Source organism: Salmo trutta, chromosome 30 (assembly GCF_901001165.1).
Source record: "Salmo trutta chromosome 30, fSalTru1.1, whole genome shotgun sequence".
Classification (NCBI taxonomy): Eukaryota; Metazoa; Chordata; class Actinopteri; order Salmoniformes; family Salmonidae; genus Salmo; species Salmo trutta.
In genome coordinates this window covers 30439521-30505056 of record NC_042986.1, presented here as the reverse complement: position 1 = coordinate 30505056, position 65536 = coordinate 30439521, and the positions used below count along the sequence as shown (strand labels likewise).

At 43.4% G+C, this 65536-nt stretch overlaps 2 protein-coding genes and 1 long non-coding RNA gene across 4 annotated transcripts in view; 2 read left to right on the top strand and 1 right to left on the bottom strand.

Annotated features, from left to right (window-relative positions):
- Positions 1–5003: 5003 nt before the first annotated feature.
- LOC115168833 (amphoterin-induced protein 3) lies at positions 5004–7300 on the bottom strand. The gene has a single exon (XM_029724377.1). It carries the CDS (start codon positions 7238–7240, stop codon positions 5801–5803), a length of 1440 nt encoding a protein of 479 aa, XP_029580237.1. The 5' UTR covers positions 7241–7300; the 3' UTR covers positions 5004–5800.
- A 19896-nt stretch (positions 7301–27196) lies between these two features.
- Positions 27197–28662, top strand: LOC115168832 (uncharacterized). Of its 2 annotated transcripts, XR_003870761.1 has the most exons (4): positions 27197–27361; positions 28177–28286; positions 28329–28493; positions 28634–28662. It is a non-coding gene; the product is annotated as an uncharacterized LOC115168832 (long non-coding RNA). The 2 variants fall into 2 exon arrangements; XR_003870760.1 differs by lacking the exon at positions 28634–28662 and having other exon boundaries at positions 28329–28540.
- A 29516-nt stretch (positions 28663–58178) lies between these two features.
- The window catches only part of LOC115168490 (metabotropic glutamate receptor 7), a 140765-nt gene continuing 133407 nt past the window's right edge, over positions 58179–65536 (top strand). Inside the window, exon 1 of the mRNA XM_029723829.1 lies at positions 58179–59831. Within this exon, the coding sequence (XP_029579689.1) occupies positions 59322–59831 (510 nt within the window). The 5' untranslated portion in view covers positions 58179–59321. The remainder of the gene's footprint in view (positions 59832–65536) is intronic.

Below are 65536 nucleotides of genomic sequence, written 5' to 3'. Positions count from 1 at the left end.
ATGACCACTCTATGGAAAGGGACGACTCACGAACACGATGGTTCTCTACGACCCCCACAAGTGTCAGGGGACTTGTCTGAAGTTGGTACCATCGATGAGACAACTTCTGTCTGTAGCAACGGAACTGTTTGTGCTACAAACTAATGTCAACCTTGTTTTGATTTATTACTTTTTTTTTTGCTATTCATGAATCTGTTATTTAATGCTTTTCTCTGGGCTTTAGTAATAAAGGCCAAATTAAATAATTTTTATCAAATGTTTTTAATATACAAACCAGTCAAAAGTTTGGACACAACTACTCAGTCAAGGGGTTTTATTTTTTTATTTTTTTTGCATGGTAGAATAATAGTGAAGACATCTGAACTATGAAACACCACATATGGAATCATGTAGTAACCAAAAAAGTGTTAAACAAATTAAAATATATTTTATATTTGAGATTCTTCAAAGTAGCCACCCTTTGCCTTGATGACAACGTTGCACACTCTTGGCATTCTCTCAACCAGCTTCATGAGGTAGTCACCTGGAATGCATTTTAATTAACAGGTGTTCATTGTTAAGTTAATTTGTGGAATTTCTTTCCTTAATGCATTTGAGCCAATCAGTTGTGTGGTGACAAGGTAGAGGTGGTATACAGAAGATGGCCCTATTAGGTAAAAGACCAAGTCCATATTATGGCAAGAACAGCTCAAATAAGCAAAGAGAAACAACAGTCCATCATTACTTTAAGACATGAAGGTCCGTCAATGTGGAACATTTCAAGAACTAGTGCAATCGCAAAAACCATAAAGCGCTATGATGAAACTGGCTCCCATGAGGACCGCCACAGGAAAGGAAGACCCAGAATTACCTCTGCTGCAGAGGATAAGTTCATCAGTTAACAGCCTCACAAATTGCAGCCCAAGTAAATGCTTCAGAGTTCAAGTAAGAGACACATCTCAACATCAACTGTTCAGAGGAGACTGTGTGACTCAGGCCTACATGATTGAATTGCTGCAAAGAAACACCAATAAGAAGAGACTTTGCTTGGGTCAAGAAATAAGAGCAATGGACATTAGATTGGTGGAAGTCTGTCCTTTGGTATGGTGGTGCTTTGCTGGTGACACTGTCAGTGATTTTATTTAGAAACAAGGCACACTTAACCAGCATGGCTACCACAGAATTCTGCAGCAATACACCATCCCATCTGGTTTGTGCTTAGTATTCCCACTATCATTTATATATATTTTTTCAACAGGACAATGACCCAAAACACACATCCAGGCTGTGTAAGGGCTGTTTAACCAAGAAGGAGAGTGATGGAGCGCTGCATCAGATGATCTGGCCTACACAATCACCTAACCTTAACCCAATTGAGATGGTTTGGGAGGAGTTGGGCCACAGAGATGAGGAAAAGCAGCTAACAAGTGCTCAGCATTTGGGGGAATGCTTCAAGACTGTTAGAAAGCATTCCTCATAAAGTTGGTTGAGAGAATGCCAAGAGTGTTATGCAGAGGGTGGATACTTTGAAGAATCTAAAATTATAAAATATTTTCATTTGTTTAACACTTTTTTTTTTTTTTTTGGTTACTACATGATTCCATATGTGTTATTTCATAGTTTTGATGTCTTCACTATTATTCTACAATGTAGAAAATAGTAAAAATAAAGAAAACCTTGAGTGAGTAGGTGTGTCCAAACTTTTGACTGGTACTGTATGTTTTATACCTACAGTGCCTTCAGAAAGTATATAGACCCCTTGACATTTTCCACATTGTGTTACCTTACAGCCTTATTCTAAAATAAATGTTTTCCTTAATCTACACACCCCCCATAATGACAAAGCAAAAACAGGTTGAGACTTTTGCTAATTTATATATAAAAAGAAAAACTGAAATATTACATTTACCCTTTACTCAGTACTTTTTTGAAGCACCTTTGGCAGCGATTACAGCATCCAGTCTTTTTGGGTATGACGCTACAAGCTTGGCACATCTGTATTTAGGGAGTTTCTCCCAGTTTTCTCTGCAGATCCTCTCAAGTTCTGTCATGTTGGATGGGGAGCGTTGATGCACAGCTATTTTCAGGTCTCTCCAGAGATGTGTGATTGTGTTCGGGCGCTGGCCGGGCCACTCGAGGGCATTCAGAGACTTGTCCCAAAGCCACTCCTGCGTTGTCTTGGCTGTGTGCTTTGGGTCGTTGTCCTGTTGGAAGGTGAACCTTCTCCCCAGTCTGAGGTCCTGAGCACTCTGGAGCAGGTTTTCATTAAAGATCTTTCTGTACTTTGCTCAATTCAGCTTTGCCTCGATCCTGACTAGTCTCCCAGTCTCTGCCGCTGAAAAACATCCCCACAGCATGATGCTGCCACCACCATGCTTCACCATAGGGATGGTACCCGGTTTCCTCCAGACGTGACACTTGGCATTCAGACCAAAGAGTTCAATCTTGGTTTCATCAGACCAGAGAATCTTGCTTCTCATTGTCTGAGTCTTTAGATGCCTTTTGGCAAACTCCAAGTGGGCTGTCATGCCTTTTACTCAGGAGTGGCTTCCGTCTGGCCACTCTACCACAAAGGCCTGATTGGTGGAGTGCTGCAGAGATGGTTGTCCTTCTGGAAGGTTCTCCCATCTCCACAGATGAACTCTGGAGCTCTGTCAGAGTGACCATAGGGTTCTTGGTCACCTCCCTGACCAAGGCCTTTCTCCCCTAATTGCTCAGTTTGGCCAGGTGGCCAGCTCCTGGAACCAGTCTTGGTGGTTCCAAACTTCTTCCATTTAAGAATGATGGAAGCCACTGTGTTCTTGGACCTTCAATGCTGCAGAAATGTTTTGGTACCCTTCCCCAGATCTGTTTCTAGACACAATCCTGTCTCGGCGCTCTACGGACAATTCCTTCAACCTCCATTGCTTGGTTTTTGCCTGACATGCACTGTCAACTGTGAAACCTTATATAGACAGGTGTGTTCCTTCCAAATCATGTCCAATCAACTGCATTTACCACAAGCAGACTCCAATCAAGTTGTAGAAACATCTCATGGATGATCAATGTAAATAGGATGCACCTGAGCTCAATTTCAAGTCTCGTAGCAAGAGGTCTGAATACTTATTTACATAAGGTATTTGTTTTTTAAAATTTTAAAATACAATTGCAAAAATTACTAAACCGGTTTTCGCTTTGTCGTTATGGGGTATTCTGTGTAGATTGCTGAGTATGTTATTTAATACATTTTAGAATAAGGCTGTAACATAATGTGGAAACATTTCAGTGGTATGAATACTTTCCAAAGTCACTGTAAAGGGGTACTAGGATACAAAATCAAATAGCTAAATGTCTTTGTCCTGGGATTATTTTTTTTTTGTTACATACAACCTCATGCAAATCACATTAGCCTACGTTAGCTCAACTGTCCCGCGGGGGGGAAACACCGATCCTGTAAGGGTTACGAATTAAAATGTGAACGCATGGTAATTCCTGTTTTAGAAGGCCAATCTTTCAAAGTGCGGGTAGCCTATTTTCCTACAGCAAAAATTGTCTTCATATTCTTGCTGATTCTTTTTAACCCTCCTGTTGTGTTCGTTTCATGTTAATTAATTCTGTGTTCCCGGTCCAAAATGATATATGTATTATTACCTAATGTTGTGTTAGATATTTTTATCAACTTAAGTTCTTGTGAACATTACAAGTTTTGAACTTCTTTTTGCTATTTATGGCCTGTAGGCCTCATTGACCTGAGCTCATACTACTCGTTTTTGAGTAGGAAAAAGCATAATGTATGGATTATTTTGACTATAACAAATAGTTTTGAAACCATTTCAAATGTTTTAAATAGTAGCAGTATTTTGTCATCAACCCGGGATATGACGTATGTTGTTGGCCCTGAGGTCATCCTGATAATATTTTCAGCTGACAGCCGACCTCTCCTCTCAGGTGGGGATGAAGACCCAGGACAAATTCCCATTCTTTGACCGGAATGTAACAACAACCTCAGCAGGGCCATCTTCCTCATCACCGGATTGTTCCACATCGGTTGTCTCTTGGTCTGGATCATATTCTGTGTTGTCTTTAACTTCTGACACTTCCTCCTCTAATGCATCTTCACTGTCAGTTTCCTGGCCTCTCTCCTCCTCACCAGTGTCATGATCAAAGATATGATCAAGAGCCTCACATAAAGTATATCGTTTGGTCATTGTGCTGCCACAAAATTAATTGTAAGCAAGGCCTCAAAAAAGCTTTTATATACCAGAGCTGCGAGAAAAGTTCTATATAGTATTGAAACAATGTTGCGATTGTTTGTGAAAATGCCAAAAGGTGTGGCTCCTGTGGTGGGGGGGAGGAGATTCTATTGGGGAAAGGTTCCCGTGGGGGTTGCCATGGAAGCCAAGAAGGGGAGTGAGGTGTGTTTGTGTGTGTGCTCAAACACATGCATGTGTGGGTCTGGGAGAGGAAGTGTGTCCATCTGATGAATGCTTATGTGCCTGAACTCAATTGTATACACTAATTGTAGTCTCAACCATTCATTTCTAATGACCGGTCATTTTTGACCGGGAACACCACAGGTGTACAAAAGTTAAATTAAACAGCCCAAATTTTAATGAAAATCATCAATGTATTTGTGTGTTCAGATGCCCTGTGTGGACAAAATGGAACCTTATGACAATCAGATTAAATCAACTACATTTTTCAGAGATCTTTTTGAGCCTGTAATCAAACCCACAAATGCTGATGCTCCAGATACTCAACTAGTCTAAAGAAGGCCAGTTGTATTGTTTCTTTAATCAGCACAACAGTTTTCAGCTGTGCTAACATAATTGCAAAAGGGTTTTCTAATGATCAATTAGACTTTTTAAAATGATAAACTTGGATTAGCTAACACAACGTGCCATTGGAAGACAGGAGTGATGGTTGCTGATAATGGGCCTCTGTACACCAATGTAGATAGATATTCCATTCAAATCAGCCGTTTCCAGCTACAAAAGTAATTTACAACATTAACATTGTCTACACTGTATTTCTGATCAATTTTATGTTATTTTAATGGACAAAAACAAGGACATTTCTAAGTGGCCCCAAACATTTGAACACTAGTGTATATTTGCGGGGGAGTATGCCGGTGACCTAATATACTCACGCTTAACTTTAATCCCATGAAGGAAAAAAATAATACAATTCCAAAAACTCTATTATTCTAACAGCTTTTGTGGATGTCAGCCAAGTCCAAAATGTCCCAATAGGACTTCTTCAGTGTTCCCCAATTCTGTCCCAGCCCTTTCACCTGAATGTGTCACCTCATGCACTCACATCCATTTATGGATTTAAAAGGAATTAGCTCATGTTAAATTTAATAGGAAATCTGTCTACAATCTCCCCATGCTTATGCCAATGCAATATTTTTACACTTCAGGGAGAAGGTAGGACCAATGCTTTTGGAGTTTATGATTTTAAGGAGAGAAGATAAGTCTCTCCAGTGGCGGAGTTCGTGCCGTTCAATTAACTTTGCTCTAACCTTCCACAATAGCATGGGCAGAAATATACAGTCTTGCCAAACTCAAAACCTGGTCTTCAATGAGACAAAGAGGAGAGGAAAGAGGAGGAACATTAGTTAGAGCCCTTATACAGACCTGTGAGGGTCTCTCTTTCATACTCTCTCCAGGGCTCAGTGATCATTTGAGGATAGTCCGGTTAGATGAAGCCTTCCAGCAGAGAAAGAGGAACGAGGATGTCATTTTTGTGTTCCATTTAGACCACCTGATACATGTCTATTGTAAGTCATGGGCTCAATTCTTAAAGTGCTATTTGTCAGCGACAGGCTCTGATAGGTTAACTAGGAGAGTCCGCTGGCGCTCCACTCCCACTGCAGCGTTGGTTGCTCCCTGGCCAGGGTGGCCCTCAGATCCCCGTTATGCTCCTCCATCAGAGGCTCCATGAACACCACCCGCTTGTTGATGTTGGCCTTGGTTGGGTCCCTGTGGCTCAGTGTGGGGGAGAAGATGGAGGCCAGGGTGTTTGGGTCGTAGGCTGGGATGGGGATGGCCGGGGGCAGGGGCTGCTTACAGCACCCACAGCGGCAGGGCGTTAGGTAGAGGTACATTAGGATGACTACCAGGGTGACCACGCAGCCCAGCAAGGTGGTGTAGCCCGTGTTGAAGGTGTCAGGCATGGGGCGGATCACGGTGACATTCACCTCCCTGGTTGCATTCAGCATGTGTTTGTAGTCCAGGGCTGTACACACATAGACTCCCGAGTCGTTCACCTTGGCTGCTGGGATCTCCAAGGTCCCATTAGGGAACACGTTGATGAGGGTGTCGTTGAAGCTCGTCTGGGTCAGGTACTCCTGATTTGGCGAGACCCATGTGTATGACAGCTCTTTACCTCGGAGGGAGGTTTGGCAGTCCAGACGGACCCTCTCCCCCTCATTCACCATGAGGTTGGAAAGGAGAACAGCCATGGGCAAAGAGACCACCTTCCCCACCGTGCAGTTTTGGAAGTAGAGGGAGTGTCGGAGGAATCTGACCGAGGCGCGCGGCTCGCCGTAGATCAGGCAGGTGTGCTCATCTGTGAAGTCCCTGACCGAGTCGAAGCCTCTCTGCTCCCAGTGCCAGAACACACTGTACATGGAACACTCACACACCAGAGAGTTGTTATGGAGGTACAGCCCCTTCTGCACTGACCCCGGCAGTGCCTTCACATCCTCCCAGGGTAGCGTGGTCATACGGTTGGAGGACAGGTCCAGCATGGTGAGAAACGGATGACTGTGGTCCTGTATGGAAAAGAAGGGGAATTCTGTCACTTGGTTGAGGCTGAAGTAAGCCTTCCTGAGGCTGCTCAGACCGCTCAGCGTCCCACCCTCCACGCGGGTGATACGGTTGTTGTAGAGCAGCAGCTCCTCCAGCCTCCACAGACCCTGCAGAAAGTGCTGCTCCAGCACCCGCAGCCTGTTGGAGGACAGGTCCAGGTGACGGAGACTGGAGGTGTTCTGGAAGACCCCATGGCCCAGTGTCGTGAGCTGATTGTTTGCCAGGCGGAGGGTGTCCAGTTTGGGCAGGCTGGAGAAGCTACCGGGGCCCAGCCAGCCCAGCCGGTTGTAGCTGAGGTCCAGGGTGACGGTGGTGGGGGGCAGGAGGAGGGGCAGTCTGGTGAGGCCCTGGGAACCACAGCTCAGTGTGTCTGAGGTGCAGAGACAGATGGAGGGGCAGGTTCCCTCTGTGGAGTGGAGGAGGAGGCACAGCAGCACTACAGTGTCTGGAGAGAAGAGGGAGGTCATTCTGCTCTGGCTCGGTCTCCTGGGGAGGAAAGAGATTTGTTATGTAAATGACCCTCCCTGGTTGAATGAATGCAGTGGAAAGAGATGGTCACTGGTCATTGACTATTACAATGGTCAGAATACTTTTACAAGGCTGAGAATGGAATAGAGTATAAACCATAAAAATCCTTTAATCTATAGGTCAGTTTTATCATGGATGCACAAACAAAATGTATCCAGGGATACAGAATTTAAAAAAGAAATAAAGATTATCTTATCACATGACTTATCTCATATCTTATTGTAAAGTGTAACTGAACATTTTGTTTAGAAAGACAGTCACAGCAGTAACAACTCTGAGATATCCTGATGCATGTTTTTCCAGAATGTTCTGACTGTATTTCAAAAGTAGTAGTACAGGAGTGGAAGAACCAGGGGTTAATAAAGAAAATACCTTTTACCTGAAGAGTACTTTCCCTCTCTGTACAACTGACTCAGGTTTGTTATCGTCCAAAAAGCAATTAATACCGCATCGCTGCCACTGATTTAATAAGTGTCATGGAATAAGATTAAAAAAAAAACATGAAGTTATTCAGATATTCGCTCTACCACACCTCCAAGACCCGCTAAAACTAACTGCTCAAACAGCACGGAATCCTGATTGTTTTGTCTCTTTCCCCAAAGTACTGTTTAATTCTAAGCAATCCTTCACACGGGTATCCAACTGTTCACTCTAACTTCAGGACTTGTCCTTTTCCCAAAAGTAGTTAAGCGAGCCACAGGTATCCAACTGTTCAGTCCGAAGTGAGAGCTTATGATCCCTTTCCCCAGCCAGAATCCTGAGCAAAGATGTCACTACTCTCTCCTCTTCTATCACTCACTCAGTCTCTGTCCACTGGTAAAGTTGCTCTGAGGGCTTTATCTGTCCACCAAATGTGAGCGGTGCTTTATAAAAAACCCTGCAGTGCTTTGCCATGTTACAAACACCGCTCACTTAATCTCCTACAATCCCCTCCTCCTGCTGTATGTCATTTAGAGCACAGCCCTGTCTCCCTCACTGTCATCTTTAAATAATGATGCTTTTCCTCCTTAGTCACTACTGCTATGTTTTCTCTCAATTAAATTCAATCGACTTTATTGACATGGCGAGTTAAATCACTTGCATTGTCAAAGTATACATATAACAACAATGGTGGGACTAACAGTAATAAGGTAACAGTAGTAGTAGTGATGAGTTTTAACATTTTAAAAGCAACTACAGCAACGAGAATAATGAATGAAAGTAATAGGAGGCTAGTTTTAACATGGTTAAAGAGTCACATGGCATGAAAGACAAAATGGCAAATGCTACTGTTGCATTGTACTTTTCACTGGTCGTCCCTCAGGTTGTGGGAGGTCATATATTTGGCTGCCAAAACTGCACATTTTGTTTTTTTCACCCAATGCATTTTTTATATGTGTGTGTGTGTGTGTGTGTGTGTGTGTGTGTGTTTCAAATTCTTTCTAATTAATTATGTGAAAAAGATTCTTAGGTCTGAGTATTTGTTACCGTGTAATAGGAAATGCAGCTCTGTCTCTACCTCTCCCCAGGGAGCCTGTCCTCTCTGGGCAGCCTGGTTTGCCTGTGATCACCGGTCTCTATGGCCAGACTGTGCTCACTGTCTGTCTCTCTCTCCCTTTGTCCTCTTCTCTCTTTTAACCAAACTCCTGTGACTCTCTTTCTGCCATTAACAGACAATGGGTGGTTTAACATTAAATATTGAATACAGTGATCATTGCCTTGTTGACAGTGTTCTACTTGATAACTGTTCAAATTGATGAATCCCAGAGGATTAATAGAGGGATATACACTACATGTATGTAAAACCCCGATATCTCTCTCAACACATTTTTTTTCTCTCCTCTCTAGGTTTGCAGTCATTAATGCTTCTCTCAACACATCCTTTTCTCTCTGTGTGGCAGGAAGATGTCTATTCCTCTCCACCCACCTCTCCTGTGCACCGTGTGGGTTTCTCTCCTCTCTCTCCCCCTCTGTCCCATCCTCTGTGGAAGTCTTTGATCCCTTCGTCTCTCTCCCCTTTCTGTCTCTCTGTGAGTTTGGCTCTCTCTCTCCCCTTTCTGTCTCTCTGTGAGTTTGGCTCTCTCTCTCCCCTTTCTGTCTCTCTGTGAGTTTGGCTCTCTCTCTCCCCTTTCTGTCTCTCTGTGAGTTTGGCTCTCTCTCTCCCCTTTCTGTCTCTCTGTGAGTTTGGCTCTCTCTCTCCCCTTTCTGTCTCTCTGTGAGTTTGGCTCTCTCTCTCCCCTCTCTGTCTCTCTGTGAGTTTGGCTCTCTCTCTCCCCTCTCTGTCTCTCTGTGAGTTTGGCTCTCTCTCTCCCCTTTCTGTCTCTCTGTGAGTTTGGCTCTCTCTCTCCTCTTTCTCACTCTGTTTTCTTCCCTTCCATCCACTTTCCCTCTCCTCTCTGTGGATTTGGCTGGATAGATGCAGTCTATGCCTCTTGGTCACAGTGGTCCTGACAGCTCTGATTTCTGTCACAGTGCATTAGGTTTACCTCCCAGATACCACCTCCGCACTATATCTCATCGCCAGTGGGCCCATCCTGACTCCCACTCACTCATACAACCACAGAGTGCCAACCTGAGCCAGCCACGGGTGTAATGATGCATCTGGATCAGGCTTACTGACAGAAGGTGAACAAAAGGGAGCAGGTGAGGATGGGGATTGGCTCCACACGTAGCTGTAGTACGTATGGAATCCGATTTTACAATTCCTGAGATTTGTTTGAGTAATCCATTTTTTGTTGTTTTTTTTGTTGTGAAATGTTATCCGTTTTTGATATTTGTGTTGCTCCAGGACAACCGTTTGTGTAGGTGTTTTGATTTCAACAATAGTGGGTTAAAGATACTTTTATTATACTCCATGTTTATGCCGTGGGCATATTACTGCCATGGATAGATGGGAGAATTACACACAATCTCGCCCCAAGGCTGTTGTTGTCAGTCAGCTTGGCAGAGATACACACACCCACCCGCACATCACACATGCGATACTTGCATATATTAAATGTGCTTGAAAGTATTCCAAAAGACCTTGAAGGTGTTATTTTGAATGTGATTTGTCCAATCTTATCCAAATAGTGAAGTAGTTAATGTAATAGAATGGCTGTATAGAGAGCTGTTTAAGGCAAAGTATATTGACAATTTTATAATAAATGAGCTGCTCCCACCATATAGATAGGGGCCTTAATCCCATACATCATAGTGTGCTAATGTGTTCATCCCCTGGATGAGGGGATGCTTGAGAACTGGTTCTTTCAAGTGCCGTCTGCTGTGTGTAGATGTGCTTCTCAGTCAGGTCGAATGAATCTCTCAGTATATGACAGTTGTGTTGGATATTTTGACAGCTATAACAGAGGGGTCATGATCATGCCCCGCTGGGGGTAATGTTATTGTAGCCCGTGGCCTCTGTCCATGCATTGGACATTTCAGGTTCTTGTGATATACTGTATATTGCATTTTATATTTTAAAAAATGTAGTTATCATTAAAAGGGAAAATCTATTCCTGATTTTAGAGAATATTAAGTGATGGGTAAGCCCATTCAGCTCCAGTAACCTATTACAATACATATAACCCTATTGGCCTACATAATGGGTCCTGTGTGTCTGTCCTTGAATTTGTTGCTTGATCACGCACTCCAAAGGGAAACAATTCTGATGCTTTTTCCACTGATTGGTCTTTTGACCAATCACATCAGCTCTTTTCACATCAGATATTTTTCATAGCTGATCTGATTGGTCCAAAGTCCAGTTAGTGAAAAAAATATCAGAATTGGGCTGCCTGTGTAACCGCAGGGTAAGAAGTGTATAAGCCCATAACGCTCTAGTTACAGAACATACTGCACTGTAATAACCTCTACAACCATGTCCATGGTATTAGGAGCCTTCTCCTCTACACTGGATGATTGACTGGGAGTCCTGTCTATCTACCTGCTTTGCAAATCCTACCTCCTCCCCTGCATACATTTGATAAGACTGAGCATATATGCAAACTAGTGCTATCAAATCAGCCAGGTTCAGAGTGGACCTCAAAGCATCAACCCTGACCCGATGCTTCCTGCTCCCAGCAGTAAGTGATTTGCTGCACACCATCTGCTGCCTGCACAGGGACAGTTACAGCGTGCTGCACAGGGAAATGTCTGCTCTTATCGTGCCCTTCACGTCCACTGTAAGCTACTATCTCTGTGGATGCACAGATTGAAAAAATTGGCTCATTCTGGGAAAGCAGAAGTCGTTCTTAGTTTTAGCCAGATGAACAGCTGCAAATGTCTGATCACCTCTGCAGTTGTCCTGCCAATAGAAGAGTGGCTGAGCTGCTGTCTTGTGGTTTGAACCATGGGTCTCTCTGTTCTATTTTCTATTGTATACTTGGAGGTCACCAGCATGCATCTCTATGGATGCAAGTAGCTGTAATTCTAATGCATGGGCAAACTGTGTGACAGAGAAAGAGGGAGGCTACAGTAGGTCCATCTGTCTGTTTTGACTATTGTATTGATCCAGCTGAATCCAGTGATCAACTCTGTAAACACATGTTGAGTTTGTCAATCCTAACATGTGTGTGTATAGCCTCCTGTTCTCTCCCTGCCAATTATTAACCTGTGAATATGTACCCACTTAATTACCCTCCGTTTGAGCGGCTTTCTGTTAGCCTGGCCCACCGCCAAATTCTCAAATATGAATGAGTCAGTGGTGAGGATGAATAACAACATGGAGTTTAGTGTCTATTTATTTTGGTGTCATTTTGCAGTCTATTTTTCACACAGCGGGGACAAGTTTTCTAGTATGTTCAACGATACTGTTTCATTGTGATGGGAAGGTAAGTTGTTGTTACCCAGATCCATGCACCCCTTCAATAATGTAAAGAAACAGGTACTCTCCTATTTGAAAATGTCAGCGATAGCAATCCGATTTTATAGGTTACATAGAGAAAGAAGTTGCATATGAGACTTTGCACTCAAGTTACCCCACCTGGCAGTCATAGTTCAGTGAAATGCTTGGATGAAGAGGTTCAAGCCTGCCATCTAGTGGCTGGAGAATAAAGAAAGATCAAAACATCTAGTCAATAATACAATGAATGTCCATTTCTCTCAGAAGAAAATACTATTAGATGCATTGCTACAATAAGTGGATTAAACATGTGGGAATACAAAGCACAATAAAGCATACAAAATACTGCAAATCTAATTCCTTTTGAAATATTGTAGAAAAGAGATGAGTCTCTTTGGGATCAGTTACTGCCCAGCACATCTTCCCTGTCAAGCACATGTTTCCTGTTCTATATTTCTCCTGCTAATGTAGGTCTGGGTCTGTGATTGCAAGCCAATAAACATTTAATTGTGTGCAGAACAAAAGCTATAGGCCACTTGTTGTTTTTAATGCTTCCATGTTACGTAGCCCCTCACTGTCCGTAATGATTACTAAAGGATTTCAATTAGAACTCAAAGGGATTACTACAACAGCTTGCTGCTTTCCCCTCTTCTCATGATAAATTATTATGCGTTGTGGCTGGACTTTGGTAATAACTGCACTTGTCTGTGTGTTCCATTACGGAGGGATATGAGTTGTGAAATGAGATCACTGACTACTCTGCTATCAGTGATTGTGCTATAAAACATTATGGGGCAGAACAGAGTAAATTACATGACATGATGGTGAGCGGGGTGCTCCCTCCTCTCCTCTCTTGGGTCGTTCCACCTCAAAGCACAAGAAAGAGGATTTTGACACCCACCATCTCAGATTGTTCTGAAATCGTTTCTGTACTTACTAACATATGATTCGCATTCCTGAAACATTATTTTGTTGAAATAAAATTTGATCTCTGAGAAATTAAGGTAATTGATTGCACCCAAATTGGCACTTTTTTTATTTATTTATAGGATTCAGATAATATTCTAAAAAGATAGTACTTAACATCCATTTTGGACCAAACTTATTCCTACCAATGAGTAAGACATGACGAATCCCGCAAAATGGTCCAATGCCACCCATGGACTACTCACACCCCATGCCAATCCAACAACCAGTACACACTATCAGTTCACTAGTATGGAGCTGCTGCTTGGAGTATTTCTTCTCCATACTATAATGTATTCCCTGTGCATCTAGTTTATTCTCCCCTGATCAGAGAAATTAGTAATTTAAGTCACTTGCATTATTTACCATAAAGTAGTGTGAACGTACCTGTTTTTTTTAACACTAGATGCTGCTGTTCCTGCTGTGCCACCACACAGTTTTGTCCATTTTGCTGGTCTCTTGTGTTTATTAAATAGATCACAACATTTTCCTTGCAATTTTAGGTAGAAAACCAATTTTTCTCATGATGAAAATAATCATCCTCACAATTAAAGCCAGTCCTCCATGAAAGCAATTCAGTTTGTCCTTCTCTTGGCAACCTAATGCTTCAATCCAACTCTCCTTAGATAGTCCAACAAATGGCCGCTCTGAGAGGGCTATCCCTATGATGTAATTATCATATGAAGACGTTGATGGATAAATGGGCTAGGGACTAAAATGGTGTGACAAGACAACCCTAATAAAAGCAGTTATATGTATTGGGATTAATCCCATAACATTGAAACCATTAGAACTGCTGTAGCCTAATGGTTTGCTTGTTCATCAGGAATTGTCTAACAGCAACTAATCCCTTTTGAAGGAAATAAACCAGAGACAGAGGGGCCGTTATCTGGACACACATTAAGCCCAAAACAAGGACAAACTTGCTTTCATGGAGGACTATTTGAAATGTGAGTATGACCACACAATTTATTTTCATCATGAGCCAAGTCTATTGGTTTTCTACCCAAAGTTGCAAAGGAAATGTTGTGATCTATTTAATAAGCACAAGAGAACAGCAAAATGGATGTGTGCTGTATAGCGGGAACAGCCACATCTAGTGGTTAAAACATGCTACTTTCATACTACTTTATTGTAAATAATGCAAGCGACTTCAATTAATAATTTCTCTGAAAAGGGAAGAAAAACACCATCCCCAGATTCACAGGGAATACATGACATAGTATGGAGAAGCAATACTCCAAGCTGCAGCTTCATACTACTTCTCAAACATAGAACTTATACTGGTTGTTGGTGGGATTGGTGGGGGGGGGTCCATGGGTGACTTTTGATTTAAAAAAATATATATATTCCTTGGTAGGAAGACATTTGGTCCAAATCGGATGTTGGGCAATCCTACCTGTTTCTAACTACAGAAACCATTTGAGAAGAATTTAATATGGTGGGTGTCATGGCTATCTGAAATGACATGTAACAACTCCCCTCTACTTTTCTTTCCTCTCATCCTCCTCTTTCATCTCCTGTCTGGTGTTTATTAATAAAGACAGGCAGGCCATGAGCTGACTACTGTATATATCCTGTAGATCATCTCTATCATTATGGGAGATCGCTGTATCTGAGAAATGTCATAACACCCTGATCGATTGGGCCAACCATGATATCATATCAAGGTCATGAAATTAATTATCATTGTCATCAACAGTATATGCTGAGAAAGACATGGGAGGGAGATATGATGGTGAGATATGATGGGGTGTGTTTATACCAGAGTGTTTGAGGATGGTTCCTGCATCTGTGTGGGTTTTCCATTAGAGTTTTAGAGACAGACAGACAGAGTTTATGATGCTTAGTTCCATTATAGCAGTCTGTCACAGAACTGGGCCGGTAGACCCCCCCCCCAGCCAGCTCTGCCACTTGTGCTGTTCAGTGAGCCTCTCTATCGGTTGTGCAGTGTCTCTGTCTCTCTGTGACACTGGGGGACATCAGAAGCGAAGTTAAGCAGTTCCATCAAGGATCTCCGGGGCCATCCTCAGAAAATGAAACCGTCTCTAAACAGGTAACTCAATTTAACTCCTGGCTGCATCTCTGCTGCGCTACAAGCACAAATACTTTCCCAGCTGATTGGATGAGGTAACAGAGCCAGAAAGAGCAACAGGAGCGGTCTATGCCACCTAAATTGCCTGGACATTGTCAGGGGAAGCTTTTTTCCCCTATAAATGGAGGAGTGGAAACTGAGGAGCAGAAAGGTTCAAGTTTTTCCCCTCCTTTTCAATCAATGGAAGGGACTGGCTTTAATCAGGGCGGTATGGAGTGCTGAAGATGGCAGAATGGAGAGTTGCTCGCCTGGAACCGCTCCCAACTTTACCCACTGTTTCAAAGGAATCTTGATTGTACTGGAGAGGATACACCTTGTCCCTGCCGTCACTAAGAGATTCAGAATGAAACCACAGGAAAGTGAACAGGTGAAAGTAAAATATCAGCTCAAGCTGCAGAAATGCCACTTTGAATTGAAGACAACTTATATAAAACTGATATATATACTGCTCAAAAAAATAAAGGGAACACTAAAATAACACATCCTAGATCTGAATGAATGACATAATCTTATTAAATACTTTTTTCTTTACATAGTTGAATGTGCTGACAACAAAATCACACAAAAATAATCAATGGAAATCCAATTTATCAACCCATGGAGGTCTGGATTTGGAGTCACACTCAAAATTAAAGTGGACAACCACACTACAGGCTGATCCAATTTTGATGTAATGTCCTTAAAACAAGTCAAAATGAGGCTCAGTAGTGTGTGTGGCCTCCACGTGCCTGTATGAACTCCCTACAACGCCTGGGCATGCTCCTGATGAGGTGGCGGATGGTCTCCTGAGGGATCTCCTCCCAGACCTGGACTAAAGCATCCGCCAACTCCTGGACAGTCTGTGGTGCAATGTGGCGTTGGTGGATGGAGCGAGACATGATGTCCCAGATGTGCTCAATTGGATTCAGGTCTGGGGAACGGGCGGGCCAGTCCATAGCATTAATGCCTTCCTCTTGCAGGAACTGCTGACACACTCCAGCCACATGAGGTCTAGCATTGTCTTGCATTAGGAGGAACCCAGGGCCAACCGCACCAGCATATGGTCTCACAAGGGGTCTGAGGATCTCATCTCGGTACCTAATGGCAGTCAGGCTACCTCTGGCGAGCACATGGAGGGCTGTGCGGCCCCCCAAAGAAATGCCACCCCACACCATGACTGACCCACCGCCAAACCGGTCATGCTGGAGGATGTTGCAGGCAGCAGAACGTTCTCCACGGCGTCTCCAGACTCTGTCACGTCTGTCACGTGCTCAGTGTGAACCTGCATTCATCTGTGAAGAGCACAGGGCGCCAGTGGCGAATTTGCCAATCTTGGTGTTCTCTGGCAAATGCCAAACGTCCTACATGGTGTTGGGCTGTAAGCACAACCCCCACCTGTGGACGTCGGGCCCTCATACCACCCTCATGGAGTCTGTTTCTGACCGTTTGAGCAGACACATGCACATTTGTGGCCTGCTGGAGGTCATTTTGCAGGGCTCTGGCAGTGCTTCTCCTGCTCCTCCTTGCACAAAGGCGGAGGTAGCGGTCCTGCTGCTGGGTTGTTGCCCTCCTACGGCCTCCTCCACGTCTCCTGATGTACTGGCCTGTCTCCTGGTAGCGCCTCCATGCTCTGGACACTACGCTGACAGACACAGCAAACCTTCTTGCCACAGCTCGCATTGATGTGCCATCCTGGATGAGCTGCACTACCTGAGCCACTTGTGTGGGTTGTAGACTCCGTCTCATGCTACCACTAGAGTGAAAGCACCGCCAGCATTCAAAAGTGACCAAAACATCAGCCAGGAAGCATAGGAACTGAGAAGTGGTCTGTGGTCCCCACCTGCAAAACCACTCCTTTATTGGGGGTGTCTTGCTAATTGCCCGTAATTTCCACCTGTTGTCTATTCCATTTGCACAACAGCATGTGAAATTTATTGTCAATCAGTGTTGCTTCCTAAGTGGACAGTTTGATTTCACAGAAGTGTGATTGACTTGGAGTTACATTGTGTTGTTTAAGTGTTCCCTTTATTTTTTTGAGCAGTGTGTATATATATATATATATATATCATACACTACCGGTCAAAAGTTTTAGAACACCTACTCATTCAAGGGTTTTTCTTTATTTTTACAATTTTCTACATTGTAGAATAATAGTGAAGACATCAAAACTATGAAATAAAACATATGGAATCATGTAGTAACCAAAAAAGTGTTAAAGAAATAAAAAAATATTTGAGATTTCAAAGTAGCCACACTTTGCCTTGACGACAGCTTTGCACACTCCTGGCATTCTCTCACCCAGCTTCATGCGCTACATTTTGTGTGAATTTCTTTCCTTAATGCATTTGAGCCAATCAGTTGTGTTGTGACAAGGTAGAGGTGGTATACAGAAGATATCCCTATTTAGTAAAAGACCAAGTCCATATTATGGCAAGAACAGCTCAAATAACCAAAGAGCAAAGACAGTCCATCATTACTTTAAGACGTGAATGTCAGTCAATACGGAACATTTCTAAAACCATCAAGTGCTATGATGGATCTGGCTCCCATGAGGACCACTACAGGAAAGGAAGACCAGAGTTACCTCTGCTGCAGAGGATGTTCATTAGAGTTACCAGCCCAAATAAATTAGAAATTGCAGCCCAAATAAATGCTTTACATACTTCAAGTAACAAACACATCTCAACATCAACTGTTCAGCGGAGACTGTGTGAATCAGGCCTTCATGGCCTGCAAGGAAGCCACAACTAAAGAACACCAATAAGAAGAGATGTGCTTGGGCCAAGAAACACGAGCAATGGACATGTGTATTTCCCACCGTAAGGCATGGAGGAGGTGCTGTTATGTTGTGGGGGTGTTTTGCTGGTGACACGGTCTGTGATTTATTTAGAATTCAAGGCACACTTAACCAGCATCGCTACCACAGCATTCGGCAGCGACACGCCATCCCATTTGGTTTGGGCTTAGTTGGCTATTTTTACGAAGGAGAGGGATGGAGGGCTACATCAGATGACCTGGCTTCCACAATCCCCCGACCTCAACCAAATTTGAGATGGTTTGGGATGAGTTGGACCGCAAAGTGAAGGAAAAGCACCCAACAAGTGCTCAGCATATGTGGGAACTCCTTCAAGACTGTTGGAAAAGCATTCTTCATGAAGCTGGTTGAGAGAATGCCAAGCGTGTGACAAACTGTCATCAAGGTAAAGGGTGTCTATTTGAAGAATCTATCCATCTATCTATCTTAGACTTGTTTAACACTTTTTTTTTGTTACTAAATGATTCCATGTGTTATTTCATAGTTTTGATGTCTTCACTCTTATTCTACAATGTAGAACATTTTTTAAATAATGAAAAACCCTTGAATGAGTAGGTGTTCAAAAACTTGACCAGTAGTAGTAGTGTGTGTTTGATATATATCACACACTACTGTTCAAAAGTTTGGGATCACTTAGAAATGTCCTTGTTTTTGAAAGAAAAGCATTTTTTTTGTCCATTTAAAATAACAAATTGATCAGAAATACAGTGTAGACATTGTTAATGTTGTAAATGACTATTGTAGCTGGAAATGGCTGATATTTAACAGAATATCTACATAGGCGTACAGAAGCCCATTATCAGCAACCATCACTCCTGTGTTCCAATGGCACGTTGTGTTAGCTAATCCAAGTTCATCATTTTAAAAGGCTAATTGATCATTAGAAAACCCTTTTGCAATTATGTTAGCGCAGCTGAAAACTGCTGTACTGATTTAAAGAAGCAATACAACTGGCCTTGTAGTTGAGTATCTGGAGCATCAGCATTTGTGGGTTCGATTACAGGCTCAAAATGGCCAGAAACAAAAACTTTCTTCTGAAACTCGTGTGTCTATTCTTGTTCTGAGAAATGAAGGCTATTCCATGCGAGAAATTGAAGATCTCGTACAACGCTGTGTACTACTCCCTTCACAGAACAGAACAAACTGGCTCTAACCAGAATAGAAAGAGGAGTGGGAGGCCTCAGTGCACAACTGAGCAAGAGGACAAGTACATTAGTGTCTAGTTTGAGAAACCGACGCCTCACAAGTCCTCAACTGGCAGCTTCATTAAATAGTACCCGCAAAACACCTGTCTCAACGTCAACAGTGAAGAGGTGACTCCGGGATGCTGGCCTTCTAGGCAAAGTTGCAAAGAAAAATCCATATCTCAGACTGGCCAATAAAAAGAAAATATTTTAAAAAATGGGCAAAAGAACACAGACACTGGACAGAGGAAGATTGGAAAAGAGTGTTATGGACAGACAAATCTAAGTTTGAGGTGTTTGGATCATAAAAAAAAATAACATTTGTGAGATGCAGAAAAAATGAAAAGATGCTGGAGGAGTACTTGACGCCAACTGTCAAGCATGGTGGAGGCAATGTGATGGACTGGGGGGGTGCTTGGGTGGCTTTGGCGGTCTTTCCTGTGGCTCAGTTGGTAGAGCATGGTGTTTGCAACGCCAGCATGGGGTGTGCAATGCCAGGGTTGTGGGTTCGATTCCCACGGGGGGCCAGTACAAAAAATAAATAATAATACAAATATGCATGAAATGTATGTATTCACTACTGTAAGTCGCTCTGGATAAGAGCGTCTGCTAAATGACTAAAATGTAAAGTGGGAGACTTGTACAGGGTAAAAGGGATCTTGAAGAAGGCTAGCACTCCATTTTGCAACGCCATGCCATACACTGTGGACGACGCTTAGTTGGAGCCAATTTCCTCCTACAACAGGACAATGACCCAAAGCACAGCTCCAAACTACGCAAGAACTATTTAGGGAAGAAGCAGTCAGCTGGTATTCTGTCTATAATGGAGTGGCCAGCACAGTCACCGGATCTCAACCCTATTGAACTATTGTGGGAGCAGCTTGACCGTATGGTACGTAAGAATTGCCCATCAAGCCAATCCAGTTTGTGGGAGATGCTTCAAGAAGCATGGGGTGAAATCTTTTCAGATTACCTCAACAAATTGACAACTGGAATGCCAAAGGTCTGCAAGGCTGTAATTGCTGCAAATTGAGGATTCTTTGACGAAAGCAAAGTTTGAAGAACCCAATTATTATTTAAATTAAAAATCATTATAAACTTAACATCTTGACTATATTTCCTATTCATTTTGCAACTCATTTCATGTATGTTAATTTGGAAAACATGGACATTTCTAAGTGACCCCAAACTTTTAAATGGTAGTGTATATTACCTAGGATTTATTATTAGCTTACGAGAGCTACTCGGTTTTGACAAAACTGAAAGTGAGTCGGTTCCCTTGCGTGGGAGCCCTGTATCACAGAGGGTTGTGAAATGGATCTCATTATTGTGACAGCTAGATTAGCTCCAATGAGAAGAGGGGCATCATTCTCCTAACATTCATTACGTCACTCAGTCCCTGGCTCTGTTATTAGGCAAAATGATATCATGATAACTTTGACTTACCACAGACCTGCTTAGTAGTCAGCGTTAGTGCATCCAGGAAAGTCAATTTGACGAGTGCAATTTAATGTTGAGCTCAACAATGCTATCTCCTATCGTCATTAATTACAATAAACGTAGCCCAGTTAATTATTCTAAATGAGTTAGTTACAATGAAAATGCCAATGCGGTTGATGCAGTGTGTCTGTCTGTCCTTTCCTTTCTGAGAGGACCCACTCATTTAGCTACAATGATAAAGAAACGGGTATCCAAAAGACTCAATTGAGCTCAGGTGCATCCTGTTTCCAATGATCATTCTTGAGATGTTTCTACAACTTGATTGGAGTCCACACCTGTCTATATAAAGTCCCATAGTTGACAGTGCATGTCAGAGCTAAAACCAAGCCATGATGTTGAAGAAATTGTCCGTAGAGCTCAGAGACAGGATTTGTGTCAAGGCGCAGATCTGGGGAAGGGTACCAAAAAAAATTATGCAGCATTGAAGGTCCCCAAGAACACATTGGCCTCCATTCTTAAATGGAAGAAGTTTAGAACCACCAAGACTCTTCCTAGAGCTGGGAGCCCAGGCAAACTGAGCAATTAGGGGAGAAGGGCCTTGGTCAGGGAGGGGACCAAGAACCCGATGGTCACTCTGACAGAGCTCTAGAGTTCCTCTGTGGAGATGGGAGAACCTTCCAGAAGGACAACCATCCCTGCAGCACTCCACCAATCAGGCTTTTATGGTAGAGTGGCCAGACAGAAACCACTCCTCAGTAAATGGCACATGACAGCCCACTTGGCGTTTGCCAAAAGGCACAAAGACTCTCAGACCATGAGAAACAAGATTCTCTGGTCTGAAACAAGATTGAACTCTTTGGCCTGAAAGCCAAGTGTCATGTCTGGAGGAAACCTGGCACGATCCCTACAGTGACGCATGGTGGTGGCAGCATCATGCTGTGGGGATGGCGTTTAGCGGCAGGGACTGGGAGACTAGTCAGGATCAAGGCGAAGATGAACATGATGATGAACCTTCCAACAGGAAAACGACCCTAAGCACAGCCAAGACAACGCAGGAGTCGCTTCTTGTAAGTCTCTGAATGTCCTTGAGTGGCCCAGCCAGAGCCTGGACTTGAACCCGATCGAACATCTCTGGAGAGACGTGAAAATAGCTGTGCAGCCACGCTCCCTATCCAACCTGACAGAGCTTGAGAGGATCTGCAGAGAAGAATGGGAGAAACTCCCCAAATACAGGTGTGCCAAGCCTGTAGTGTCATACCCAAGAAGACTCAAGGCTGCAATCGCTGCCAAATGTTTTTCAACAAATTACTGAGTAAAGGGTCTGAATACTTATGTAAATGTGATATTTGTTTATTTTTATAAGTTAGCAAAAAATTCTCAACCTGTTTTTGCTTTGTCATTGTGGGTGGGTTAGGATTTTAAAAAATTAGAAGGCACTGTATGTGAAGATGCATGAAGAACCCACCCAGCTCTTTCAGTAAAGGGCCATCAACTCTACCTCCCTGTTACCCAAGTGCATCTTCCAAAATCTACTACTTGCTCTGAATAGACTTACAAACCTCCCATTTTATAAGAGCTTTGAAAGGGCTGTTCCCCTTCATTTCTTCTTTCGCATTTAGAGGGCATATGCGTGTCCCAAGTCTAAATAGCGCCTCTCCAATAGATCACCAGCATTGATTTTCAATGAACATCCAACCTGCTCTCAGACCGTAGGTCTAATTGAAACAAAGGGGAGGACAGAAAAGTGATGTTGAGGCACAGGTTCCAAAACAAACTATTTTACACTGCTTTCTGTGTCATGCTGAGAGAGAAAGAAAGAGTAACTGAGTAGCGATAGAAAGCAGTCAGTGAGAGTGATTGTAGCCTGCAGAGTACCACCATTACGCTTATGAAATCGCATGATCAGACTTTCAATAAGATTGCAGCCATAAATTTGTAAATGCGGACAAAGCCCTCCCTTGCCTCACTTCCATCCTTTTACAAGGTCCAATGTGTTTCTGCAATCCAATCGGGCTACAAGGCCACAAGGAGTTTCTCCTTGTTTCTCAAATCCCAGAACAAATCACAAAGCCCAGCAAATCTAGGAGGCTGGTCGGCCCGAGGACTGGCCCCAGGCTTAGATTCACTTTATTTGAGTGATTACACAATTATTACCAGCCGCCAATCCGCTCGCTGTTGTGTGTGCGTCGTCACAAGGGCACTTCGGGGATTTACGCTGTTCTTCATTATTAAAATTTTAAATAGGCATGCTGATAAAGTTTATCCAAAACTTTTAAATAGATTAGTTTCCTGCTGCAAGGCCTAACCCTCGTCACAGGACCAGACTAATGAGAGATAAGAAAAATGGAGATAAGACAGAGGGGATGGAGGAAAAAAGGGAAGTGGAAAAGTGTGCTGAAAAAGTATCTTCTCCCTCGTCGCTGTAGACTATGGGGAATACAACAAACACCACCATGCTGAAACTTGCCAAAATCCTCACAATCATTAATTAAAGCTAGAATCCTTAATTTAAAACAATGACAGAGATATCCCTGCCCCTGTTTCACCCAAATCCTCAATCGTTCATTACTAAATTCTTCTTTTAGAAGGCAAATATCATCAGTGAGAGTTGTGGGAGTATGGAGTGAATAGGAGAGGAGTGCCATAGGCTCCCACTCCTTTTCTATCTGTCCGTGTAGTCCAGCTGAAGTTGGCCCTCGCACCTCTGTTTGATTATTTCTTTATCTCTCTCCGGCTGGCTGGCAGTGAGTAACAGCAGTGACCTGCCAGATTGCTTCCTGGACCATATTTCCTGGGATGACTCCTGTGTTGCTGTTCGCTCCTGAGGTCACTGGATTTACGCTGGTTTTTACAAATCTCTGAAACACACAGAGCCACTATTTATTTCATGAACAAAAGTGTGGTTTGATAAATAATGTGTGAAATAAACATTTTCTGTGCTATGGATAGGCTGCGGAACAGTGAGCAAGTGAGTCAGGTATAATTTCGGTGCAGACATTAACTTCTGTCAATGGTTGTCGGGGAAAGGCGAGGACATTTGACTGTGAAATTAAACGGCTGCAGCTCTAGCGTGTGTGTGTGCGTACGTCAAAGGAGGGCATGTCTTTGATCATATGCAGTCACTGAAATGTATTTTCTATCTTTCACACTTGCACACACACACGCACACCCACCACCTCTGTTTACCTTGTTGCCTTTATGTGGGTGACATTTCTCTCTGCCTTAATTATGTGGCTGTCACTCATGTAAACGGTGTCTTTGAAGTCTCCCCCATGTTAATGGCCCTGGCACCTTTTTACAGAGGAAACAGCTCAGCAAGGTCACTGCAGACAAGGCCCCATCTGTCTCTGTGTAGCTCTCCTCTCCTGGATCCCAGATCCACCATTACACAGGCAATCGTCCCACCCCGCCAGTCACCCCACAGCCCCCGGGGAAGGGACAATGGACCATCAATCTGATTTGCCCTGCTTATGACAGCATTGGCCAGATCTCAGCCCACTAACCCCCTTTAAGTATTACAAGTATCACATTCTTAATGGTATGTGGTGCGATGGTGTTTAGTGTCTGTTTTCCTGCCTGTATCCCAGACCTTCACATGACTTCACAGCACATTTCATCACACCTGCTCTTCATTGTCACATTAAGATAATACACAGAGAGGGTTGATTCACTAGCGGACTTACCATTAGGCCTCACATCAAGGGGCCCATGAACTGGGTATAAAAATGTAACTTTGTTTTTACAAATTCTCCACTTGAAGCATAATAAATTAATAAAAACGTTCATCAAAATCCATCTGTTTAAGCTAGAGATGGCATGTTTTTTTTGGCTGCGTCTCAATCCACCGCATCCTCCAATGTCAGCCTTCCTCATCTGCAGTGGAATGTGGCCGAGCTATAGCAGTGTTTGTCAGACCAGGAAACATCCCAAAAATAGGTACAGAAACGTCTGTAGCGTCCGAGCAGCTTGGGCTACAAACTACATTGACCCCTCTATGGAAATAAAAAACTCTCACGAACATGATGGTGCTCGTGTTTTGCTCTACAACCCCCACGAGTGTCAGAAGGTAAGCTGGTACTGGGCCGATAAATGAATGGAAGTGAATAGGGCATTTCTACATGAAAAGGTATACGAGTAATTCATATTTTATTTCCTGAGCTTTATTATATCTCTTAGATATAGAACAGACACTTAAAAACACACTTCCTTTTGATTACATTTTTGACTATCTGATGTTCCATGTATGAATTCGTTATTCAATGCATTTCTATGGGCTAATAGCAGTGAGGCCAAATTCAATGTTTCATCAAATATACTAAAAAGAAATATAAAAACACAACTGTTTGAAATATTTTTCTGAGTTACAGTTCACATAAAGAAATCAGTCAATTTTAATAAATTCATTAGACCCTAATCTATGGTTTTGACTGGGCATGGGTGCAGCCATGGGTGGGCCTGGGAGGGCATAGGTCCACCTACTGGGGAGCCAGGCCCACCCAAACAGAATTAGCTTTTCCCCACAAAAGGGATTTATTACAGGCAGAAATATTCTTCAACACCCACCTCACCTCAGACGATCCTGCAGGTGAAGAAGATGGATGTGGAGGTCCTGGGCTGGCATGTTCACACGTGGTCTGAGGTTGTAAGGCAGCTTGTGGTATAGAAATTACCATTCAATTCTCTGGCAACAGCTCTGGTGGACATTCCTGCAGTCAGCATGCCAATTGCACTCTCCCTCAACTTTTATTGTCCCCAGCACAAAGTGCACCTGTGTAATGATCATGCTGTTTATTCAGCTTCTTGATATGCCACACCTGTCAGGTGGATGGAATATCTTGGCAAAGGAGTAATGCTCACTTACAGGGATGCAAACACATTTGTGAAAAGAATTTGAGAGAAATAAGGTTTTTGTACGTATTGAATATTTCTGGGATTTTTTTATTTCAATTCATGAAAGGTGGGACCAACACTTTACATGTTGCGTTTATATTTTTGTTCAGTATATATATTGATTTTCCCATGATGTCAAGCAAAGAGGCACTGAGTTTGAAGGTAGGCCTTGATATACATCCACAGGTACACCTCCAATTGAAACAAATTATGTCAATTAGCCTATCAGAAGCTTCTAAAGCCACGACATCATTTCCTGGAATGTCCAAGCTGTTTAAAGGCACAGTCAACTTAGTGTATGTAAACTTCTGAGCCACTGAAATTGTGATACAGTGAAGTATAAGTGAAATAATCTGTCTGTAAACAATTTGTGTCATGCACAAAGTAGATGTCCTAACCGACTTGCCAAAACTATAGTTTGTTAACAAGAAATTTGTGGAGTGGTTGAAAAACGAGTTTTAATGACTCCAACCTCAGTGTATGTCAACTTCTTACTTCAACTGTATGTGTGTGTGTGTTTTATACCTACAGTACATGGGTCCAAAAAAATCTAAATCAAATAGCTAAATGATCCTTGGTATGACTTAAAACAATTCCATATGTTTGCTTTCTAGAAACCCAGCCCCGGGCCCTTAGACTCTTAGACAATATGCGTTGTCTTTGTAAAAACACAGGTGCTGCTGATAATAATGACGTGGTCATCAACGTAGGGGCAGAGGACATGCATGTGTAGCCCATGTATCAGATACTGTCTAGCCAAAAAGAGTAAGTCATGTCATCCTCTTTTTTACCAGACAGCGTCAGATACATGGGCTAAATATAATAAGACAGACAGGCGATGTTACTCTCGATCGGATGCTTTCACCGGTGAGATAGTTTCAGCCACTTGCGAATTGAAAGGAAAGTTAGTGGGTGTGCTTTTCATATGTGGGATTATTTTGGGATGAACATGCGAAGGTAACCTACTTCTTGAAGTGATTTGTTTGACAATCAGATGAAAACATCATGACTGGTTGTATTCATGGCATATTAGTAAAATGTAATACATATTTATAGTTAAATTATGTCTTTATTATAAATCCCATAAAAATGTATGGGAGGGGGGGCCTCAGACTGGCCTCTGCCTGGGGCCTCCAAATCACTATATCCGCTCCTGGGTTGATGTGCTGGAACAGTTGTGCTGCTGCTGTGCCCTGTGTACTGGGCTGAAGGCATAGATAAGTAAGCAATAATGGCATATCCATGTATTGTAGGAGTAGTGTGCTTTCACAGTGCAGCAGCAGCATATCTCTGAGCATAATTCTCTGTGACAGTCACGAAGTTGAAGTCTGTCGGTAAACTCACCCAACCATTCACTTCTACCACTTAGGAAACCAGACACCATTTAAAAGTGCATTGGCTAAACCTTGAAAACCGCCTGCAGACTACCTCTCCTCTCCTCTCCTCTCCTCTCCTCTCCTCTCCTCTCCTCTCCTCTCCTCTCCTCTTCTCTTCTCTTCTCATCCTTTTTTCTTGTACTCTCTCATCATGTTAGGAGACATGGTATTCCTTAGTGGAGCTGACGCAGGAGAATGTGATGTGAATGCTGGTGCTCCCTGCCCATACAGCAGCTCTGATAATGTGATGTGAATGCTGGTGCTCCCTGCCCATACAGCAGCTCTGATAATGTCTCTGTAATGCATTACATACCTCAAACAGAGTATGCTTCTTATAAGCCCAAAACAGGAGAGACAGCCAGACAAACAGCACCTATGGCTTACTGTAGGCCAACAGGAGGAAGAGTTAGACATGTAATCTATGTCCTGTATGGGTTACTGTAGGCCAACAGGAGGAAGAGGTTAGACATGTAATCTATGTCCTGTATGGGTTACTGTAGGCCAACAGGAGGAAGAGGTTAGACATGTAATCTATGTCCTGTATGGGTTACTGTAGGCCAACAGGAGGAAGAGTTAGACATGTAATCTATGTCCTGTATGGGTTACTGTAGGCCAACAGGAGGAAGAGTTAGACATGTAATCTATGTCCTGTATGGGTTACTGTAGGCCAACAGGAGGAAGAGTTAGACATGTAATCTATGTCCTGTATGGGTTACTGTAGGCCAACAGGAGGAAGAGTTAGACATGTAATCTATGTCCTGTATGGGTTACTGTAGGCCAACAGGAGGAAGAGGTTAGACATGTAATCTATGTCCTGTATGGGTTACTGTAGGCCAACTGGAGGAAGAGTTAGACATGTAATCTATGTCCTGTATGGGTTACTGTAGGCCAACAGGAGGAAGAGTTAGACATGTAATCTATGTCCTGTATGGGTTACTGTAGGCCAACAGGAGGAAGAGTTAGACATGTAATCTATGTCCTGTATGTGTTATTGTAGGCCAACAGGAGGAAGAGTTAGACATGTAATCTATGTCCTGTATGGGTTACTGTAGGCCAACAGGAGGAAGAGTTAGACATGTAATCTATGTCCTGTATGGGTTACTGTAGGCCAACAGGAGGAAGAGGTTAGACATGTAATCTATGTCCTGTATGGGTTACTGTAGGCCAACAGGAGGAAGAGTTAGACATGTAATCTATGTCCTGTATGGGTTACTGTAGGCCAACAGGAGGAAGAGTTAGACATGTAATCTATGTCCTGTATGGGTTACTGTAGGCCAACAGGAGGAAGAGGTATGTCCTGTATGGGTTACTGTAGGCCAACAGGAGGAAGAGTTAGACATGTAATCTATGTCCTGTATGGGTTACTGTAGGCCAACAGGAGGAAGAGTTAGACATGTAATCTATGTCCTGTATGGGTTACTGTAGGCCAACAGGAGGAAGAGGTATGTCCTGTATGGGTTACTGTAGGCCAACAGGAGGAAGAGTTAGACATGTAATCTATGTCCTGTATGGGTTACTGTAGGCCAACAGGAGGAAGAGTTAGACATGTAATCTATGTCCTGTATGGGTTACTGTAGGCCAACAGGAGGAAGAGTTAGACATGTAATCTATGTCCTGTATGGGTTACTGTAGGCCAACAGGAGGAAGAGGTTAGACATGTAATCTATGTCCTGTATGGGTTACTGTAGGCCAACAGGAGGAAGAGGTATGTCCTGTATGGGTTACTGTAGGCCAACAGGAGGAAGAGGTATGTCCTGTATGGGTTACTGTAGGCCAACAGGAGGAAGAGTTAGACATGTAATCTATGTCCTGTATGGGTTACTGTAGGCCAACAGGAGAAAGAGTTAGATATGTAATCTATGTCCTGTATGGGTTACTGTAGGCCAACAGGAGGAAGAGTTAGACATGTAATCTATGTCCTGTATGGGTTACTGTAGGCCAACAGGAGGAAGAGGTTAGACATGTAATCTATGTCCTGTATGGGTTACTGTAGGCCAACAGGAGGAAGAGTTAGACATGTAATCTATGTCCTGTATGGGTTATTGTAGGCCAACAGGAGGAAGAGTTAGACATGTAATCTATGTCCTGTATGGGTTACTGTAGGCCAACAGGAGGAAGAGTTAGACATGTAATCTATGTCCTGTATGGGTTACTGTAGGCCAACAGGAGGAAGAGGTTAGACATGTAATCTATGTCCTGTATGGGTTACTGTAGGCCAACAGGAGAAAGAGTTAGATATGTAATCTATGTCCTGTATGGGTTACTGTAGGCCAACAGGAGGAAGAGTTAGACATGTAATCTATGTCCTGTATGGGTTACTGTAGGCCAACAGGAGGAAGAGTTAGACATGTAATCTATGTCCTGTATGGGTTACTGTAGGCCAACAGGAGGAAGAGGTTAGACATGTAATCTATGTCCTGTATGGGTTACTGTAGGCCAACAGGAGGAAGAGTTAGACATGTAATCTATGTCCTGTATGGGTTACTGTAGGCCAACAGGAGGAAGAGTTAGACATGTAATCTATGTCCTGTATGGGTTACTGTAGGCCAACAGGAGGAAGAGGTTAGACATGTAATCTATGTCCTGTATGGGTTACTGTAGGCCAACAGGAGGAAGAGTTAGACATGTAATCTATGTCCTGTATGGGTTACTGTAGGCCAACAGGTGGAAGAGGTTAGACATGTAATCTATGTCCTGTATGGGTTACTGTAGGCCAACAGGAGGAAGAGTTAGACATGTAATCTATGTCCTGTATGGGTTACTGTAGGCCAACAGGAGGAAGAGTTAGATATGTAATCTATGTCCTGTATGGGTTACTGTAGGCCAACAGGAGGAAGAGTTAGACGTGTAATCTATGTCCTGTATGGGTTATTGTAGGCCAACAGGAGAAAGAGGTTAGACATGTAATCTATGTCCTGTATGGGTTACTGTAGGCCAACAGGAGGAAGAGGTTAGACATGTAATCTATGTCCTGTATGGGTTACTGTAGGCCAACAGGAGGAAGAGGTTAGACATGTAATCTATGTCCTGTATGGGTTACTGTAGGCCAACAGGAGGAAGAGTTAGATATGTAATCTATGTCCTGTATGGGTTACTGTAGGCCAACAGGAGGAAGAGGTTAGACATGTAATCTATGTCCTGTATGGGTTACTGTAGGCCAACAGGAGGAAGAGGTTAGACATGTAATCTATGTCCTGTATGGGTTACTGTAGGCCAACTGGAGGAAGAGGTTAGACATGTAATCTATGTCCTGTATGGGTTACTGTAGGCCAACAGGAGGAAGAGTTAGACATGTAATCTATGTCCTGTATGGGTTACTGTGTAGGCCAACAGGAGGAAGAGGTTAGACATGTAATCTATGTCCTGTATGGGTTACTGTAGGCCAACAGGAGGAAGAGTTAGACATGTAATCTATGTCCTGTATGGGTTACTGTAGGCCAACAGGAGGAAGAGTTAGACATGTAATCTATGTCCTGTATGGGTTACTGTAGGCCAACAGGAGGAAGAGTTAGACATGTAATCTATGTCCTGTATGGGTTACTGTAGGCCAACAGGAGGAAGAGTTAGACATGTAATCTATGTCCTGTATGGGTTACTGTAGGCCAACAGGAGGAAGAGTTAGACATGTAATCTATGTCCTGTATGGGTTACTGTAGGCCAACAGGAGGAAGAGTTAGACATGTATTCTATGTCCTGTATGGGTTACTGTAGGCCAACAGGAGGAAGAGGTTAGACATGTAATCTATGTCCTGTATGGGTTACTGTAGGCCAACAGGAGGAAGAGTTAGACATGTAATCTATGTCCTGTATGGGTTACTGTAGGCCAACAGGAGGAAGAGTTAGACATGTAATCTATGTCCTGTATGGGTTACTGTAGGCCAACAGGAGGAAGAGGTTAGACATGTAATCTATGTCCTGTATGGGTTACTGTGGGCCAACAGGAGGAAGAGTTAGACATGTAATCTATGTCCTGTATGGGTTACTGTAGGCCAACAGGAGGAAGAGTTAGACATGTAATCTATGTCCTGTATGGGTTACTGTAGGCCAACAGGAGGAAGAGTTAGACATGTAATCTATGTCCTGTATGGGTTACTGTAGGCCAACAGGAGGAAGAGTTAGACATGTAATCTATGTCCTGTATGGGTTACTGTAGGCCAACAGGAGGAAGAGGTTAGACATGTAATCTATGTCCTGTATGGGTTACTGTAGGCCAACAGGAGGAAGAGTTAGACATGCAATCTATGTCCTGTATGGGTTACTGTAGGCCAACAGGAGGAATAGGTTAGACATGTAATCTATGTCCTGTATGGGTTACTGTAGGCCAACAGGAGGAAGAGGTTAGACATGTAATCTATGTCCTGTATGGGTTACTGTAGGCCAACAGGAGGAAGAGGTTAGACATGTAATCTATGTCCTGTATGGGTTACTGTAGGCCAACAGGAGGAAGAGTTAGATATGTAATCTATGTCCTGTATGGGTTACTGTAGGCCAACAGGAGGAAGAGGTTAGACATGTAATCTATGTCCTGTATGGGTTACTGTAGGCCAACAGGAGGAAGAGGTTAGACATGTAATCTATGTCCTGTATGGGTTACTGTAGGCCAACTGGAGGAAGAGGTTAGACATGTAATCTATGTCCTGTATGGGTTACTGTAGGCCAACAGGAGGAAGAGTTAGACATGTAATCTATGTCCTGTATGGGTTACTGTGTAGGCCAACAGGAGGAAGAGGTTAGACATGTAATCTATGTCCTGTATGGGTTACTGTAGGCCAACAGGAGGAAGAGTTAGACATGTAATCTATGTCCTGTATGGGTTACTGCTGTTCAAACTAACCATCCCTGGTGGTGATGCTGGTGTAACTTTGCATAAGATAAAAATGTCAGGGAAAATCCTGCCCTCTCTCTGATTTCAGCCGTCTTCCTTTTCATACTGTTTTTACCCTCCCTACACTCCTGGCAGTCGTCTTATCCGCAGTGCCCACCTAGGAAGCATCCCCTTAAGCAGCTCTCGAAACCAGCAAATGTCACTTTTTCAGCCAATATAAATGTCCCTATCATCCAGAGAGAGGACTCACAGAGAGTGGGGGGGGGGTTTGTCTCCACAATGCAAGGCCCTTAAGGTTAAGTTGTTTTTTTAAGCGGCTTCTTCCTCTTCCCCAACTTCTAATATGACACAAATCCCGCTGACATTGGAATGTTTCTTGTCGTCAGGTTGGCTTAAGGTGTATTAGTCCCCTTTTTTTGCTCCAGTGTTTGTTCCAGTTTGTATACAACTGAGGAACCAGCGGGGGAACCCTGGCATGTGTAGCCTCTATCCCTGGCTGGGTGTTTTAAAGACTGGCCCCTGCTCAAGGCGAAGGTGGTTGGCCAAGCATACTGTACTCCAATCCTGCAGGGGTTTTGAACATGATCCCTCAAACAGTCTGGATTGTTATTCACCTGGAACTGGCTGTCCACTGAGCTCAGACTGCCATGCAGCCCAAAATGCCACTATAGTTCTTCAGCTATATTTTTTCTGTCTTCTTTTCTATTTCCTGTTGTTTTTGAATCTTATTTGATTTGAATCCCCACCTATGAAGTCCCATAGCACCATAAAAAAAACAGACAGATAGGCCAGGCAGGATAGAAAGCCTGATTCATGCAGTGTCTGTCTGCTCTCTCACCATCATAGCAGACTATTGTCTCTCTACAAATACCCGGATGGAACGTCAGATCTGCATGGTGGTGTGAAGCCCTGTTCTCTTTGGCAAGGTGAACGTAGAGGGATTTCACATCAGTTAAAGGGAGCATGGCTAGGACAGGACTACATCTCCTCTCAAGAGCCTGAGCCCTGAGGTACAGATCCAACTTCCCACTGGGAAAAAAAATAGTTGAATCAATGTTGTTTTCACGTCATTTCAACAGAAAATGTAATGTGAGGATGTTAAATCAACATAGAAAACTGATATGGATGAAAAAAAAGAAAAAGTAATCAATGTAAAGGGATTTAGCCTTTTCTTCACCCAGCCTTTTACCTAAATCCTATGACATGGTGAAATGTTTTGTTGAATTCACATAAGTTAACAACTCAAGAACGCCTGTGCCCAGTGGGTTGTGTGTGTGTGAGCAGGAGGATTAGGCTGCTTACCCTACGTGCCTATGGAAATTCCATTTATCAAGGTGTAGACACAGGTACCTCCCCAGTTCCAGTGTAGCTATATATCCCTCTAGGGAGACATAAGGAAAACAGTGAAACATCCTTGGGAGACACCGTTAACAGCCAGTGATGAACCACCATAATCAGGATCATAATTTATGGCGTTAATAGGAAGTGGAGTAGGGCTACAGTGCAGGTATATTCCATTAGACAACTGTTTGTGTTTAGCGATCCAATCCCTGATTAGCATGATAAAGAGCATCTCTTCAACTATGAGACACATTGCCTATTTCTTATCATTTATTTTTGACCCCCTTTTTCTCTCCCAATTACAATCTTGTCTGATCGCTGCAACTCCCCAACAGGCTCAGGAGAGGTGAAGGTCAAGTCATGCATCCTCCAAACCGGAAGCCAGCTGCATCAATGTGTCAGATGGAACACTGTGCAACTGATGACCGAAGTCAGCCTGCAGGCATCCGGCCCGCCACAATGAGTCGCTAGAGCACAATGAGCCAAGTAAAGCCCCCCCCCCGGCCAAACCCTCCCCTAACCCGGATGACGCTGGGCCGATTGTGAGCCGCGCTATGGGACTCCCGATCACGGCCGGTTGTGACACAGCCTCGGATCGAACCCGGGTCGGTAGTGACACTTCAAGCACTGCGATGCAGTGCCTTAGACCTATGCACCACTCGGGAGGCCACTTCCTTCTACTTTCAATCCATGAGTACTGGTTTCTAATTTTCCCATGCTGGGATTTTTTATGTCTTAATCCCTTGGCATATTGCAGGAGATTTTCTTTCTAAAAATTAACTAGCCCCTTGAGACTGCATAGATAGCAGCTGCTTTTCTGCCACTTGGCGAGTTTTCAACAAACAAAGTGGCTTATTGCAAACTGGAAGCGTTCACACATTAGCTGTTTTTAAGGGCTGCGTGAAATTCTAGGAGTATCATGCTGCCGCTTGATAGAATTTGTGTAAAGCAAACTTATGAATGTGATGTGGGAACCAGGGGAATCTTTAGGAGAAAATCCTGTTTTTGTAGAAGCTCTTTGGCAGCATGTGTGCTTTGGGTGATGTTGCAGTACTGGGAGTAAAAAAACACAGACAACATGGAGGAATTCTAAGGAGATGCCTGGCTGCTCACTCTAGCTGTAAACTCCAATGCGTCTGCCACTTACCAGGGTTAGTCAATCAAACCTGCTCTGGGGCTCCTGTCAAAATCAAAATTAATCTACCAATCAAGGCATAATCAATCGCACCACTGATAGATATATATATACTGCTCAAAAAAATAAAGGGAACACTTAAACAACACATCCTAGATCTGAATGAAAGAAATAATCTTATTAAATACTTTTTTCTTTACATAGTTGAATGTGCTGACAACAAAATCACACAAAAATAATCAATGGAAATCCAATTTATCAACCCATGGAGGTCTGGATTTGGAGTCACACTCAAAATTAAAGTGGAAAACCACACTACAGGCTGATCCAACTTTGATGTAATGTCCTTAAAACAAGTCAAAATGAGGCTCAGTAGTGTGTGTGGCCTCCACGTGCCTGTATGACCTCCCTTCAACGCCTGGGCATGCTCCTGATGAGGTGGCAGATGGTCTCCTGAGGGATCTCCTCCCAGACCTGGACTAAAGCATCCGCCAACTCCTGGACAGTCTGTGGTGCAACGTGGCGTTGGTGGATGGAGCGAGACATGATGTCCCAGATGTGCTCAATTGGATTCAGGTCTGGGGAACGGGCGGGCCAGTCCATAGCATCAATGCCTTCCTCTTGCAGGAACTGCTGACACACTCCAGCCACATGAGGTCTAGCATTGTCTTGCATTAGGAGGAACCCAGGGCCAACTGTACCAGCACATGGTCTCACAAGGGGTCTGAGGATCTCATCTCGGTACCTAATGGCAGTCAGGCTACTTCTGGCGAGCACATGGAGGGCTGTGCGGCCCCCCAAAGAAATGCCACCCCACACCATGACTGACCCATGCTGGAGGATGTTGCAGGCAGCAGAACGTTCTCCACGGCATCTCCAGACTCTGTCACGTCTGTCACGTGCTCAGTGTGAACCTGCTTTCATCTGTGAAGAGCACAGGGCACCAGTGGCGAATTTGCCAATCTTGGTGTTCTCTGGCAAATGCCAAACATCCTGCACGGTGTTGGGCTGTAAGCACCTGTGGACGTCGGGCCCTCATACCACCCTCATGGAGTCTGTTTCTGACCATTTGAGCAGACACATGCACATTTGTGGCCTGCTAGATGTCATTTTGCAGGGCTCTGGCAGTGCTCCTCCTGCTCCTCCTTGCACAAAGGCGGAGGTAGCTGTCCTGCTGCTGGGTTGTTGCCCTCCTATGGCCTCCTCCACGTCTCCTGATGTACTGGCCTGTCTCCTGGTAGCGCCTCCATGCTCTGGACACTACGCTGACAGACACAGCAAACCTTCTTGCAACAGCTCGCATTGATGTGCCATCCTGGATGAGCTGCACTACCTGAGCCACTTGTGTGGGTTGTAGACTCCGTCTCATGCTACCACTAGAGTGAAAGCACCGCCAGCATTCAAAAGCGACCAAAACATCAGCCAGGAAGCATAGGAACTGAGAAGTGGTCTGTGGTCCCCACCTGCAGAACCACTCCTTTATTGGGGGTGTCTTGCTAATTGCCTATAATTTCCACCTGTTGTCTATTCCATTTGCACAACAGCATGTGAAATTTATTGTCAATCAGTGTTGCTTCCTAAGTGGACAGTTTGATTTCACAGAAGTGTGATTGACTTGGAGTTACATTGTGTTGTTTAAGTGTTCCCTTTATTTTTTTGAGCAGTGTATTTAGTGGTGTAATAACAATACTTTTCTGCAATGCAGGTTTGATTGAATACCCGCTGTATTCTCAGCATGGTACAGGCAGAGACAATATGGTTTTTATTGTATGGAAGTGTAGTTGGTCTCGCTGTAGGTTTTCCCTCTCCGACCTGCACTGTGTTCCTATCTTCCATGCTGAAAGATGCCCTGCAGAAAACTGGACACACATTCCTCTTCAGAGCTAGTGTTGATCTGCTACTAACATGGAAGAGGGTCCCCTATGGTGCCCGTGATGATCATGTGGAGTAGTTTCAAGTATTATTAGTCATATCAATGGGATATGCATGGTATAGATCATCCAATGTAATGCTTACTTGCAGGTTCCTTCTCGGCAATGCATCAACAATAAGAAATAATACAAGATATGAACATAAAGTAAATGTCTGTTGAATACAATCGACATTTGAGTGTAAGTACAATACAGGAAGGCACAATTTATTGTATAATATTTTCACATGTATTGAGGAAAGGGGGGAAGGGAGTGTATGGTCAATTATAAGAGAAGGGTACGAATGAAAGGAGCCTGGTAAAACAACCCCATACACTGAATAGTAGGTTTAGACTTTTAGCACTTTTAACAGCATTTTAATAGCTCATAAAAGTAGATTTGATATTTTAATGAGATTTAGCATTGTTCCACATCTGTAGTAAAATGTAATTATCTTAGAAAACTATGTTTGTGTTTTACACACCATTAGAGTTACCAATATACTCCACTTTCCCATAACTACGTTATTCATTATTATTCTCCAGTGGGTAACCTTTATTGGAGTAAATCTATTACCAGTAATCTCATCATGATTTAACAGCACTGTATAGCAGCATAGAATATAAGGATACTTTATATCCAGAGTGGCGCAGCAGTCTAAGGCACTGCATCTTAGTGCAAGATGCGTCACTACAGTCCCTGGTTCAAATCCAGGCTGTGTCACATCCGGCGGTGATTGGGAGTCCCATAGGGCGGCGCACAATTGGCCCAGCATCGTCCGGTTTTGGCCGGGGTAGGTCGTCATTGTAAATAAGAATTTGTTCTTAACTGACTTGCCAAGTTAAATAACGGTTAAATAAAATAAACTAATAATAAGGGTACAATGTATACACTTTAATGGACTGCATCTGTTATGTGTAATCTGATAAGATTTAACAGCACTGTATAACAGCATAGAATATATGGATACTGCATCTATTATGTGAAATCTGATAATGATAAGTGTGCTGTGTAGCAGCCCTGGCCCCGTTTGTCTCCTCTGCAACGTCGAGACTCACACAAGTGAGTCATGTTGGAACTGACAGCAGATATTTATCACTGCCCGCCTGTTTGTGCCTCAGCTTCAGTACGGACAGTTTTTTTCTGTCAATCTAGCAGCCTATAATAAGCACTGGAGTTTAGCACTAATAACACAGCCTTCACTGTTCATCTCAGCCCCCTCCCCCCTCTGTAGGACAGGAAATAGATCTGAACAGGTTCTGGAGAAACCCTCCCAGGGTATCACCAGTTGGACGCTGGTTGTGTAAATACACCAAAACATCTGGAACGGATTGTGACTGTGCGTGCCGGTGCTGCATATGCATAATTGGCTCCGGGAAATGTTTTCATCTGTGAAATTCAAAAGTTTTGCATCATATAAGACGAATATACTTTGGCTAACATGGCCTTCCCTTTCAGCAGTTCACACTGTCACTATGAATATGTCCCATACACCATAACATTTGATGCATGTCAGGTGTTGTAAAATCACAGGTTTCTTAAAAGGTTCTGCCACCTACTGAAAATACTCTTATTATTATAAGAATACAAAACCTGCAGTGGGTCTTGATATGCAAGGGGATGAGTTGTGAAATAACATTAGGATACATTGCACACAGCGAGAGATGGAATTGCTGCTGACTTTATGTTACCTGGGCTATATAAAAGCTTTGGAAAATAACTGCAAAACATTCTGCATCAACAAACATTTGTGGAAAAGGAGTGACCCTGAAGGAAGCTTTTCTATTTGTTTTTTTTGTCTCAAAACGGAGTGTAATTATGGAAACCTATCCCTGCAGTAAAGTCATGATTGCTGTCGAAAATTGCTGTCTTAATGGGCTGATATTTGCTTTTAGTGGTCTTTCAAATGACCTTCTGAACTTGGGATGTAACATAACACATCCTTCTAAAAGCATTCTGAAATGACTAGCTTCATCTCTGTTGTTTGTGCCCTGCTACAATTTAAAGTATCTATCAATCATGTCGACAGGGCTGTGTCTTCCAGCTTATTTCCACCTGTATGTGAGTGGAATAGTGTATTATTTATCCACAAACACTGCTCCTCCTCCCTGATGGATACCTGCAGTCTGAGAATGGCCTCTATGTTTGAATGTAAAAGGCCCCAACTCTGGCCACACTGGTCATTTTATTGGTTCTTCCCGTTTCCTGCTTGTTGCATTAGTTTGCCCACAGGGATTTCTTTTGGCACATTCAAAGAGATTTGGGTTAATAATTGATGGTGCGATTTATAGACTGTAGTGCCTGAAGTTCAATTGCAAGCATCCACTTAAAAGGAAAGGATTCTTTTCACCCACTGTGTTTGCCGCAGAGAGAGAGTGCCTTGATTTATATCTTAACTTTGATGTCAAGCTACCGTTAAAGTTAAGACCAGGAACATAATGCTCTCAATACCATTTCCGAAGCAATTCCCATCCTTAAAAGATATTATTTGCGGTGAATGTATTAAACATTAAGAATGGAAAGGGATGCAGGATATTGATTAATTGACTACTCTATGTGCAGTATGCCCTCACTGTGTGTATTTGTGGAGTGGAGGATGCTTGGCTCTTCAACCGTTAGTATCTTGAGGAAAGACCAGGTCTACAGTTTGTCAAACATAATTGAAGTCTGAAAAAATGTGTTCTTTGCTCTTTTGTACGTAGAATGGTTCAATGTTTGTTTGATCAACCCCTCGGTTTGATTAGGTTAGATGCAAGCGAAAGGGGTTCTTAATATAAACAAGTGCACTAGAGATGCTCACACTGATTAAGAGTGATTATCATTTTGTTAGCCCAGGATACACTATATATACAAAAGTATGTGGATACCCCTTCAAATTAGTGGGTTTGTTTATTTTAGCCACACCCGTTGCTGATAGGTGTATAAAATCGAGAACACAGCCATGCAATCTCCATAGACAAATATTTGCAGTAGAATGGCCCATACTGAAGAGCTCAGTAACTTTCAATGTGGCACCGTTATAGGATGCCACCTTTTCCAACAAAACAGGTCGTCAAATTTCTGCCCTGCTAGAGCAGCCCCAGTCAACCGTAAGGGCTGTTATTGTGAAGTGGAAATGTCTAGGAGCAACAACGGCTGAGCCGCGAAGTGGTAGGCCACACAAGCTCACAGAACGGGACCGCCGAGTGCTGAAGCGCATAGCGCGTAAAAATCATCTGTCCTTGGTTGCAACACTCACTACCAAGTTCCAAACTGCCTCTGGAAACAACGTCAGCACAAGAACTGTTCGTCACAATCTTTATGAAATGGGTTTCCATGGCCGAGGAGCCGCACACAAGCCTAAGGTAACCACGGGCAATGCCAAGCGTCGACTGGAGTGGTGTAAAGCTAGCTGCCAGTAGAAACACATTCTCTGGAGTGATGAATCATGTTTCACCATTTGGCAGTCCGACGGACGAATCTGGGTTTGGCTATGCCAGGAGAACGCTACCTGACCCAATAAATAGTGCGAACTGTAAAGTTGGCTGGAGAAAGAATTAATGGTCTGGGGCTGTTTATCATGGTTTGGGCTACGCCCGTTAGTTCCAGTGAAGGGATTTCTTAACACTACAGCACACAATGACATTCTAGACGATTCTGTGCTTCCAACGTTGTGGCAACAGTTTGAGGGAAGACCCTTTCCTGTTTCATCATGACAATGTACCGTGCACAAAGCGAGGTCCATACAGGTTTGTCGATCAGTGTGGAAGAACTTGACTGGTCTGCACAGAGCCCTGACCTCAACCCCATCGAACACCTTTAGGATGAATTGGAATGCCGACTGTGAGCCGAGGCATTGTTGTAGTTTTTTTTACTTAAAATCCAATATTGTTCATTGATTTTGTTTACTGTTGGTATTCTTAATTTCTGGCTCAGGGAATTATAACTGAATGAAAGCCATTCTAAGCACATTTCTGCCATTTCTTAAAACATTTTTTCCTGCCACTTCCCAGGGAAAAGAATAAGAGAGAATAGAATCCATTCTGAATAGAATAGAAAGTGAGAATCAGCCGTAAGAAGGGCACCTGCTTGCAATTTTCTGAAAGGAGCCTGCATTATGTCTGCATGGTTATGAATTCCATTTTAATTTCCTGTTTATTTCTCCCTCTGAAGCTATGGAGACTGGAAGCGGATTGAAATGTCATTCACTCCTCGTCTTTCTCTCCCATTGCCTTTGATTTATAGATTAGATTTTCACTTTGAAAGAAAAAAAGGGATATTCTAAAAGCAGAAAAAAACAACTTATGACACGACATGGAGGAGCTTAAAGAGAGCTGAAAGGTGGAAGAAATAGGCAAGATATAAAACTCCCATTCAGGCCCACTGATGAAATATGAGGGATTGTCTCAAACAATGTACTAAAACGTGACATGTAGCAAATGAACTGGGCTTTATTCAATCCCAGAGCAACCCTGGAAGTCCCAGTCTCTACTGTGCCCTGTGAAGACAAAGCAGATCATTCTCTTACACACACATTCTGTCAAGCAGGCATAAAATTATTCAGTACACAATCAGTTAGTTGCCTTAGCTCAGATTTCTCTGACAACGTTGGAAACACAGAGGGCTCTTCCTGTGCGTCTTCCTGGTTCTCCCTGCATCTCTATACATATCTGTGTTTCCTTGCCTGTGCTATGGTGTGAGTCAATGAGACATGATAATATAAGGTTGTGTGAGTATAAGTGAGAAATCACCAGGGGATCGGAAACCCTGACCTTCCTGTGACCTCTCCCATTTCTCTGACATTGCCTCGAAAGAAATACGTGCATATTTTAATCCGCAGGGACTTGGGTACTGAACACGTAGTACCATCCTCCACCTCATATTTCTCCACTTATTAGGGATGATCATGTGGAATGGCTCAGATACCCATTGTGTATGCAGGCAGTGAAACGGGAAAGTCGCTGGGGGAATATTACCCTCGTGTGACACAGCGTTCCAGCCGCTGTGCTCCTGTGGGATTTATTGTTAAGAGGGACTGGGGAGACAAGAGGACAGGGGGAGTTGGGGACCACTGAAGCATTGAGCTCACTGGACAGACCGACCCTAGGGATAACTCTGGCTCAGACCAGACCTGTCCCCTGCTGGCCTGAAGAGCTTCCCTCTGTTTAACCATGGAAATAACCTGGGGTCTCTCTAATGGTGAAGCATCAATGCAGATTTTTACCTCAATACTTACACACCTGATTCAACTAACTTCGATTAGTTGCATCAGGTAGGAAATAACCAAAAATGTGAAGAATGTAAGTCTACTCTCCAGTAGTAGTAGAACTTGCACTAAGTAAGGTATATGCTGGTATTGATAGTATATACGGCTGCTGCCATAAGTGCAGATTTTAGTGGGTGTTACTCATCCATACGTAAAGGTGGTGATTTATTTTCCCACCTTATGCGAAATGTCTGTGAGGTCATTTGTAACAGAGTTAATTTCCTTCTAACGAGTACGAGAGATTAATTCATGTGTTTGATGAATGGTTCGTCAGCAGGAAGCCAACCCAAGCAAAGCGCTGCCAGTGGGGGTCTGTGGGGAAAGAATAAACCTGGGGCACCTAGCTGGAATAAGTAGGTCTGGCCTCAACCGTAGTGTTTAATTCCATCCTCTGTATGGTAATGAGCCATTGTAGATAAACATGTGCTGAACATCACAGTTCATTTAGAAAAGGAAAGAATGTGCACATTCTGTATGCTATGTGTAATGAACAATGTTACAAATGCATTAGACTAGAAACATTTCTATGTAGGCCTATATGATGTTGAAGGCAGAATGCCCACATTTTCTATCTTTCATACTGTAAATATGTATTAAGCAATGTTACAATACATGATGTTGAACAATGCAGTCAATCTGAAAATGTGGATATTCTACATAGTCATTTATACTCACACAAATTCTAGCTTGTAGGAAAACAGTAGTTGTGTAAGAGAGACAGATTTCGTCCCCAAAACAAAGTATAAGAGGATGTAGAACTGCCAATTTCATTTTAAACAAGCCTTTGTTAAAAGCATAAAGCTGCTTCAAACCTATCCGTTGTGGAAGGAGAATAGCAATCATCGCAGAGAAGAAAAGATTAGGAAAATGTGTTTCATTCCAGACACTTGTCGGTACTGTTTTTATTCTCTGCGTCTTGGGTTACATAGCTCCCTGCCACTATTACAAGTCAGACATGAAGCTGCGTGTTTCACCTCTGGTTGGTAAAACACATGTTCCTGCTCTAACTGGGATTGTTGAGGAGATTGTCTGTACTTCCTGTACTGTCTCTGTACAGCCTTCACGTTTCCAAATTCCACATCAAAACAGACAACATTACAATGGCGCCATTAAAATGACACTATCATATGATTAGACAGGGGATTAGTGGAGCTTTAGTACTTTCTCTTTTGTATAGGTGACAACAGTTGTGCCACAACCTCTAAACCCACATACACACAAGGATGATTATGAATCATTGACAAAGACCGTTAACAAATGTCCTCAATTATAATATTCTATAAACGCTTCCTGATAAAATAACTCAGACCCAGGAACACAGCTACTTAGAAGTGCAGGTAATTAACCGACACAATGCCAGGGGCGTTTGCTATCACAATCAAATGTGTGACATCGTCCCTCTCGCCAAATATCACTGCAGACACAGCAACTGCCTCCGCTTATCATTGCACCCGCTGGACTACATAGGTTAGTCATAGTAATAAAGGCCCAATCACTCACTAAAATAACCCCAGAAGATTCTAGAACTGAGTGAGTGGAAGGTCAGAACCTCCCGGTTGTTCCACTGTCAGTCATAATACTTTGCCGCTCGTTATCGCAACAATAAATGTGGTAAAGAGGTCAATCGAACTCGACCAAAACAATGGATTTGCCATGGAAAAGCGTGGGGGAAAGATCCTAAGTCTCCTCATTGCCCCCTAGCAAAATGTATCTACATTTAGGCTGTTGTTTATATGTGTATTTCACATGATGTTGAGGTCAAAATCTGAGAATAATGCTTGTATGGATGTCAACCCCAACACATGTTCATGTCATCGTTACCAATCACCTACATTAAAATTAAAAACAACTTTGACTACCATCAACGATTTCTGTATGTTAGCTATGCTAACCAGCTTATATGAACTGGAGATAGCATTTAGCAGTCACTTCTAAACCTGAAGAGAGACAGCTTCTACATGTTATGCAGCGAAAACAACCAAATACTGTATATCCAATGTCAGCACATGACGGATTTGACGAATATCCACTTTGTTAGGACAGATTTGTTGAAAGTGCGCCAATCTGGTCAGTGGAATGACTATGCTCCATTGACTCCTTTTACTGCATCACCCTCCTTTTCCCCAATCAGGAGAGACTGTTATTGCCATGGCAACAATAAAAGGAAAACAGCAAATATTTTTGTTTCTAGGTATTTTCACTGGCATGCTGTACTGTAGGTCATAATGTACCAATCAGCTGTTTTTTTGTAGTTATGGACAGGACTTGGATGAGAGGGTGCTGATCCTAAATCGGTTGTTATGGACAGAGAAACCTTTTGACTGGTGCGACAAATGAGACTGCTGAAACATTAACCCAATGTCCACTTGACTGGTCTGTGGTCACTACATATCCCATCACACTTATTGCCAGAGCTGGGGTGTTAGCCTCAGTGGCTTGGCTGAGTTCCAAACCTAGCTCCAAACACTTACTGCCATCTAATAACTCTTGGCTGCAGACTGCCACTCCTCACCTCTCTGTCACAATGGCTGATTTGTGGGTAATGTTCAAGCACAAAATGGCTGCTGTCCATCACCCAGGTTGGTGCATCACATTGGTTGATGTAGTAGTGAAAGGTGAAGTTTAGACGCTTATCACTGAGCCACTGTTGTACCCCTATCTTCCAATGGTCTGTAGTGTTTAATCCAATACAGATTAAGGATCTTAATTTGATCACACTGTTGTGGCAGGAAATGTCCTGTACAGCAAACCGCAAACTGTGTATTCAAGGTTTAAAAATGTCAGACGTGTGAGAAACTGGTCAAATTAAGATCCTACACCTGTATCTCTGTACCTCTCTGTCACATTGTGAGGCTTTGGCTGAGCACTGGGCACATGCCAGCAGACTACAAAGACATAATTGGAGAGGAGCAGGTATGACAGATGGATCACTAGGATAATTGAGAGTGTAGAGAGTCTCAATTATCATTCCTGGAGAGCACCTGTTATACTCCAGGTGTAAACAAGGAGAAGAGCTAGGGATCTGTCTTCACATACTATGCTTACAGGTAGACCTTGCTGTGGAAATGCAATAGTTAAACAAGAGGTTTAAACTCAAAGTGCTTTACATTTCCTGAGGGTGACTCATTGCCTTGTAGATCTGTTGTAACTCCTCTTTCATTCATACAGTGCCTTCAGAAAGGATTCAGACCCCTTGACTTTTTGCACATTTTGTTACATTTCAGCCTTATTCTAAAATTGATTAAAACATTTTTTTTGACTATTTATGAAAAATAAACAAATACTGTATTTACATAAGTATTTAGACCTTTAGCTATGAGATTCGAAATTGAGCTCAGGTGCATTCTGTTTGCATTGATCATCCTTGAGATGTTTCTACAACTTTATTGGAGTCCACCTGTGGTAAATTCAATTGATTGGACATGATTTGGAAAGGCACACACCTGTCCATATAAGGTCCCACAGTCGACAGTGCATGTCAGAGCAAAAACTAAGTCATGGGGTCGAAGGAATTGTCCGTAGAGCTCCGAGACAGGAATGTATCAAGGCACAGTTGGGGAAGGGTACCAAAACATTTATGGAGTATTGAAGGTCGCAAAGAACACAGTGGCCTCCATCATTCTTAAATGGAAGAAGTTTGAAACCACCAAGACTCTTCCTAGAGCTGGCAAAACTGAGCAATCAGGGGAGAAGGACCTTGATCTGGGAGGTGACCAAAAACCCGATGGTCACTCTGACAGAGCTCTATTGTAGAGATCCTTTGTGGAGATGGGAGAACCTTCCAGAAGGACAACCATCTCTGCAGCACTCCACCAATCAGGCCTTGGTAGAGTGGCCAGATGGAAGCCACTCCTCAGTAAATGGCACATGATAGCCCACTTGGAGTTTGCCAAAAGGCACCTAAAGACTCTCAGACCATGAGAAACAAGATTCCCTGGTGTGGTGAAACCAAGATTGAACTCTTTGGCTTGAATGCCAAGCGTCACATCTGGAGGAAACCTGGCACCATACCTACAGTGAAGCATGGTGGTTTAAATGATGTTTCTAGAGACAATATCTCTCTCATCATTACTCAATGCTTAGGTTTACCTCCACTGTATTCACATCCTATCATACCTTTGTCTGTACATTATGCCTTGAATCTATTCTATCACGCCCAGAAACCTGCTCCTTTTACCCTCGGTTCCGAACGTACTAGACGACCAGTTCTTACAGCCTTCAGCCGTACCCTTATCCTAGTCCTCCTCTGTTCCTCTGGTGATGTAGAGGTGAATCCAGGCCCTGCAGTGCCTAGCTCCACTCCCATTCCCCAGGTGCTCTCATTTGTTGACTTCTGTAACTGTAAAAGCCTTGGTTTCATGCATGTTAACATTAGAAGCCTCCTCCCTAAGTTTGTTTTATTCACTGCTTTAGCACACTCTGCCAACCCGGATGTCCTAGCCGTGTCTGAATCCTGGCTTAGGAAGACCACCAAAACCCATGGGAATTCCATCCCTAACTATAACATTTTCCGACAAGATAGAACTGCCAAAGGGGGTGGTGTTGCAATCTACTGCAGAGATAGCCTGCAGAGTTCTGTCTTACTATCCAGGTCTGTACCCAAACAATTCAAGCTTCTACTTTTAAAAATCCACCTTTCCAGAAACAAGTCTCTCACCATTGCCGCTTGCTATAGACCACCCTCTGCCCCCAGCTGTGCCCTGGACACCATATGTGAATTGATTGCCCCCATCTATGTTCAGAGGTCGTGCTGCTAGGTAACCTAAACTGGGACATGCTTAACACCCCGGCCATCCTACAATCTAAGCTTGATGCCCTCAATCTCACACAAATTATCAATGAACCTACCAGTTACAACCCCAAATCCGTAAACACGGGCACCCTCATAGATATCATCCTAACCAACTTGCCCTCTAAATACACCTCTGCTGTCTTCAACCAAGATCTCAGTGATCACAGCCTCATTGCCTGCATCCGTAATGGGTCTGTGATCAAACAACCACCCCTCATCACAGTCAAACGCTCCCTAAAACACTTCAGCGAGCAGGCCTTTCTAATTGACCTGGCCCGGGTATCCTGGAAGGATATTGACCTCATCCCGTCAGTAGAGGATGCCTGGTTATTCTTTAAAAGTGCCTTCCTCACCATCTTAAATAAGCATGCCCCATTCAAAACATTTTCAACCAGGAACAGATATAGCCCTTGGTTCACTCCAGACCTGACTGCCCTTGACCAGCACAAAAACATCCTGTGGCGTACTGCATTAGCATCGAACAGCCCCAGTGATATGCAACTTTTCAGGGAAGTTAGGAACCAATATACACAGGCAGTTAGGAAAGCTAAGGCTAGCTTTTTCAAACAGAAATTTGCATCCTGTAGCACAAACTTAAAAAGTTCTGGGACACTGTAAAGTACATGGAGAAAAAGAGCACCTCCTCCCAGCTGCCCACTGCACTGAGGCTAGGAAACACTGTCACCACCGATAAATCCAATATAATTGAGAATTTCAATAAGCATTTCTCTACAGCTGGCCATGCTTTCCACCTGGCCAACTCTACTCCGGTCAACAGCACTGCACCCCCCACAGCAACTCGCCCCAAGCCTCCCCCATTTCTCCTTCACCCAAATCCAGATAGCTGATGTTCTGAAAGAGCTGCAAAACCTGGACCCCTACAAATCAGCAGGGATAGACAATCTGGTCCCTCTCTTTCTAAAGTTATCTGCCGAAATTGTTGCAACTCCTATTACCAGCCTGTTCAACTTCTCTTTCGTATCGTCTGAGATTCCCAAAGATTGGAAAGCTGTCGCGGTCATCCCCCTCTTCAAAGGGGGAGACACTCTAGACCCAAACTGCTACAGACCTATATCTATCCAACCCTGCCTTTCTAAGGTCTTCGAAAGCCAAGTTAACAAACAGATCACCGACCATTTCGAATCCCACCGTACCTTCTCCGCTATGCAATCTGGTTTCAGAGCTGGTCATGGGTGCACCTCAGCCACGCTCAAAGTCCTAAACGATATCATAGCCGACATCGATAAGAGACAGTACTGTGCAGCCATATTCATCGAACTGGCCAACATTCTTATCGGCAGACTCAACAGCCTTGGTTTCTCAAATGACTGCTTCACCTGGTTCACCTACTACTTCTTTGATAGAGTTCAGTGTGTCAAATTGGAGGGTCTGTTGTCCGGACCTATGGCAGTCTCTATGGGGGTGCCACAGGGTTCAATTCTCGGGCCGACTCTCGTCTCTGTATACATCAATGATGTCACTCTTGCTGCTGGTGATTCTCTGACCCACCTCTACGCAGACGACACCATTCTGTATACTTCTGGCCCTTCTTTGGACACTGTGTTAACTAACCTCCAGGCGAGCTTCAATGCCATACAACTCTCCTTCCGTGGCCTCCAACTGCTCTTAAATGCAAGTAAAACTAAATGCATGCCCTTCAACCGATCGCTGCCCGCCGTCCAGCATCACTACTCTGGATGGTTCTGACTTAGAATATGTGGACAACTACAAATACCTAGGTGTCTGGTTAGACTGTAAACTCTCCTTCCAAACTCACATTAAGCATCTCCAATCCAAAATTAAATCTAGAATCGGCTTCCTGTTTCGCAACAAAGCATACCTCACTCATGCTGCCAAACATACCCTTGTAAAACTGACCATCCTACCGATCCTCGACTTCGGCGATGTCATTTACAAAATAGCCTTCAACACTCAACTCAACAAATTGGTTGCAATCTATCACAGTGCCGTCCGTTTTGTCACCAACGCCCCATATACCACCCACCACTGCGACCTGTACGCTCTCGTTGGCTGGCCCTCGCTTCATACTCGTCGCCAAACCCACTGGCTCCAGGTCATCTACAAGTCTTTGCTAGGTAAAGCCCCGCCTTATCTCAGCTCACTGGTCACCATAGCAGCACCCACCCGAAGCACGCGCTCCAGCAGGTATATTTCACTGGTCACCCCTAAAGAAAAATTCCTCCTTTGGCCACCTTTCCTTCCAGTTCTCTGCTGCCAATGACTGGAACAAACGGCAAAAAATCACTGAAGCTGGAGACTCATATCTCCCTCACTAACTTTAAGCACCAGCTGTCAGAGCAGCTCATAGATCACTGCACCTGTACATAGCCCATCTGTAAATAGCCCATCCAACTACCTGATCCCCATACTGTATTTATTTATTTATTTATCTTGCTCCTTTGCACCCCAGTATCTCTACTTGCGCATTCATCTTCTGCACATCTATCACTCCAGTGTTTAATTGCTATATTGTAATGACTTCGCCACCGTGGTGGCCTATTTATTGCCTTAACGCCCTTATCTTACCTCATTTGCACACAATGTATATAGACTTTTTTTCTACTGTATTATTGACTGTATGTTTGTTTATTCCATGTGTAACTATGTGTTGTTATGTGTCGAACTGCTTTGCTTAATCTTGGCCATGTCGGAGTTTTAAATGAGAACTTGTTCTCAACTAGCTTACCTGGTTAAATAAAGGTGAAATAAAAAATAAATAAATAAAAAAGATGAACGGAGAAAAGCACAGAGAGATCCTTGATGAAAACCTGCTCCAGGGCGCTCAGGACCTCAGACTGGGGCAAATGTTCACCTTACAACAGGAAAATGACCCTCAGTACACAGCCAAGACACTGCAGGAGTGGCTTTGGGACAAGTCTCTGAATGTCCTTGAGTGGCCCAGCCAGAGCCCGGACTTGAACCCTATCGAACATTTCTGGAGACACCTGAAAATAGCTGTGCAGCAACACTCCCCATCCAACCTGACAAAGCTTGAGAGGATCTGCAGAGAAGAATGGGAGAAACTCCACAAATACAGGTCTGCCAAACTTGTTGCGTCATATCCAAGAAGACACGAGGCTGTAATCGCTGCCAAAGGTAATTCAACAAATTACTGAGTAAAAGGTCTGAACACTTCCAGTATCAGTCAAAAGTTTGGACACACCTACTCATTCAAGGGTTTCTTTATTTTTACTATTTCTACAATGTAGAATAATAGTAAAGACATCAAAACTATGAAATAACACTTATGCAATCACGTATTAACCAAAAAAGTGTTAAAAAAATTATTTATTTTATATTTGAGATTCTTCAAAGTAGCCATCCTTTGCCTTGATGACAGCTTTGCACACTCTTGGCATTCTCTCAACCAGCTTCATGAGGTAGTCACCTGGAATGCATTTCAACTAACAGGTGTGCCTTGTTAGAAATTAATTTGTGGAATTTCTTTTCTTCTTAATGCGTTTGAGCCAATCAGTTGTGTTGTGACAAGGTAGGGTTGGTATACAAAAGATAGCCCTATTCGGTTAAAGACCAAGTCCATATTATGGCAAGAACAGCTCAAATAAACAAAGAGAAATTACAGTCCATCATTACTTTAAGATGTGAAGGTCAGTCAATCTGGAACATTTCAAGAACTGAAAGTACAGTCGCAAAATCCATAAAGCGCTATGATGAAAACGGCTCTCATGAGGACCACCAGAGTAATGGAAGACCCAGAGTTACCTCTGCTGCAGAGAATAAGTTCATTAGAGTTAAATGCACATCAGATTACAGCCCAAATAAATGCGTCACAGAGTTCAAGAGACACATCACTTCATCAACTGTTCAGAGGAGACTGAGTGAATCAGGCCTTCATGTTCAAATTGCTTCAAAGAAACCCGCTGTATCTTTGTCAGACGCGGAGTATGTGAACAGATGATCTTCACATGTTTGGTTCCACCGTGAATTATGGAGGAAGAGGTGTGATGGTGTGGGGGTGCATTGCTGGTGACACTTATTTGGAATTCAAGGCATACTTAACCATTTTGGCAACCACAACATTTTTCAGCAATACGTCATCCCATCTGGTTTGCGCTTAGTGGAGCTATCATTTGTTTTTCTACAGGACAATGACCCAACACATCTCCAGGCAGTGTAAGGGCTTTTTGACCAAGAAGGAGAAAGATGGAGTGCTGCATCAGATGACCTGGCCTCCACAATCACCCAACCTCAATCCAATTGAGATGGTTTGGGATGAGTTGGACCGCAGAGTGAAGGGAAAGCAGCCAACAAGTGCTCAGCATATGTGGGAACTCCTTCAAGATTGTTGGAAAAGCATTCCAGGTGAAGCTGGTTGAAGGAAGGCCAAGAGTGTGCAAGCTGTCATCAAGGAAAAGGGTTGCTACTGTTTAACACTTTTTAGTTACTACATTATTGTTATTTCATAGTTTTGATGTCTTCACTGTTCTACAATGTAGAATATAGTGAAAATAAAGAAAAACTCTTGAATGAGTAGGTGTGTCCAAACTTTGACCGGTACTTCGTTGAATTACCTTTGGCAGCAATTACAGTCTCGAGTCTTCTTGGGTATGACGCTACAAGCTTGGCAGCTGCACAGCTATTTTCAGGTCTTTCCAGAGATGTTCGATAGGGTTCAAGTCCGGGCTCTGGCTGGGCCACACAAGGACATTCAGTAAAAATGAAGATAAACCCTTGAATGAGTAGGTGTGTCCCAACATTTGACTGGTACTGTATGTAAATGTCATATTTGAGATTATTTATTTTTACATTCGAAAACATTTCTAAAAAAAACATTTTTTGCTTTGTCATTATGAGGTACTGTGTGTAGATTGATAAGGGGAAACAACAATTTAATCCATTTTATAATAAGGCTGTATCCGAATGCACTGTATACTGTACATACAAAGTACATATAGTATAATATGACATATGAACAGCGTACAGGTAGTGGCTAAAGTCCATCCAGATCTGCAACCAGGCTGTCCTTTATGGGGAAAAAAACACATGAATTTCACGTTTTCACATGTGAAGTGTTCCAAAAACACATTTTCATGTGATCACGTGATCTTATGTGAAATTAATGTGGCAACATGTGTAATTTCATGTTGTCACATATTTCTTTACATGTGAAAACATGCGATCACATGTGAAATGTTCCCTAAACATATTTTCACCTGATTTCACGTGAATTCATGTGATTTAAAATCAAAATTGAATCAAATTGTATCTGTCACATGCTTCATAAACAACAGGTTTAGACTAACAGTGAAATGCTTACTTACAGGCTTTCATACTTCCCAACAATGCAGAGAGAAAGAAAATATAGAAAAGTAAAACACGTAATAATAAAAGTAATTATATATACAAAATAAGTAACGACAACTTGGCTATATACAAGGGGTAACAGTACAGAGTGGATGTGCAGGGGTGCGAGGTAGTTGAGGTAGATACAGTATGTGCATATAACTAGGACTAAAGTGACAGTGATTTTCCACTTAAAAAATCATGTGCTTTTTCTGTAAGGGTAACCCTTCACACCACAAGTGTGTGTGGGTGTCATCCACCTGTGTGTATCCCTTAATATCTTGTTTTTCTCCGTAAGTAGACTGAGATAAAGCACACAATAACAAAGCGTGAAAAGCTGTAAATATCTGGATTTTGTTCCTCAAAACAGATGGTGCATAATTAGCCACAAGGCCCAGTGACCTTCATGGCCTTAATCTAATACTGCCCTAACATTGAAGGAACATAAACATCTAACCCAGGTTTGAATATGTATGACTCGAAACACATGATGGTGTGCACTTCGTACAAATCACTCCGACATTCTGGGAGGTTTGGAAGGAAACCCAGGCCTGTTCATATGTGCCTGGGAATTAGAAGCTTTCCAGGTTAATTAATTTGACAGACGGACCCCATTGTGCTCACTGCCAGTCAAAAAGCCAACCGTATTGGCTGCTGTCCTGAAGGGTGACTTTTTGTTGTTCTTTGATTCATGCTTGTTCAAAGGACCACACAGGTCTGCAACCTGTAATTGACTTGAAGAAGTGGGGCTCACACCTTTAAGAGGACATGTTATTGACACTGGTGTAGCAGATAGATTTTGATAGATTTCAACAAACAATATTGGAATCACCATGGTTACAATCATAAACTGTCAAATCCATCTGTCTGATAGAATATGAATGTTGGTTCAAATATGTTACATTTAATTAGGTTTTAGAGTCATACATAGAGCAACTGATGAGAAGCTAAATTGCTACTGTGTATACCACTTGAATTAAGAAGGACATTTTTACTTTTGTCAGCTCTGTAAAACATCAACTCCATCAGATTGTTGTCTAATGTCAAGTCTGTCAGAGTGCTGAAACATCTGATAGAATGGTTATGTTGTTATTGGGGATTTTTAAATGAATAATTTTCCCTATTTTACAAAATATTGAACTTTTACTTTTAGAGGCAGATATATCTCTGTTTCGAGTATCCACTACGTCAGTGGCATGTCAACTCTGTCACTGATGGCTAACCCCCTTTTTTGGGGGTCAATATTCTGAATAAATATTTGAATCACTGCTCTATGCTTAAACAGTTAAAGCTTTTTCTATGCTAGACCTATGGGATAATGTTTGCGGGAAAAAAGTTGAGATTGTCCCATCTTTTAAGAATCCCTGAGCTCTAAAACAACATGTTCTCTCAGCCTAATGGCAAAATGTGTGAAATAGCATGAGATGACCTATAAAACTGCACATTTTGGAAGTAACAGTGGTTATTGTTGTTGAAATTCAAAACACCCTGACAGTTGGTTATTGAGAGCTCAGGCCTCTTTTAGGAAGCCATTTCGGAATAGGAGTCGTGTGTGTGTGTAATCATGTATACATTATACTGTACATAGCATTTTCCCATGGCAGATGCAATGCCTCATCACTTGGTAACTTGTACTTCGCCCCCTGTTCCTGGTGAAATTGAATTTAACCATGAGTGCATATCTGTGTTTGCGCATAAGTGTGCGCGCATTGGTGTGTGTGTGAGAGAGGGAAGGAGAGAGGATCCAAACTGAAGTGCAATCTCAGTCTAAATCACAGAGGGTTCCCAGGGGAAGGGGCCCTCTTCCTGGGGTTAGTCAGTGAATTAAATCACTGTGCAGGACCCATTTTTCAAAAGTAACCTTTCCGTTGACAGTGTAAGTGCGAGTCTGGATCCATCCACACGGTCCAAGAAGTGGAATTAGTGTCGTGCATAGACTGCAGTCTCCCAGGTTGTCATTTGTAGGGGCTGTTGCTGCATTTCTCACAGCCCTGTATTCATACTGGTGTATTCATACTGGAGGAGACCATCTGCCTCTCTTCCCTCTAGTCTCCTCCCTCTCTTCCCTGCTTCAGATCTCCCCAGCAGGCTGTCCTTAACTCTGGTCTGGGTTGAATGGTGTTGCTTTGATTAATACAGATAGCGTTCTCTCACAACTACAGTAGACAATAGACACGTCCAATAGCTATGAGCAGGTGCTGGATATGAAAGTAAAACATTTTGCGGGTGATCATGTCTTTTATTCCATAACAGCAGTCACAAGGATGCATTTACACTGTTGGGTAATGGCAGAGGAAGTTGGATTACTCCTGGACCACAGATATATTCTGCTGTTTAGAGTTGAGCCTGATTTTTATATTGAATTCTGCTTCTGCCACCAATGAGGCTAACTGAGATAAATTCTAAACATGACAGAGTTGGGCTTGAATTAATCTCTATTGGAGCTAAATTAATTGGAAATGTGTCCGTTCATGCCTGTAACGTCAAAAGGCCATGTTTCAATTACAGCTACATGATAATACCCTTTAATCTCTTAATTGAGCTGATTGAGACGTGGCCAAAAATTTACATAATATGCAACTCTGAACCTAACCATTACATTCAGCAACTCTGAACCTAACCATTACATTCAGCAACTCTGAACCTAACCATTACATTCAGCAACTCTGAACCTAACCATTACATTCAGCAACTCTGAACCTAACCATTACATTCAGCAACTCTGAGATCCATAATGCATTGATAGTTAAAGGGTAAATTCCATTTGTAGTTTGAAAGCATATAATAATGCCAGTGTCACCATTGTTGATGAGCACAGTGCCTCATTTGCTAGTGAGATTACAGAAAAACACATCAATTATTTCCAGTAGGTATCTTGATGCTAATTTGTGAACGAAGGGAGATTAAGATGAGAATGCTACAGTACAGTATGTGTGGACTAAGTACTTATGCAATACCCGTTGAGTGTCAAGCTTCCTAAATATTGGGTTGGTTTCTAAGACATAGATTTAATAAAGCTAAAAGTAATCCCAATTCTGGTTTAGTTGTTTAAAAATAATACAATTTGAGATTTTCAACATACAATTGAATGGTTAAAGCTGCAATCAGGAGTTGAAACAATAACAAAGCGTTTTCACCAACCGTGTTTCGGTAAAAAGCTGAGGGACGGGTCTGGAGAAATGTGACCACTCTCAAAGGACTGACCATCCATGATATCAAAATGATAGTTTTAACCATGTTTTGAGGCTAGTGTTTACATTGTTTACAAACATTGGAGTAAATCAAGCTAATATGTTGGGTTCTGAAGGGGTACAAAATCTGATGGACCCTCTCTTTCTAAAATTATCCGCCAAAATTGTTGCAACCCCTATTACTAGCCTGTTCAACCTCTCTCTTTCATATCGTCTGAGATTCCCAAAGATTGGAAAGCTGTCGCGGTCATCCCACTTTTCAAAGGTGGAGACACTCTAGACCCAAACTGCTACAGACCTATATCTATCCTACCCTTCCTTTCTAAGGTCTTTGAAAGCCAAGTTAACAAACAGATCACCGACCATTTTGAATCCCACCGTACCTTCTCCGCTATGCAATCTGGTTTCAGAGCTGGTCATGGGTGCACCTCAGCCACGCTCAAGGTCCTAAATGATATCATAACCGACATTGATAAGAGACAATACTGTGCAGTTGTATTCATCGACCTGGCCAAGGCTTTCGACTCTGTCAATCACTACATTCTTATCGGCAGACTCAACAGCCTTGGTTTCTCAAATGACTGCCTCGCCTGGTTCACCAACGACTTCTCAGACAGAGTTCAGTGTGTCAAATCGGAGGGCCTGTTGTCCGGACCTATGGCCGTCTCAATGGGGGTGCCACAGGGTTCAATTCTCAGGCCGACTCTCTTCTCTGTATACAATCAATGATGTCGCTCTTGCTGCTGGTGATTCTCTGACCCACCTCTACGCAGACGACACCATTCTGTATACTTCTGGCCCTTCTTTGGACACTGTGTTAACTAACCTCCAGACGAGCTTCAATGCCATACAACTCTCCTTCCGTGGCCTCCAACTGCTCTTAAATGCAAGTAAAACTAAATGCATGCTCTTCAACCGATCGCTGCCCACACCTGCCGGCATCCCTACTCTGGACGGTTCTGACTTAGAATATGTGGACAACTACAAATACCTAGGTGTCTGGTTAGACTTCAAACCCTCCTTCCAGACTCACATTAAGCATCTCCAATCCAAAATGAAATCTAGAATTGGCTTCCTATTTCGAAAAAAAGCATCCTTCACTCATGCTGCCAAACATACCCTTGTAAAACTGACTATCCTACCGATTCTTGACTTCGGCGATGTCATTTACAAAATAGCCTCCAACACTCTACTCAGAAAATTGGATGCAGTCCATCACAGTGCCATCCGTTTTGTCACCAAAGCCCCATATACCAGCCACCACTGCAACCTGTATGCTCTCGTTGGCTGGCCGTCGCTTCATATTTGTCGCCAAACCCACTGGCTCCAGGTCATCTATAAGTCTTTGCTAGGTAAAGCCCCGCCTTATATCAGCTCACTGGTCATCATAGCAGCACCCACCCGTAGCACGCGCTCCAGCAGGTATATTTCACTGGTCACCCCCAAAGCCAATTCTTCCTTTGGCCGCCTTTCCTTCCAGTTCTCTGCTGCCAATGACTGGAACGAACTGCAAAAATCACTGAAGCTCGAGACTCACATCTCCCTCACTAACTTTAAGCACCAACTGCAAGCTGGGGCCAGTTGTACTGTTAGAGGGGCCAGTTACATTAGACATTATTGTTGTCATATCGTTTTCTTCACTGCATTGCAGGCATTAGCAGGCAAAAGACCATGTTCATAATCATCATCGTTGCCACTGTCTAATAACGGACGTAAAACCTGCCCCTCCCCCAGAACCGCTAGTGTGCATGAGCCTACATTATTTATCATTTGTGTGCCCATGAAAACGTTTTCAAGGCGAAACATAATGAAATGTTACGTAGGCATGGTTACACTTAGAGCATTTTCCGAGATATCCAAGATCCAGGATTCAGAACATTGAACTTAAACCCTGTAGGAATCCTGGATCTTGGATATCTCGGGAAATGCACCAAGTTCAATATTCTAATTAAATTGTTAATCCATTTAATAATACATGTAAATAATGTAAGGAAATAAATATAGTGTTTTATGACTCAGGATCTATGAAGACTCCAATCAAATAATGTTCACAATGCCTTTATCAATTATTTGTCTGTTTATAAACGGTGGTTGTGTGATGACAGCATATACCTGTTAACATTGATATCTTAATGGCGCTTTCAATACAATTGGGACCTCGAGTCAAATAATTCCTTTGATTTTCAGTTCGGAAAGTCGGAGTCAGCGATTTCAGAGTTCCAAGTTGTTTTGAATGCGGAAAAAGCAGCTTTATCTGAAGCCTGAGTGTATTCATGTGTGTAAAATTGCCTCGGCTGAGAGGGTAGGCTACCGGCAGTGGTGTAGACCTACCCTCTTAGAATGCATTGAAATTATAGAGAGCATTACTTTTTTCACTGCGACCGGCAATCGGATTTTACCCACGTATTTTTATGTTTTTACCACATTAGGCTACCACACTATATCACCAGCTACCGGCAGGCCTATTTAAAGTTCATTGTAACCCAGTCTAGTAAAATTAGGCTTATTAGGTTGACCAATGCCGTTTTTTCTGAGACAGTTTCAGCCCCATTTCATGTGTCCGGACATTCCAGGCTACAAAAAGGTACATTTGTCAGCAAGGCGCAATCGCCGAATGTAATTAGGCACACTTTTTAGTGTTTTATAACTGTTGTTCGTTTCCATTAATAAAATGGAGCAAGTGCACATGCAGTGAGTGCACTGTTTGGATGCTGGAATTATTTTGGAGTGGACGAACACGCACAGGTAGCCTACTTTTTTTGTTTGACAATCAGATAATAAAAGGTAATTCATTTGTATTTTTATCGTTTAAATGACTTCTTTACTATTAGGCCTGTAAAACTGCTTCGTGGCACCCAGTAGAGACCCCTCCATGTCACGGTGTAATTCGCGCTCTGAATTTAGTCCAAGGGTATAGGTGTAATCTATGTACGTGAAACCAGCTGCTAGAGTTTCCATGGTTTCGGTGCTGATAGCTTTTAGGTGGTAGGCTATAGGATATTCTAACCAGGGTGTAGTTATGCCTCACTACCGGTGTCACAGCATGGGGGGATGGCAAAGAAGAATTAGAAAGTGTCTTGTGGAGAAGGAGTTGCCAGGGCGACCAGTTGGCACCCTTCAAAAATGTCTGTGTTCAATGCTCTGTCTCTCTGACATTTCCTTTGCAGGGGGGTAGGCCTTCATGTTTGGTAGGCTAACATTTAGTGTGCTCTGAGCAATACATGTTGGATACATCAAAATATTAGAGTTCTTGTTTTAAATTGTACAAATAGGCCGCTTATTATAAAATAAGCCTATATCGTAGAATAGTTGACATTGTAGGCTAATCACGCGGTTGGATCGACTTCCTGTCGTGTACTGTAGCCTGTTCGTGAAACGTCTACATAATCAGCACTGTCAAATGATTTACAAAATCTCCCAGATGAGCTGAATATTATCGTGTCCATTTGATATATTTTTTAAGCAAATGTATAATTAGGTGGGTGGAGTGTGTGAGTGCGTGTGTGTAATGAGAGGGAGAGTGAATGGAGAGTGGAGAAAGGGAGGGAGACGAGAGGGGAGGGGGGAAAAGAGAGCGATTTTGGATTTCAACGGACCCCCGAACGACTGCGTGATGTACAACGGGCTGCTCCTTTGCTCAGTGCGCACCGATGACGATAATGTGAAGAAGGCAAAATAACGAAGGCGCTTACACGCAATCAGAGGGATATAATAAAAACTGTGGTTTACAATGTTAGCCTTGACTGAGAAATGTAAAGACGAAGCACTGACAGTGAGGAGTTGACACACTTTTCCAAACCTCGAAAATAGGACTTTCTACAGGTAATCGTGATCGCTGGAAACCTTGTTGAAAAGTGATTCACCTCGGGGGGGTTTCAAGCAGCTTGAATGACGTCTCAGGGAAAGCGGGTGAAAACTAATCGTGCATGGTGAGTCCATCTGTGAGTCATTAATTTGTCTTACGTGTAGGATATCTGATTTTTTCTTTTGGCGGAGGAGAAGGAAATAAAGAAGTAGAGATTGTTTGCATTTTCGTCCAGTTCGAAGAGTCTGAATGCCCACCAACTGTAGGCGTTTCATTTGGGGAGATATTTTGTGATGATATGGACTCCGGGTCGACCGACACGCAGCAGGCAGATCGTAGCGGACACGCCAGATCCATCACTGCGCTCATGTGAAGTTTGGCTCTGCGAAAAGGATGTCACCCAGTTCTGCTGGATCTAAAATCAAAGAGCATTTTTAAAGGCTGTTTGATCTGTTCGGTATTTTAATTCTGTGAAAGATAAATTAGGATTTTTCTCAGTTATGATCGGATCCCTTTTACTTTTACTGTGAACTGACTGATCTAGGTGTTGCTTTAAGTGATATCCTTCAGTCATGCATATTTTTGTGGCAGTGGGACCCATGCGTAAACTATTTTATTAATGTTTTTCAGACAAATGTATGTCAATTACCTCGTTTCACTGAGTGATTTGAATCCCTGTCGAAGGTTTTTTTCTATTCAACAAGCTAAGCGAGCACTGGTAGTCAAGCGATGGGCGCAGTTTGCCTGAGTAGGAACCGAATGCGTCTCGATTTTTTTAATGCAGCTTGTTGAATCTCCTCCTAGGTAATAGGAATGGGCTCGTATTGACAAACTTTACAGCCATTTGGGTGCTAACAGGCGATTTACAGCCTCCTTTTCCCTAAAACTAACTCAGCTGTCGGAGCATCATGGCTCGTTACGGTTTCGGACTGAAACAGAACCCTCGCTTTCTATGGATAGTGTTTTGTTTGGTGAGAACGTTGTTGGATTTCGCGCTGTCGCAGGAAGTTTACGCACCCCATTCTATCAGGATTGAGGGACATTTGACCCTCGGTGGTCTCTTCCCCGTGCACACCAGAGGGACCGACGGCGTGCCTTGTGGAGATATCAAAAAGGAGAACGGGATCCATCGGCTTGAGGCTATGCTGTATGCTCTGGATCAAATCAACCTCGACGATCAACTTTTACCCAACATCACCCTAGGCGCCCGGGTGCTAGACACTTGTTCGAGAGATACATATGCGCTGGAACAATCATTAACTTTCGTTCAGGCTTTGATACAGAAGGACACTTCGGATGTGAGGTGCACCAATGGAGAACCGCCGTTGTTCGTCAAGCCCGAGAAAGTGGTTGGAGTCATTGGCGCCTCGGCAAGTTCTGTATCGATTATGGTCGCCAACATTTTGCGCCTCTTTCAGGTGAGTTAACCTCTGAAAATTCCCCCATACTGTATGCCTATATTTAAAACAACATATGTAAGCTAGTCCTATTTTATTATGTGTCTTATTATGTGTTTTATTTTACAGCCTATCTAAAGTATTTGTTGGCCTCATTGCATTATGAGAAAAGGTTGAGACACAGTTTGAGTGGGCTGTTGCGCTTCCCTGGTGGTGCTGAAAGAACAGCTCCTGCCCCCCCCCATCCCCTCCCCAGCTGTGTAGCGCTAGGACAAAAAAACAAAACGTGCACCTGGGGGGCAGGGGGCCACAGGAACGAGTTTGCGAAATTCTGCTCTATCCCTCCCTCTCCTTCAATCTCCCTTTCCCTTTCTTCAAGGTGGATTAAATGTTGCCTGGCTGGCAACCCAGACTGAAAGATCTGATAGAATGGATGTTTTTATTGGGGATTTTCAAATGAATCCTTTTACATATTTTACAAATGTTTGGATTAAACTTTTATTTTTGAGGCAAAAATATGTCTGTTTTGAGTGTCTGTTGTCAGCTACGTCAGTGGCTTGTCAGCTCTGTCACTGATGGCTAACCCTCTGAAGATCAATCTTTTTGTCAATCAAAAATAAAAACAAATCACTGTATTGCAAAATATGCTTAAACAATTGAAGTATTTGCTGACCTAAGGGGTAATATTTGCTATATAAATGTTTTATGTTCTAAATCTAGAAAGAAAATGCCAAAATGCTAAAAATTATTCATAGAACATTTAATAGTGCTTTAAAACAAAGAAAAAATGCGTTTGGAGATGTGTATAACATTTTTTAATAATGTAATGTTATAATTAAACATTAAAGGCCTTTAAACACTTGTTGGCCAATAAATGTATAAATTAAATGCTTTTTATGGTGTCTGAGAGTTGACATAAATCCAATTAGTTGCATGTTATATACAGTGCCAGTCAGAAAATTGGACACACCCACTCATTCAAGGGTTTTTCTTTATTTTTACTATTTTGTACACTGTAGAATAATAGTGAAGACATTAAAACTATGAAATAGCACATATGGAATCATGTGGTAACTGTCACGTCCTGGCCAGTATAAGGTTAATTGTTTTTGTAGTTTGGTCAGGGCGTGGCAGAGGGTATTTGTTTTATGTGGTTCAGGGTGGTGTGTTTTTGTTAAAAGGGTGGTTGATTTAGTAATTCCGGGTTTTGGTTTATGTTTAAGTATTTCTATGTGGAGTCTAGTAAGTGTATGTCTATGTTTGGTTAATTGGGGTTGGGACTCTCAGTTGAAGGCAGGTGTTGTCTATCTGCCTTTGATTGAGAGTCCCATATAGTAGGGTGTGTTTGTGTTTGGTATTTGTGGGTGATTGTTCTGTGTTGAGCCTTATGCTTGGCCAGACTGTTTGTAGTTGTTCGTTCGTTCTTTTGTTTTTGTTATTTTGTACGTTCATTTTGAAGATAAATAAACAGCAAGATGAGCATACACGTACCTGCTGCGTTTTGGTCCTCCTTCACCGACGACAACCGTGACAGAATCACCCACCAAAATTGGACCAAGCAGCAGAGGAAGGAGCAGACGGATTTCGAGTTGGACTGGCGGGAGAAGTGGACTTGGCAGGAAGTTCTGGACGGGGCCGGACCTTGGCACCAGGCTGGGGAGTATCGCCGCCCGCAGTGGGAAATTGAGGCAGCCAAGGCAGAGAGGCGGTGGTACGAGGCCATGGACGCGCTGAGGGAGACGCACGAGAGGCACCCCCAATAATTTTTTTTTGGGGGGCACACGGGTAGTTTGGCTAGGTGAAGGAAGAGCCGGAAGCCAGCTACCCGTGGTTATATGGAGGAGCGTATGGGGTGGAGAGCGCTATGTTTCGCTGAGAAGCGCACTATCTCACCCATACGCACGCACAGTCCGGTGCGAGTGATTCCAGCCCCTCGCAGGTGCCGTGCTAGAGCAGGCATCCAGCCTGGTAGGAGGATGCCTGCGCAGCGCATCTGGTCGCCGGTACGCCTCCGAGGACCAGGCTACCCAACTCCCGCTCTACGCACGGCTACCATCAGGCCCCTGCACAGCCCAGTCTGCCCTGTACGAGCACTCCGCTCGTACAGGGCTACTAGTTCCATCCAGCCAAGGCGGGTTGTGCAGGAGGTAAGATCTAGACCGGCTGTGCGCCTCCATAGCCCTGGGTTTCCAGCTCCTGTCTCTCGTGCGGACTCAGTCCGACTCGTCCTGTTCCCGCTCCCCGCACTAGCCTGCAAGTGCGTAAACCCAGCCTCGCCAGTCAACAGTCGTCAGAGCTGCCCGCCAGTCAACAGTCGACGGAGCTGCCCGCCAGTCAACAGTCGTCGGAGCTGCCCGCCAGTCAACAGTCGTCGGAGCTGCCCGCCAGTCAACAGTCGTCGGAGCTGCCCGCCAGTCAACAGTCGTCGGAGCTGCCCGCCAGTCAACAGTCATCGGAGCTGCCCGCCAGTCAACAGTCGTCGGAGCTGCCCGCCAGTCAACAGTCGTCGGAGCTGCCCGCCAGTCAACAGTCGTCGGAGCTGCCCGCCAGTCAACAGTCGCCGGAGTGGCCAGACTGCGCTGAACTGCCGGAGTGGCCAGACTGCGCTGAACTGCCGGAGTGGCCAGACTGCGCTGAACTGCCGGAGTGGCCAGACTGCCCTGAACTGCCGGAGTGGCCAGACTGCCCTGAACTGCCGGAGTGGCCAGAATGCCCTGAACTGCCGGAGTGGCCAGACTGCCCTGAACTGCCGGAGTGGCCAGACTGCCCTGAACTGCCGGAGTGGCCAGACTGCCCAGACTGTCCCGAGTGGCCAGACTGCCCAGACTGTCCCGAGTTGCCAGACTGCCCAGACTGTCCCGAGTTGCCAGACTGCCCAGACTGTCCCGAGCTGCCAGACTGCCCAGACTGTCCCGAGCTGCCAGACTGCCCAGACTGTCCCGAGCTGCCAGACTGCCCAGACTGTCCCGAGCTGCCAGACTGCCCAGACTGTCCCGAGCTGCCAGACTGCCCAGACTGTCCCGAGCTGCCAGACTGCCCAGACTGTCCCGAGCTGCCAGACTGCCCAGACTGTCCCGAGCTGCCAGACTGCCCAGACTGTCCCGAGCTGCCAGACTGCCCAGACTGTCCCGAGCTGCCAGACTGCCCAGACTGCCCAGACTGTCCCGAGCTGCCAGACTGCCCAGACAGCCTGGAACGGCCTGAGCCGGAGCCACCTCCAGAAATAGGTGGGTTGGGGAGGGGGGGGTGTAGCACAGTGCCGTCGTTGACGGCAGCCACCCTCCCTTCCCTCCCTTTAGAAAAGGGGAATTTTTCTTTTGGTGTTGCTTGGGGTTATTTTTTGTTAAGGTGCTTCCGGGGTAGCACCTTTAAGGGGGGGGGGGTACTGTCACGTCCTGGCCAGTATAAGGTTAATTGTATTTTGTAGTTTGGTCAGGGCGTGGCAGAGGGTATTTGTTTTATGTGGTTCAGGGTGGTGTGTTTTTGTTAAAAGGGTGGTTGATTTAGTAATTCCGGGTTTTGGTTTATGTTTAAGTATTTCTATGTGGAGTCTAGTAAGTGTATGTCTATGTTTGGTTAATTGGGGTTGGGACTCTCAGTTGAAGGCAGGTGTTGTCTATCTGCCTTTGATTGAGAGTCACATATTGTAGGGTGTGTTTGTGTTTGGTATTTGTGGGTGATTGTTCTGTGTTGAGCCTATGCTAGCCAGACTGTTTGTAGTTGTTCGTTCGTTCTTTTGTTTTTGTTATTTTGTACGTTCATTTTGAAGATAAATAAACAGCAAGATGAGCATACACGTACCTGCTGCGTTTTGGTCCTCCTTCCCCGACGACAACCGTGACAGTAACCAAAAAAAGTGTTAAACAAATCTAAATATTTTATATTTGAGATTCTTCAAAGTAGCCACCCTTTGCCTTGATGACAGCTTTGCGCTCTCTTGGCATTCTCTCAACCAGCTTCACCTGGAATGCTATTCCAACAGTCTTGAAGGAGTTCCCCCATATTCTGAGCACTTGCTGGCTGCTTTTCCTTCACTCTGCAGCCCAACTCATCCCAAACATCTCAATTGGGTTGAGGTCGGGTGATTGTTGAGGCCAGGTCATCTGATGCAGCACTCCATTACTCTCCTTCTTGGTCAAATAGCCCTTACACAGCCTGGAGGTGTTTTGGGTCATTGTCCTGTTGAAAAACAAATGAAAGTCCCACTAAGCGCAAACCAGATGTGATGGTGTATCACTGCAGAATGCTTGGTTAAGTGTGCCTTGAATTCTAAATAAATCACAGACAGTGTCACCAGCAAAACACCCCCACACCATCACATCTCCTCCTCCATGCTTCACGGTGGGAACCACACATGCGGAGATCATCCGTTCACCTACTCTGCGTCTCACAAAGACACGGCGGTTAGAACCAAAAATCTCAAATTTGGACTCATCAGACAAAAGGACAGATTTCCACCAGTCTAATGTCCATTGCTCATATTTCTTGGACCAAGCAAGTCTCTTCTTCTTATTGATGTCCTTTAGTAGTGGTTTCTTTGCAGCAATTCGACCATGAAGGCCTGATTCACGCAGTCTCCTCTGAACAGTTGATGTTGTGATGTGTCTGTTACTTGAACTGTATGAAGCATTTATTTGGACTGCAATTTCTGAGGCTGATAACTCTAATGAACTTATCCTCTTCAGCAGAGGTAACTCTGGGTCTTCCATTACTCTGGCGGTCCTCATGAGAGCCAGTTTCATCATAGTGCTTGATGATCTTTGCGACTGCACTTGAAGAAACTTTCAAAGATCTTGACATTTTCTGGATTGACTTACCTTCATGTCTTAAAGTAATGATGGACTGTTGTTTCTCTTTGCTTATTTGAGCTGTTCTTGCCATAATATGGACTTGGTATTTTACCAAGAGTGTGCAAAGCTGTCATCAAGGCAAAGGGTGGGTACTTTGAAGAATCTCAAATATAAAATATATTTAGATTTGTTTGACACTGTTTTGGGTAACTACATGATTCCATATGTGTTATTTCATAGTTTTGATGTCTTCACAATTATTCTACAATGTAGAAAATAGTAAACATACAGAAACACAGTGGAATGAGTAGGTGTGTCTAAACTTTTGACTGGTACTGTATATGCACTCTTTTTAGCTGGTTCGAATTTTAAGCCGGAGTCATACAAAATCATGTGTTTCTCCACTCCGACGATTAATCCACAGATAAAAAGGGAAAGATAATTAGTTTTAAGTTAGCAATCTTTAATTCATCTCACCTAGTTTGTCTTTCAAGCATCCACATGAATTTGTATCTTCCTGATATCAAATAAGGGAATTTGCAGTGCATGGAGCATCTCAAATAGAACCATGTTCTATTTTAATGCTTGGCTACGAGCGGTGTGGGTGAAATGATTGAATAACATGTATGTGTACATTTATTTTGCAATGTTCGCACATGCAATGTAGCCGGTCAGGTTTGCATGTCAGACTAACATACTGACTAGACCGGGCACAGGCATTCATCTGCGTGCGCCAATGCATGCATGTTATCTTTGCAAAATAACTATTTTGGATGCAGCAGTTGTTAGCTAGAATGCAAACACTCATTGATATAAACTCAGCAAAAAAAGAAACGTCCCTTTTTCAGGACCCTGTCTTTTAAAGATAATTCATAAAAATCCAAAATAACTTCACAGATCTTCATTGTAAAGGGTTTAAACGCTGTTTCCAATACT

Coding starts and splice junctions, on each gene's coding strand:
- LOC115168833 (XM_029724377.1), bottom strand. CDS start 7,240: ATGACCTCCCTCTTCTCTCCAGACACTGTAGTGCTGCTGTGCCTCCTC.